The sequence below is a fragment of the Gallinula chloropus genome (genome assembly GCF_964237585.1).
Source record: "Gallinula chloropus genome assembly, chromosome: 11".
NCBI lineage: Eukaryota > Metazoa > Chordata > Aves > Gruiformes > Rallidae > Gallinula > Gallinula chloropus.
In genome coordinates, this window is record NC_140096.1 from 7,618,466 (window position 1) to 7,688,724 (window position 70,259).

A 70,259-nucleotide genomic window follows, 5' to 3' on the forward strand; every position below is an offset into this window, starting at 1 on the left:
AGAAGTACTTGCAACACAGTTTCAGTAGCTAACACTGTGAACTAGACAGAGCAGCCTGGCAGCTACCATGGCAGCCATTAACAGAGAAGACTTTGTGATGCTTAACACCGATTCAATCATTCCTAAGCCGTCCCTCTGTAAGGAAAGTTTGATTTTTGGGAGTGGCAATGCTGGCAGCAGACCTGCTCAGCAACTGTGTCATTTTACAGTATTTTAATTGATCAGATCAAGAGTCATCCATAAGAGTCTGTAAACTGTGTTTGTCTGATGAGCTTTGTAATCACTGAACTGCCTGCAAACTGCACGGCCCCTGTGCCCCTGAAATCCCCTTTTACTTGGGTGCAGTTTGAAAGCAGAAAAAATAAATACTCAAGCTGTAAACCCCAAATCCCCTCAGCTTTCAGGTCCCTCTGCTGAATTACACAGCGGGTTCGGGCAGGAATGCCTGGTGACACCCCACTAACCACATCTGCCTTCCAGTGACCGCTCCTGTTCTTTGCACTTAAAGGCACCAGGAAAAGCACACCAGTTGTCTCTACACCTTCCTGCTGGTCTCTGACGTAGGAGCAGCACGTTGAAATGCAGAAAGATGCAGTGTTAGCCAGGTGATACAGAGACGTGTGTTGTTACATCCAGTACAGGAGGAATGCTGCAGCAGCCTATAAACCCTGTTATGTGATCTGCCTCTGTAAAGCCAACTCCCACAATTCAAGCTGTGACCCAAGACACATTTAGGGTGTCAAGTCATCAGACCAGAGTCACCCTGTGTTATAACACCCCAACCAAATCAGCTTTTTCGTGGCCTGGTTACAGATGTCAATAAGCCCACTTTAGTTTTTTGGTTTTGGTTTTTTTAAAAAATTTAATTTTTCCTCTAGGCAAGTTCTCAGGCACCAGCTCATATTAAAACAGCATTTCTTTTTCAAAACCACTGACAACACTCCTGTTTGCCACAGGGAGACCATAGCAGCAGTTGTTAAAACCAGTGCCCAACAGGCCTGGCACACAATGAAGGACTCTACAAGAAGGTCTCAAAGACAGAGTTCTTTGCAACTCTCTGTTTATTAAAAATATATGTCTCCTTGGAAGAAACACTGGTAAACCAACTAATGTTGTCATGATCGATTCGATACTCAGCTATGTCATGGAGCACATCATCTTTTTCTCCATGTGACTTGATGGGAGGGAGACAGGCTGTTATGGGAAGGGGGAAAATAGAAAAAAAAAAGAGGAAAAAACCAAACCAGAAAGAGACAGGGACACGTGACGAGCATTTTAAGGACTTCTGTTTCACTTACTCCACTTCTCCAGGGACCATCGCTTAAAACAGCCAGAGCAGGACCAGCAGGGCAAGGGGGATATGAGCTGAACGAGGGTCCATTCCCAAAGTTCACTCCTTTAGGCCCCAGGGACACAGGATCCTTCCTGCCCTCTGCTGCTGGGGCAGCTGCACCTTTTCCACAGCCCTTTCTGTCCCAAGAAGCTGATCGGTCCCCACAGGACTCTGCGATGCAGGGTGAGTACAGGCAGCTCCTCACCCAACAGCTCACAGTGTCTTACAGCAGTTCTTGTTCAATGAAAGCCACAGGCTCTGTGTGCCACAGACCAGCACACGGGTAACTATTACCTTTGGGAAAGGGGCCTGGCACCCCACACATTCACTTATCCCTATAAAATGAGGAAGGAGAATGGGCCAGGACTTACCTGCTTGTGCTCATACAGTGACCTCCTCTGTTTCGTGCTTGGCACTGTGCTTGAGACTCAGCGTCCGCCGGTTCTGTGTGAGGTGGGAGTGTTCTTCTACCTGTACTGAGCACCCAGCAACACAGGGCTTTGACAGAGCCCCTGTGAGTCCGCCCCCACCTTCACATGGGCTGTTCCCCCAGCAGAGCCCCATTTCAGCATGGAAGCTGAAGTGACAATCACTCCTCAGCTTAGGGCCAACTGTCTCAGCACCAGCCATCACCTCACTGGACAAACCCCAGCGCACAGCAGATGGGTGCAGCTCTGCATCCCTCTACCCACAAGCACAAGGTGCTGCGTTTGGTTTTCTAAAGTGACCTTGAGAAAGGGAGTAGCCAAGGTTCAGAGAGAAGATTCACACACACAGGGCAGAGCCAGAACCAGGGAGCTGGCCCTGCATTCACCTGCCAAGCCCTATCTCCTAGAGGAGCAGGCAAGGTCCCTGCTGTGCTGGGACGGTGGCTTTTCCCCTGGGAAAGCCACACCCATCACACAGCAGAGCCAGGGACTGAGTGGGGAAGAGGGGGAGGAAGTTTTTCAATTCTGTTTGATTTAGAAGAGTGTCAGCATCCATCCAAGGCACAGCGAGGGGCTGTTCCAGCCAGCGACTGCTGCAAAGGGAACATCAGCATAAGCCAGAACGGGTCTCTGCACCAGCACCCGCAGGTACAGGGCCAGCCCAACATCCCAGGTCTTCCACAGCAACACAGGACAGCGAGTAGTTTGTTCTATGTGGCCAGTAGAGTGTTTCCTAACTAAACACTGCAGATCTAGAGTCTATTTACAATAGAGCCAGCTTAAAAAATAAGTTAAAAAACTGGATTTTTTTTATACCCATTCAGTTCATTATTAACAAGAGAAAAATGGAATAATGGAAAAAAAAAAAGCCAACACAGCAACACAACATGGTTTTGGTTTAAAATCAGCTTAAAAAAATAGAACCAAAAGGAAACCTCTCATGCAAACACATAAGGTGGTGTGTAAAACAATGTGCAATTTAATATGTAGTATCATCCATTCTCTCGCTCTGCAGCCTCCTGCTGTCTCTGGCTCCTGGCCTCACTTCCATCAGCTGCTGCTCCTTGCTGTGTTATTCTGGACCTCTGGTCCATTCTGCATCAGTCTCTGCTCCACCTCACCGACCCGGGGCAGCGAGCAGGAGGCTGGACCTACCCGGAGACACTTCCGAAGCACCTGGTACCTTTTTGAGCTCTTCCTGCCCAAGTGGACTCCCTACGCCCAGCGGTTGGGACAGAGAAACTGAAAGATCCTTGCAATAATACAATACTTTATAAGAGAGGTCCCTCAGGTTTCCTAGTCCACATACATATATATATATAATATATATATAATATCTCTCTATATATTATATATAAATTACATATACAGATAAATAAAATGATCTCTGCTGCCTTTCTGTCGCACTGTTTGGAGCTTCTAGACAGTCAGTCACACTTGGAAAAATGCCCCTGGAGCTCTGATGCCAGCTCGTGTGCCCAGAGTCCCTTGTTTCGTTTGTTTCTTGCGTTAGTCCTTAGCTGCCCTCCTCCCATCTTGATTCTTGGTTTAGTTGTTAATAATAATAATAATAATAATAATAATCATAATAATAAAAAAACGACCTTGAATGGGTTCTCTTCTGTCTCTAATGGAGCAGTGGGAAGGTCCATGCAGGAACGGTGGGAACAGTCACGTGATGAATGAGTTCATCCCAACAGAAGAAACAGGACTAAAAAACTCAATTTTGCGACAATCTAAAAAAGGGGGCAGGAATAGTTTTCATATCCCCCTTGGGGCAGAGGGCTTGGGTGGGGTGGGACTTCAGAGATCTTCTCACAGGGAAGCAGGTTGAGGGCGTCTTCAGAGTTTCTCTGGGGATGGGACCCAGATGTAGTGCCCGGACTGGTCCTCGATGATCTGTTTGATTTTGCTGTAAATCTCTTCAAGAGAGTCTCCTTGTACGATGGCTGGAAGAGGACAGAACAAGCAAGACCTGAGCATCAGGCAGCACCCTGCCCCCCCTTGCCATCAACTTCAGCACCAAAAAGGCTGCTGTGGTGGAGCCAACAACAAACAAGACAACCCATGTCAAAGGGGCTCTAACAGGTGCGTGGTGACACGGAGGGTTAACCCAGAATGTCCAAGGGGATTAGCAAAAGCTGATCCCACACTGGCAGAGCTCCTTGTGTGCACGTGTGACCCACAGCCTGGCTGGGTTCTCTGCAACTGCTGCTAATCAGCTTTGCAAACTGTGTCACACCACCACACCAAGGCTGTGGGCAGCGGCCCGGCACTGCCCCGGGGAGTGGGGAGGCCCCATGGGGATCGGCTGGGGTGCACTGAGCACGTACCCCCAGGTGTTTGTTCATCCCCTCAGGTTGGCTGCTGAGGGCTCAGGTTTGTTGCTTCTCCTGCTGTGGGGTGAGAATCACAGCGCTGTAATGCTGGAAAGGACCAGCTTATGGCTGCCACTCCCAGCAGCAGCTCCTGCCCAGAGACCAGCGACAGGCTCGCTGCTTGGTGTGAACTGCAACATGAAACTCTTCACTGTGCTTCCTACATCAGAGGGAGACGATGCACATGGAGGGCCAAAGCTTCCTAGGAATTTCAACCTGCCTCTGCAGCCCAGCCAGGACCATCCTGAGGGTATTCAACTTTTTAAAGAGGAGATAATGTCAGGACAAGGGGAAATGGACTAAAGCTAAAGGAGGGAAGGTTTAGATTAGATATTAGGGGGAAGTTTTTTACAGAAAGAGTGGTGAGGTGCTGGAACAGGCTGCCCAGAGAGGTGGTGGATTCCCCGTCCCTGGAGGTGTTCAAGGCCAGGTTGGATGGGGCCCTGGGCAGCCTTGTGTAGCTCCAGGCCTGGAGGTTGGTGTCCCTGCCTGTGGCAGGGGGGTTGGAGCTCTATGATCCTTGGGGTCCCTTCCAACCCATGCCATTCTATGATTCTATGATCCTTCAATATCTTTGTTCCCTCACTAGACGTTCCTGGCACAGACCTTGCTACTGCGACCATCTCTCTGGCCACTAAGCAATGGGTTCTGGCCAAGAGTGTTCCTTCCTCGGGTCAGCTTCACACTCATCATTCAAGCACATAGTGAAATGCTGAGGGTCTGCAAAACCACAGCACATACTTCCTTCACACCTTCCTTGAAAGAGCAGCTGGCAGCTCTGGGGCTGCTGCACAGGACAGGAGGTCTGGGGAAAACTTTTACACTGTTGGTACCCACGCAACACTCTGCTGGGATCCATTTTTGGGAAGGTTTCTGCTTGGGATGTTTCCCAGTAGCTGTTAGGTGGGTAGCACAGTGTTAGGCAGGACTGTAACTCCTCAAGTTTAGAAGAGACAGTTACTGCACTGGGAGGAAGATGCACAACCAGCTTCTCTGCCTTTTTGCCTGCCCATGATTATCCAGAATTAAGCCCGTTATAAACATCAGTTCTGCAGTGCAGGAGGATGTTTGTGTCACCAGCAGCTCGCCTCCGCAGGCACCAAGTGCCAGGCAGCCCCTCACTGGCTCCTCAGCAAAGACTATGAAAGAAGCCAGCCACTCTTCCAGTCTTTTTTCCAGGATATTTTGCAATTCCTCAGCACAGCCTGTACCACGTGGGTCACTATTTTGTACATTCCCTCTTTAAAATCACTCTTCTCTTTCCAAAAATCCCCCCTTCTCCCTGTGCAGGGAATTCTATCTCCTGCAGCCTCCCAGCACCCCGAATCTCTCCTACACTTCCCTTGCCTCGGGGTTTTTCCTTACTAAGTTGGCAATCAGCTTTCACAAACTTGGAAAACCCCACCCAGCAACTCGTCTCCTTCTCCAGAGCTGGTTTACTCTCATCCACTGATCGTGGAGCATTCCCACTGCAGAGCCCTGCTGGCAAAGTGCCACTTCTTTCTTGCTTTGATGGATGCTTTCCCATGACCCTACAAGTAGGACAGTGCTGGTAGAGAGGTCACAGCTGCCAGCTGGAAAAACAGAATGAATCAGATAGAAGGCTGCTCAGGACACTCACCTGTAAAATACTCTCCAAACTCCTGCTCAAGTTTCGTGGCTTTGTCAAAGACCTTGCTGGCCTGTTCGTACGTCTGTCTCCGGTTCATCTCCCTGCCACAGACAGAAAACAGAGACTTGGCTCTTCCTCCTCACAGTGAACAGGAGCAGAAATATCCCGTGGAGCTAAGGGAAGCCTCTGCACAGCAGGAAAGGGAACTGTGCAGAACCCTTGGCTCTCTCAAGGGCAGGACCCTTCTCCACATGCTCTTTGATGCCTTGGTACTTCATCTGTGCTTCCAACAGTCCTTCCCATCACCACCACCTCCCCCACACCTTTCACCATAGCACAGACTCAAATCCAGACCTCAGAATTTGCAAGACTACTGCAGAACTTTCCCTGCTTCTCCAGAGCCTGTCAACATCCTTCTTGCTTGGTTCCCGCATCTTCACCAACACCCAAACAGGCAATTTGATGCCTTCTGGCTTGAGAAGGGATTTTCCCAGTCCCCTCAGTGCCAGGAAAGTCTCTTCTGATCTCAAAGTCCATCTCTAGCTACTGAATCTCCTCCCAGATAACACTTCCAAGAGAATATTACAAGCGCAACTCAGCCCTTACACACTTTCCAGCCTGGGCTCCCCAGGGCAGGAACACACACTGTCAGCAGCAGGATAGGCAGAAGTTCACCCTTAGGCACAGAGGAAATGTCTCCTCTCTGCTCCCCAGAGCTGTCCTGGCTCAGTTATCATCCAGCTGTGATCCACCACTGCAGGCTATCAGAAACTCTCCTGGCTGGATTCAGGGCCCAGGTGAGCAGGTTACATCAGGAAGCATTTTTAGATTTCCCATGGATAATCCTTTTTAGGGCAAACAAAGGGCAGGGCTTTAAGCCAGGGCGATCCTTGGAGCCTGGATGTACCATGGCATTAGATATGGAGGGACATCACAGAGAGAACAACGGGCCCAGGTCCTCTTAACCAGGGACACGTTCAGCACCAGCAAGCTCTGCTGCTTCCTAAAAAGCAGAGGCAGCACCTATACACACCCCCGACACAGCGGAGCCGCTCGCCCTGGAGAGGCGCAGAGCACGCGGCGCGGCACTTACATGAGAGCTTCGACGGATTTTGGTTTGATGAAAATGGCAATGGGATAAAGTTGTGCTTGTTGCAACCTCTTGATAGCATTGCCAGACACATCCAGGATGCAGTGTTTCCCCTGGAAAGGAGACAATGGAGATCAGACCTACCCACACCGCCTACTCCCTGCAGAAACCAGCTTGCTTGTTAAAGATGTGCTTACAAGAGAGAAGCCACCCTGAGACACAAGGCAACTCCCAGAGGCCGCCTATTCCCACCTGCTCAGGGCTGGGCAGCAGCAATGCAAAGGAGCATCTGACACACAAAACAGTGTCAAGCTGTGGGTACACTGCAGTGCTCCACAGGAAACGCTGCTGCTCCAGGGAGCGCAGTCAGGCACCCTTGCCCAGCGAGCTCCTGAGCACGAGGCAGGTGCTGCCACTGCCAGGCTTTCAGGAGGACAGAGGACACTGAGGTGGAGTAACGTGGCTGACAGAAGCAGCCATGTGGCTTGGCAGGACTCCCAAAAGGAGGAGAGGCTCCTGTCATGTTTGCTTACTGCGGTTACAGCCCTTTGTTAACAACCTGAGGAGAGGAGGGGAACTGCTCCCGGCCCCAGGAATGTTGCCCGACACTCACCCTCTCCGCCACTGCCCGCACTGACTGAATGCTGGTCCCGTAGAGGTTGTCATTGAACTGCCCAGCCTCTATGAACTTGTTGTCCTGGATGTCCTTCTCCATCTGTTCGCGGGATACAACGAAGTGGTAGTCTTGTCCGTCCACCTCGTTGTCACGCCGAGGCCTGGTGGTGTCTGCAGGAGAGCAGGTGTCACAAATGAGCTCGGAGGGATGCACACCAAGCCTCCTGGGAGACAGGATACCCACCCATCTTCCCAAACTTCGTCCCGTGCTGTGGGCTTGACCCTGAAAGTAGCAGAGCCCTTCCCTCCAGCAAGGGCACCAAGCACCAGCTGGGACTTACGTGGCACGCAGGAACCAAATTTATGTGGGAATTCGGAGATGAGGTCATCGTTAATCCGGTCCTTTGTTGGCCCCAGGATGATCACTGGCCTCGCATAGTGAACTGTGAACAAGAGCCACAACCTGAGTCCCAGCCTGTGCTGCAGGCAGCCGACCCTATGGCCACTCGTGGCCTCAATCCGACCTCTCCGTGCTGGCAGCGTGTGTTCCTGCTCACACAGGGAACCAAAACGTGCCTCCTCTCTGTGAGTTTGTCACCTCCTGGTCACAGTCAACATCACCTTCCCATCTGGCCCAAACCATCTGAGCAGCCCCAGGAAAGAATCTCTGGGGTTGCAGCTCAGTGAAGCTGCTCCCTTGTTTGAAGGAGGAGCTGGACAATCAGGATGACTAGGCGAGGATGCCATGGGGCTGGGGGAGCAATGGGAGCCTCAGAGTCTGATCCAGCTTCTGGCAAAGAGAGACCACTGAGGCTGGGGCTATTCAGCCCGTGAAAGGGTCTGCAGGGACTGAGCATCTTTTAGGGTTAAACACTGAGCCTGGGGGGTTGCTCCACAGCAGCTCCCTAGCCTGCAGCCTGCTGGATAATCACAGAATCACAGGGGTTGGAAGGGACCTTGAGAGATCATCAGGTCCAACCCCCCTGCCAAAGCAGCTCCCCAGCTCATATTGCACAGATAGGCATCCAGACAGGTCTGGAATCTCTCCAGAGAAGGAGACTCCACACCCCCTGGGCAGCCTGTCCCAGGGCTCCTCACTTAGTGCGGAACTTCCTGTGCTCCAACTTGCACCCATTGCCCCTTGTTCTGTCTCCACAGACACTGAAAAGGGGCTGGTTAATTCCCTCCGCATCCCCTACTTAAGATATTTATAAACATTAACAAGGTCCTCCCCCTTAGTCTTCTTTTGTCCAGGCTGAACAGTCCCAGCTCACTCAGCCTTTCCTCACAGGGGAGATGCTCCATGCCCTTAATCATCTTTGTAGCCCCTCCTCAGCTGTCCTCAGCTCAATTTTAGCTCTGAATCTCACCCTTGGTCTTGCAGGCCAGGCCACAAGTCTTTTCTGCTGATTAAAAAGGGGTGACCAAGGCCAGGGAAAGCCCCAGGAGGTGGTGTGCAGGCCCTGCTGCACACAACAGACAAGAAGCTCCACGTGTGTTCCCCAGCAGTGTGCCGGTATGGTAGAGGAAGGGGGAGAAGGGGGAGAGGGCACACTGGCTGCCCTGGCTGCCCTGGGGACACAGGTGCCTGTGCTGGAGCACAGGGCAGCTCAGCCCCAGGACTTACTTTCTTGCCGCGTCACTGGCTCATACGACAGGATGGTGTCCTCTTGTCCTTCTGCAACAGAGCCAGGGAGAGGCAGGTGAGCACTCACAGTACCTCTCCAGCTCCTCCACACCCATGAGGGGCTGACTCCTGCCCCCACCAGCCTCCCACAGCCCTAGGGACACTTCTGCTGGTGGCATGATAGTGCCAGCCTGGAAGTGAAGCATGATGGACATGCAGTTACTAGTCCTTGACCCACATTAATTACTCATGTCCTGGCTCTGGGTCAAACCTCTTCCCTCTCCGTTGCTGTGGCCTCAGGGCCCACTGAGATACACCAGCCTCCCTGTCAGGGGGATGACAGATATGCTGCAGATACTTTGGGGCCCCAATGGAGATAAAGAGAGCAGCTGAACCCCTTGTGCTGTTGTACAGGCTTGGGGGCTCCAGGAGCCACCTATGCTACAGACCTGGCCTCTATACAGCAAGTATGGAGAGTGGGGTACTACCATGAACTGGGAGCCCACTGCCCAGCCTTGGAGCAGAGCCCTGCAGCCAGGAGAGAGCAGGGAAGCAGAGAGGTTCACTCCCGCTCCCCAGCCCCCTTCCCCATGCTTACAGGCCCACCCCAAGGAGGGAAATGGCTGCAGCATCTTGGGACCAGCCTCTGAACAGAGCCACCACTGAGACAAGGTGGAATTGCCAGAACATGCACACATACACACACGTACACGCACAGGGGCAGGAGAAACACACTTACTGGAACTGCTCTCACTGTCACTGGTGTTTGATGTCACGCCCTCTGCAAAGCAACCAGAGACACCCCTTTCAGAAGGAACACAGGTGGAAGGGATGGAGGCACCCTGGCTGTCACCCAGCCCGGGCAGGGCAGCACTGGCCTCCCAAAAAAACCACCCACTAGCACCTGCTGCGACAAGCCCAGACACCATGGGCAGGACAGCATCCCTGGTCCTTTGCTGGGAAACTGGGGACATGCAGGGGGATGCTTGGCTACCCTGGAAGAAGGCAGGGATGCCAGGAAGGGGCTACCTGGCAGGCACGGGCAGGCACAGAGACATTGGGCTCCCCAGTCTGAGGCAGGGAAGGTGGAGTGTGTGGGGAGGAAGGTGCTGGCAGGGGAAGCGAGTGCGGCGTGCACACAGCGCAGGGAAGGGCATGGCTCCGTGCTGGTGTGGGGACTGGGGGACCTGCCTCTGGGGAGGGACTCACAGAGGTAAAACAGTGACAGGACGGGACAGAGTTTGGGGCTTTGCTTGCTCAGGCTGATCCCAGTGCTGTGACCACCCAAGAGGTTTGCTGGCCCAGGTCTGCCCCCAGTCAGGCTCCGCACTGGTTGGGGGGCCGTGGAGCCTGGCAGGGGACTCACCCACAGCTGGGGAGCCAAGGCTGCTGCCAGCATCACTATGCAACTCTGGGTACATGCTGCCCCAGAGGAAAGCAGCACCACTCCAAAACCAGTCACCCACCCCACACAGAGGGGACCTGCTGCGGTCACGGCCACCTCCCACCCACACAGGCTCTGAGTCTCTTGGGACTAGGCCAGCAGCCAGCCCAGCGAGGAGCAGGAGGAGGGGGCACAGCCCATGCTGGGCAGCCCGCAGCGGGGTGCGCTCAGGGCACAGCCAACATCCCCACACGTATCCCCATCCCCTCCCACGTGCAGCAGCTGCAGCACCTTGCCAAGCCAGGCAGCCTCCGCCAGCAGCCAAGCGGGTTCCCTGGCAGAGGAGCAGCACCCCGGGGCTCCTCCAGCCGCACCCCGGAGAAGCGCAGCTGCCCCAGCTGCAGCCCAGCCATCCCCCGGCGCCACCGGCATGCCAGCAATGGAACGTGAACGGCGCATCAAAGTTCCACTTACTCAGGTTCTTTGCTCCATAATAATCGTCACTTAACCCAGGGAAGTCCTGATTTCACAGACAGCAAGGGGAAGAGGGGGAGAGAAGAGAGCGCAGGAGAGGGCAGTCAGAGGGGTGGGGGAGACAGAGCCAGACCAGCATTAGTGACAGGAGTGCAGAACGGCTCAGAGCTGCAACTGCAAGTGAGGTTAAATGTTTTCAGAGCTGATGCCATCAGCCCACTGCCAACATCTCACCTTGTGCAGCTGGACACCCCCACCAAGCTCATCCTCTTTGCCAAAGAGTCCCCAAGGGCTACCCTGGGTCTGGGGAGGGCAGGGCAGCCATTGCAGCATCTGCTGGCACTGGGTGGCTCTAGCCCCAAGCTGCTAGCACATCGGGTGACAGTGCCTCTGGGATGCCTTTTGGGGGGCACTGGCAGGATGCAAACAGCACAGCCACTCCAGGGGCAGGCACAGCACAGTTGGTCCCCTGACAGGAGTTAGAGGACTGTGTTTCTCCTCACCTACGTGTGCTAGCCACTCACACTCCAGTGCTTGCAGGGGTTGTGGAAACACAGGGGAAAGACCTTCACTGCACGCTGGGATGGACAGCAGCAGAGCAACGGAGCTGTGGGTCTGTAACAAGGACTGGTGAAGGGCATCAGCTGCCCCATCCCTGTGCCATGTGTCACTATGCTGCAGTGCTGGTCATGAGCAGTGTCCCACCAAGCTGTCAGCTCCACCACAGAGCCATGTCCAGGGACTGATACCCAGATACACAGACTTCACTTTCACCATGGGCTCACACTGGTTGTTAAGCCAGTGCCGGCCAGGCACAGACAGCAGAAGGATGCAGGCATCCCCTCAAACAGGCCACCATCAACCTCCTGCCACTGCATCATGCCCAGGAGAGCCACCAGTGGGGAGGGGATGTGCTCACTGCAGTGTCACCAGGGCAGAGACACTGCTCTGCCTTGCCCACCTCTTCCCCAAGGTGTGGGGATTGTACCTCTCCAAACACTTCCCAAAGGAGTGGATGCAGTTTAGCATTTGGAAGGATGAGGGGCTGCGTTTGGCAAGCAGCTCCAGCTCCCACTAGGATGTGAGGCAGCAAGCTGAAGACCCTGCCTTCACCTGGAGCTGCTGAGTGCTGCCAGGTGAGAAGTGGGGACACCCCCCCCACCCCAACATCTGCAGCCAGCTAACAAAGAAGCAACTCAGTTGCAGGCAGGCAGCTCCCCCAGAAAGGGGATGGCTTCCCCATGCCTGTGGGGCATAACCTGTGGGAAGGGCTCTCAGACAGCAACACCCAGCTGAGAATCACTTCTGGGGGAGATGGGGAACACAGCTGAGACCTCTCCAGGCCTTCGGTCCTGACAGGGACAGGAGCAGCTCTGCAGGAAGTGGCCAGCCCCTCGCTTGGAGGTGAGCAGCCCTTGGCAGGCAAAGGGAGGGAGCAGAGCCCACAGCAGAGAGGGGAGAGGACGGGGAGGCAGAGCAGGGGGTTGGGTGGGTGAAAAGTCAGATGAAAGGATGAAGACACTGAACATGAGAGAGGGGGAGAGAAAGAGAGAGAGAAGAGAGCACCAGCCTCCAGCTGCTGCTTCCATTGCAAGCTCTGTTTGTCCCTAGCTGCTGGCATTAACTGTGGAGCACAGACCCAAACACGGGCACACGCCAGGACCCCTGGCTATGGAAATGTGCCAAATCTCTCCACTCAAGGCAAGGGAGCTGAGGGTTACCCTCTCTGGCCAGCTGCTACTTACGTTCCTGTCCGCTGCTCTCCTGGGCCAGGTTCTCTTTGCTCTTGTAAAATGGGAACTTTCGAGAGAGGCGGAAACTCTTTTTATGTTTCGTTTTGATGGACTGAAGAACAGGGAGGTGGAGAGGAGGACAGAAAAAACAATGGCTTTAATGCACGTGGGAAAACGTAAAATGAAGAGACAATGAGGAGCTGTGGCAGGGCAGTTATCCTCAAATGAAGTCATGGAGATTACATGAGAACTGTAATGCAGGGGGGGGGGGGGAAAATTAAGTGTGGAAAAAAACAAACCATGTGGCATGGATGCTGGGAAGCTGAGGAGGCAATCAGCAGCTCTGCAGGGGTAGCCAGGATACTCTCCCTTCCTTCTCTACTTGCCAAGTTCTCCATGGGAGGGTTGAGGGCAGCTATCTGCACCTGCACAAGCTGCCTGCAGTCAGCTCCCAGCCAGCGCTGCAGTAGGATGGGCTCTGCTCCCCCACCACTCCAACCAGAGGTCCTTCCCCAGAACCTTTGCACCATTCTGGGTTCCCCTGTCCACCCCCTGCACAGTCATGGAGGATTCGTGCCAAGCAGATGTGAGCCTGGGGAAGGTCCAGTTGTGCTGTTCTTCACTTTGGGATTGCTCCAGCCACCCCACCAGGAGCTCTAGCTGCTGGGACTCATCCTGCCCCCACTAGCTCCAGGCACCCCGCTGAGCCCCAGCTCAGCACTTACCCTGTTGGACTCAATCATGCCAGTCCTGGCGTGGAACTTCACTGTTTTCAATCGTGCTCTCTCCTTCTTTTCCACCCTGAATAGAAGTTAAAGGGGAGAAAAAGCCACTAGTCTTGTGCAAACACCCTCTGCCGTGCCCACTTGTGTCACCAGGCTGCTCTGCACACCCTCAGGTGGCAGCTCTGCTAGTGAAGGGCAGCTCCTTCCCAGAGAGGGATGAAGGTGGAGCCTGCCTGGGGTCTGGCCAAGGCCAGTGTCTGCAGGAGCAGAAGAGACAAGCCAGCCTTCCCAGCAGGGGAGGGGTAGAGGACAGAGATGAGTCTGGGTCTACAGGCTTGAAGGCAGTGGCAGCCAGTTCCTCCACTCCCTGTGCCTTCCTATCTCATGTGACCTGGCTCGTAGAGCTACGCAGGCTGTCAGGAGGACACAAGGAGCAGCTCACAGTCATTGCTGTGACTTGGCTCTCACTTAAAGAGTCCCAGACCGACTCTCCATTCCTATGGGGACCACAGAGGGAGCTGAGCGCTGCCCCGCTCACCTGGAGTCTCACTCAAATTTAGAGAGCACAGAATCAGACAAGGAGACCTAAACACAGCCCCAGCTTGCAGCCATGGTGCCCTTCCTGAGGCACAGCCATGGAGAGGCAGGTGGGCTGGGACCACAAGGAAATCCCACCCTGAGCACCCAAGGGCTGCAAGGCTCACAGGGGCTGGGGAGTTCCAGGAGGTGCCACATGAGAGCTCCTGCTGACAGATACTCACCTCTTCTTGCTGGGGATGACCCCGATCTGCTCGCTCTCGCCGTGGGGCGTGACAAGCCTGGCTTGCCACCACTCATCATCCGAGGCATTGATGACATGCAGGATGTCCCCATAAGAGAAACTGAGCCCTTGGCTGGGCAAGCAACTGTCCCGGGTCCGGTCATAGTCAAACAGGGCTCTGTGGAGGAGCAGAGAGAAGAGCAATGCCTTTCCTGAGTACAGCCATGCAGGTTGGGCAGCCAGCACTGCTGACCTCCCGGGGGACTGCCACCTTCATAGCTTGGAAGGATTTAAACCCAAACTTTGGGGAAGCCTCCTGCCGAGGCAAATGGCACCGTGCAGCCACCAGCACACCCTTCCTGCTGTCAGGCTCAACACAAGCCCCAAAGTGTTTGATACAGGAATAGCAGCGGTGCTCCAAAACAACTTGCTCTTGAGCCGAGCCGTGAGAGGCACACAAACCACAGGAGTGCAAAAGGTAGCTGTGGTTAGCAAGCAGAAGTTCACATGGCCTCAAGAAAGCAGCAGCATGTAGGAAGGGCTGTGGGGAGCTGGGGTGCTGGGCTGCTCCTCACTATCCCTCCCCAGCACCTGCAGCGTTGAGGAGAGGGATGAGGAACACCAAACCTCACTACTGGTGGGTGGTCACACAGGCAGCTTTGAGCATGTGCTTTACAGGGGTACATTAGTCTAAAAATCCATGAATGAGGAACACACCAGAGCTTATACATATCTGCTGCTAAAACTGAGCCTTTCCAGACTCCTAAATACTTCCCCTGAGAGCAGCTTATTTAGTTTAAATTTATCTTCAGTATTAAACTAACCAGCTACAGAAAGGGTTTGTTGGTTTCTTTTAAACCAGACGAGCACCAGTACCCTTCCTGCTCACACTTTATCACACGCAGCACTACAACCCGTACCCACAAGCTGCTCTCGGCGGCTTCACATGCAGCTCCTTCTACTGAAGCCAGATCTCAACCCACGTCTGCTTTGATACAGCCACTTTGCAACAAAGCAAACCAAGGGGACAGTCATAGCAGCACAGTACCTGTGTTTCCTCCTGGGACATCAGCTCCACTGACACCCTGGCCCAACACAAGCCCTGGCACCTCAAACACTGGCTGGCTGCTGGTTTAATTCTGGCACTAACAAACCTTCCTCAACCTGGAGGGAGAGCCTCTGCTCTGTCTGTTCCTCCCATCCACTGCAGGGACTCCTAAGGGGGTCTGAAACCATACAGTGCAAATGGGAGGATAAGAGACCACGTGCAAGTCCCCACAGAGCAGCAGAGCTGGGAGGGCATCTCTTCAGCCAGATCCCTGCTCCAGCACTGCCAAAAAAGCACCAGGCGATGGAACCTTTCCAGACACTTGGGACTGGGTCAAGGTGGCCAGTCTCACATGGGGAGGAGGAGAAGAGGGGCTGCTCCACAGCTCTTTGAAGGAGGCTCTTTGGGACTAGACCCAGTACATCCACGCACCAGGTTGCTCTCCCTTTGCCAGCCAGCTCAGGGCTAGGGCCGCTCTCTGCTGAGTCCCTCCACACCCAAGCACGCTGGAGCCAGCAGCAAAGCAGCACAGGGCGTTTTGGCTGGTGGCAAACAGCCCTCACAGGCAGCTCTGGGCCAAAAGATAAGGCTGCGCGTGGCAGGCAGGCCCCTGCGAGGCCTGCACCGCCCGGAGCCAAGCACGAGCCACAGCCCCAGGGAACTAACTAGCCAGGCCGGTTCTGAGCTGAGGTGGGCTGCTGGGCACCCTGCCCACACCCTGCCCTGCAGAGCCTGCAGCTCCCTGCCTCCTACGGCAGCAAGCCCTGGGCATCCCAGGGCAGGCACAGCAAGATCTCTGTGGGAGCCAGACGCCTTCAAAGCGGAAGTGTGAGACAGGCAGCCAGGAGAGCAGCGAGTTCAGCTGGAGGGGAGCAGTGCCAGGGGTACAGCATGGCCTCCCAGTGCCCAAACACAACACCCGCCTGACCCTGTCCCCACCTAGCCCAGCCCCAGCGCCTGTGGACTTTGCCCTGGGGCAGCGCAGGCAGCTCTTGGACCTGCCTCACCCCTTCTGCGCAGCTGCAGCTCCAAAACACAAACGGTGAGCACCAGCAACCCCCACCGGGTTCTGGCAGGCGCTCGGGTCCCGAGCTCTGGCCCTGTCAACTGCATGTGGGATGCAGCACAGCCTCATGAAGCTGACTCAAGCAGTTGGGTAGCAGGTCCTGTAATTGATGTCCTGTCTGCAGCGCAGCAGCTCAGCTGGTTTCAGGTAAACTGTGCTCGAAACTACCCCGCCCAGAAGGGCTGGGGCAGCCCAGGCACCCCGTGGCTCTTGCAAGCACGTTTGCGGGATGCACAGCCACCTGAGCCAGGGAGGGTCAGGAAGGGCCATGCTAAGGAAAAGTTCTCCCCTGGGATCACCCTCTGGACAAGTTGCTGCCCAGCTCCCACCTGAAGCCTCCTAGGTATATGTGAGAGCACACAGTACTGCAGAGACCACCAAAGCCACATGGAAGGATGCATCGAGATGTGTGAGATGCTACAAGCAGCCCATGTGCAGCAGAGCTCTCTGGCTTGCAGACATGCCCTGGTATGTGCAGCACCTACCCAAGCAAGGAACAGGACACTGACAGAGTCAACTCAGGCTGGACCCAGCCTAAACCCTGCTCTACCCACAATGGTGTCCACCAGACAGCAAGGGAGCGAGGGCAGGACTAGCATGATGATGCTTATTCAGCGTGGTGCCTAGCCCATTTTACCCCCCCAACACAGAGCCCCAAGATGCTAAAACAAGCAAGAACCCAGAGCTGCACCTCTCCACTACTGCAAGGCAGGGCTTGCACCAGGTCCAGCAACAGCCTGAAGCCCCTCTGTGTGGAGCAGCTACATAGTAGGAGACACAGACTGAGGCTGATGCAGCCTCAGCCCTTGTCATCCTTCCCATGGGGAAGGAGAAGCATCTCCTGCCAACCCCCACCTGCAACAGGCTGTGCAGAGTGAGGATTTACAGGATTTTAATTACCAAGTTAAAATTACTCATTAGCTGTCACCCCACTTGCACTGTGGTGGGCAGGCAGCAAGCAGAGGCTGCCCTGACGGTGCAGGACTTGCAGGCAGTTAGAGCTGCACGGCTGCTTAATCCCTGCCTGTCCCACACCTGTCACCGGACCAAAAATGCATTGAGGGCTCAGAGCAATAATCCTCCTAAGAGCTCATCTTCCCTCCAGCCAGATCCTGCTGCAGAAGTGGCAGGAGGGGATGGGGAGAAGCTGTTAGCAGGGAGTGGTTCAAGAAGAGTGCCCCAAGTGCTGCTGGATGCCTGGTGCTTCCCGGTGGTCCCCAGTGGGGTAGCCCAGCCAGCAGCTGCCCAGGGCTGGCAGCAGTGCTTTTCAAAGCAGAGCAGCCTTTGGAAAGAGGCACTTGAGCGCAGAGCTCTCAGCCCTGGCAAACCAGCACAAAAGGCCCACTCTCCCTGCTGAACCTTCTGTACTTCACACAGCATCTATCACGCTTGCTTCCCTGGCCTCCAAAACCCCTGGTCACAGAGGTGGCAGCATGGCCCAAGGTGTACAGCCTCACCCTGCATCCCTCACTGTGGAGATGCACCCATTCCATCCGCATCCAACTGCCTGTAGGAAGGGGGCAGGCAGAGAAGACTGAGCCTTACCGGACATAGAGAGATCTCTTCTCACTTGTACGGAGCGAGCCGGAGCCAGAGCTCATGCTGCTGTTCATCATCTGCTCTCTCAGGTCGTGGATCTTGGACTCGAAGCGGCTGTACTCTGTGGGGAGATAGGTGGTCAGTGCAGGCAGGAGCTGCCCTGAGCCAACCCCTTGCACTGAGCAAGTTGCAACTGGTAAGTGTCAAGAGAGGTAACAACAACCTGTCCCATCTTGCCCACGAGCCCATCTGTCCCAGCACATGAGGGAGGACAAAGCTGAAGGAGCTATGGCACCATATGGGAGTCTAGACAGTGTACCTGGTGCAAGCAGGGCACCAGCTGCTCCCAAAGCCACCCCGAACCCCTGCACAGGCAGCTCAGGTGAGGGCTGCTGAGACCTCTGCTGCTACCGACCTGCAACACCACAAGGGAACAGCTGGGCAGGGCTCAGCAAGTGCTGATGTGGAGCAGTTCAAAGCATGGACAGAAAGAGCCCCTCCGGGCAACTGTCACCCACTGTCTGGGGCAGCAAGGTGGGTCCCCACCCACTGCTCTTCCAGCAGCCGAGCCTCTCTACCCAGCCAGCACTGGGAAGAGGGAGGTAAAGCACTGCCACCTCTGCCCACAAAAGGGGAGAGAAAGGTGAATCCTTGTTCCCACATCCTGGTAGCAGAGACCTGCAGCTGGTGGGGGGACCCTCCAGACGCCACTGCCACCTGCCCGCCGGATGGCTGGAGAGGAGCAACCACAACCCCAGCACCCACTGCCATACCAGTCAACCTTCAGCCAGGTGTAAAGGTTGGGCCAGCAAGCAGAGGGTGGAGACACTGGCCCTGCTTACCAGTGCTGACTGGGGAAGGCTTGCTGGGCAGTGAGCAATGACAGCACCGTGGCACCAGGGGAGCTGCTGGAACCAACCCACACTCCCCCAAGGGTTCTCACCCAGACTTTGAGCACACCTCACAGCTACATCCCTGCATCCCTGTGAGAGGGGACCAGTCTCATTTCTGCTCTAAGCCTGGCCTAGGAAGCCTTCTCCACACCCCAACAATTCAGATGTGGTTTGGGTTTGCTGCGTTGTTTCGGTTTTGGGGGGTATTTTTGTGAACTGGAGCACAGCAGCAGAGGCAAGTGCTCACTGCAGCGCAAGCCTCAGCAGCGAAAGGGTCTTCTACAGGCTGATGCCTGCCCTGCAGAGCTGCATCACACAGGGCCAGCAGGAACCCCACACCACTATGAAACGTGCTGCTGGCTGTGCCTGACAGCCAGGCCTTCACAGCACAGGGGAGAGGTGACTGCTGGTACAGGTGCACATGGGGCTGGGATTATTGCAGCTGCAACCTTTCCTGACTCTCCAGACCTTCATTCTGCAGCTGGACCTGCCTGGGCATCCCCTTCCACACCCAGCTGCCAAAAATGTGTTTTTATTTAAAGACTGGGGGGGAAAAAAAGGCAATACACACCCAAAACTGCCAAGCAGTACACAGAAACTCCACGTGAAGCCCCTTCCCCTGCCAAAGCACATCAAGAGGTGCCACACGCCATGCAGACACTTAATGTGGAGGTCACCAGACCCCCACCAACCCCAGCTGCCCCACACCAAGGGGCATCCACTGACCCTGCCTGCCTTCCTGCTAGCAGAGGCAGAAAAACACAGAAGCAGCCATGCACAGGCACAACTTATTTTACAAGAAACCTGCATTCTGACACCAAAGCAGCACTTTTGCACCCAATGGCCTGCACTGGGTTTTATAGAGCTCCCAGCAGAAGGAAGTGAGCTTCACCCCGCTCCACACCTCTCACCCCACACCAGTGTGGGCCCCAGCATCTGTGGCACAGCTCATTCTGCCCCAGAGAAGCATCTGTCCAAAGTGGGTACAGCTGCTCCATAAACTTGCACTGGTACAGGAGGGCTACTCCCCCAAAAGCTGCTGCCCAACCAAGTCCTCACTACATCCCCTGCATGCAACCTAAGGGCAGAGCTCTCAAAAACCCCCCACCTCGTCTGGGATACTCCATGGAAAGGGACTTTCTGAACTTTGCTGGAGAGGCCCCACTGATTGGAAGGGATGGAAAAAGCCCAACGGCACAGCATGAAGCACAAACCAGGCTGGATGCAGCAAACTGAAGAAGGACACAGGGGCTTCTCTGGCTTTATATCCTAGAGAGCATAGGCACTCCTGTCCCAGGAAGAGTCTCCCAAGGAGCCACCAGCCCCCAAAGCACTCCTGCCACCTCTCTCCCAGTGCAGGAGGGACAAGGCTATCCTGATAGCCAGCACAGGATGCTCCCAGCTCCCACCAGCCCATCCTTATCCACACACTGGAGCGGCCTCTGAGACAATTATTGGCAGATAACCCCCAGCAAGCAATGCTCCTGCCTTTGCTCCCTGGCTCACGGCTACTTTGCTTTCACATCCTGGAAGAAGATCTCCTGTATGGCCAAAGCTCACCCAGAAAACTTGCCCATGGCAGAGGTGAGCCACAACTAATCCCCGCCTCCCTGGCATTCCCACAGGGCCCAGGAGCTGGAAACATTCAGGATATGCTTATCAAGACTGAAAAATATGCAACAGGTGACCTGGAGCCTCTTGCCATGAGTGCCACTGCTATTCCCTCTTCAGCAACTTGATAAAAACACTGCTCCAGCCTCACGCTGCTCCCTCCCTCCCAGGAAGTGGGTACCCCCAGAGCTGGGCCTGATCCCCCACTGTGGGGTAAGCTCAGCACCAGGAGTGCAGTATGGTCCTGCATGGCCAAGGATGTGCAGGTCGAGCAGGGACTGCGTGTCCACACCAAGGATTCCCAGCACCAGCTCATGCAGTGTGTGTACCCAGGGGAGCCAGCAAGACCACAGGTGCTTTCTGTGCACTGGGAGCTGGTGCAGGGGGAGAAGACACTGGTAGAGAGGGAAATTGCATTGGAAAGCCACCACCTAAGCACACCTAAAGCCTTGTGCGTATGCCCTGCTCTCTCTGGCATGCAAACCTGCCTGCCCGGCGTGAGGTCAGCTCTGCCAGGCTATCAGAAGAGCTCAGGGATGCCCAGCCACAGGCTCCAGCCCAGCCACCTGTAACAGCTATCCCCAGGTCCATCTTTCCCCCTCCAGCCCAGCACTTTATGGCCCTGACCCACGCACCTTTCAGATGTGGGGTCAAAGTACAGACGCCTCCCCGCACAGGGCACATGTGCCACAGGCCCAGGCATGCAGGAGGGAGCAGGGCTACAAGGAAAGCTTGAAGGCTTTAAAAGTCTCCACACAGTCCTGGCACTTCCCTTTGAGCAACCAGCTCAGAGAAAGGGTGTCACATAAGGTATCTGTTTTCAGGTGAGGAATATCAAGGCTTTGCTCTGGGAGGCTTGAGGAGGGGTAATTGCCAAACCCAAGTGCTGATGACAGCAACAGGCAAAGGTCAGAGGGAAGGGAGCTCACAAACACCCCAGAGGCATCATCACAGTAGTGGTGGGAGCACCGTGCCAGGTGCAGGTACTCAGAAGAGAAGCAGCTCCTCTTTCTATCCTTTGCTGTTTTGCAATTCTTCTAATTCCCAGTGCCTGGCAGTGCCACCCCAGGGAAGGCACCTTATACTCCCCTTGGAGGCCCTGCGAGATCAGCTGCACAGCACGTGTGCACTCACCCAGCATCCTACAGGCAAGCCCTGCCCACACTCACATATGGAGACAGGTGCCATCCTCCACCTCTGCTAGCAGGGAAGAACTTCTCAAAGCTCCTTTCCACCTACATCTCCTCCTTGGGCATCCTACAATCCAGATTTCCTACCCTTTCCACAGCCACGATGCACACAGAAAAGGCAAACGTTTGGAGCACGTGGCCACTTGAGGACACCCATCCCCACCTATACCTGGGGTTCATGGTAGGGAGATCTCTCTTCTGGGCTGCCAGGCCTTCAAGCCTCCAAAGCACTAAGGTCCACTCCCAAGATACAACAGTGTGTTTCACAGCAGCAAGGCTGCCTCCCAGGACAGCTGCAGCACACGTGCCAGATGCTGCTGCCCACACGTGTCAGGAGCCATGGCAGCCCCTGAAAGCCACTGGCTACAAAGCACCAAAATTCTAGCCTCAGTCTAAAGGGGTTTTGAAACATTTTGTCCTCTCTGACATTTAGGAAGCACTCTTGGTTGGTGTCTTTGCCAAATCTCAAGTGGCAAAGGGAGCCAGAAATACAAGAACATTAAGTGCTTCCTGGAAAGAAAGAAAGAAGGAAAGAAAAAGCCAAGCCAAACAAACCCGGCAGCCACACCAGACACCTGAGCGGCTCCAACTGCTCTGTGCCCCGGCAGACTGACACGGGATGGAGGGGCAGCAGCGGGGACAGAGGGGCAGCCCGGTGATGCCGCCATGGCTCAGGGTGAAGGGTGAGAGAGCCTAAAGCCGGCCTCAGCAGGGAGGACCAGAGCTGCTGGGAGAGAAAACCAGGGGGTCCGGGGAAACCCACCTTCACCGGGAGACACGAACCGCTGCGCCCTGGTGTAGTGCGGCTCGGGACACGGTAAGAGCAGAGCAGCAGCCCCAAGAGCAGGTCCCAGCCCCTCACCGGCCAGCAGGATGCCCGCCCTCCTCAGCTCACCCGTCCAGCCCAGGGGGGGTTGGGGGGGCGGGGGGGGGGAACAGCCAGCCCCCGGCTGCCCCACGCGGGGCCGCCAGCCCCCGGCATGTTTGCCAGGGAGCTAAAGGCCGGCGCTGACAAAGGGCAGCCGGCGGGGCAGGGCGGCGGGCGAGGGCGGCCAGAGCCGGGGACAAACCCCACCCGGCACCGAGGGCCCGGTTCCAGCTCCCAGCGGCCCGGTGGTCGCGGGGGGGTCCCAAGAGCCCACCGCCCTCGCGGGAGGGATGGGAGCCGCCCCCAAACCTAGCGAGGCCGCCGCAGCCACTATCCCCGTCGGAGCCCCCTCCCCGACCCCCCCAGCAAGGCCCGCGGGACCCCACGGAGCGGGACCCCACGGCGACGCCCCCCCCCCTTCCCCCCGCAAACCAACAGCCGCCCCCCCCCCCGCTAGACACGACCCCTCTCCCAGCGAGGCACCCCGCCGGGCCAGGCCAGGCCCGGAGGACACGGCCCGGCCCGTGTCGTGCCGCCGCGCCAGCCGCGGGGCCAGGGAAGCGCGGAGGAGGCCAGCGGAGCCCGGCTCACCTGCAGGCCGGTGAGAGGGCACCAACACCCCCAACCGCAGGCTCGGAACCGCCCGGCCCGCACACAAAGCCGCGCAGGCACCGCCGGCGGGACGCGGCCGCCCCGCCCCGCCGCCCCGCTGCCCAATCGGCGCCCGCACCTCCCCCCCGCGCGCCGGGCCACGCCCCCCACCGGTGCCTGCCCGGCGGGCCCCGGCCCCGGCCCCCGGATCCCCGCGCCGGGGCTCGCCCCGCCCCCCTCCCCCCCTCCCCCCCGCCGCCGCTCCCCGCCCTCGGTACCTTCGGGCCGGTACTGCGCGATGATGGTCACCGTCTGCCCCGCCCGCTTCAGCGCCGCCGCCGCCTGCTCGTGGGTGGCGTTGCGGAGGTTCACGCCGTTCACCTGCCGGGATAGAGCGGGAGGCTCCGCTGCACCGCACCGCACCGGGCCTGGCCCTCGGCAGCGCTGCCCCGCCTCCTGGACCGGTACCTTTGGTACCCACGCTCTGCCTCGACACCCGGCCCCAGAACCGCACCTGGTACCGACACCCCGAGTCCCGGCGTCCCCGGCATCCACCCCCTGTGGGTGCCCGGCCGGAGCTCTGGGAAGCCATGGATGGGCAGCGGGCAGCCCCACCGACTCACCGAGAGGATGCGGTCTCCTCTCCGCAGCTCCCCGCTGAGGTCAGCAGGGCCCCCGGCCAGGATGAAGGACACGAAGATCCCCTCACCATCTTCCCCTCCAACGATGTTGAAGCCCAGGCCAGTGGAGCCTTTGTGCAGGATGATTTTCCGGGGCTCCCTGGAAGGACAGACACAGGATGGGGAGACATCAGGGCGAGGAGTAGTGAAGCTGGTGGCAGGGTTGGCCGTTCCTAGACTTCCTGGCACGCTGGTGGGGCTGGAGTCATGCTGAGTATGACCTGGCATGACTCAGCCCTCAGCACCGAGGAGGCTGATAACTGGGAGAAGTGCAGTGACAGGAGACACAGCACAGGCAGAGACAGGTGTGAAAAGGGGTGCACGGAACCATCGGAGTGTGGATGCCACAAGCCTGAGCACTGAGGACAGAGTGGCCGTGCCAGGAGAGGGAGAGGGAGCCCCTCTGCTCCCATGCCGCACGGCAGGCACGCCTGCAGCTCCGCACACCCCCACACCACGGGCCCTGTGCGGCTCAACAGAAGTCCTGGATTTTTTGATGATGACTTAATTCTTTCACAGCTCAAACAATAGGCAGGCAAAGGCTGAGCCACTGCCTGGCAGCACAGCAATTCCACGTCAGCTTCACTCCGGGGAAAAAGAAACCCAAGTCTGATGGGAACAAGGGCAGCTCCCAGCTCAAGTGCTGGATTAAAATAAGGAATAAATGACACCAGACAATTAGCACAGTTAGACAAACACGCTGACTGCCAGCCAGCACGACACTGGGGACCGTCAGTGTATCTGCTGTGGTGACAAGCTGGGTACAGGTAAGGGCTGAGGACCTGACAGGGAGCTCTTCAAGCTGAACAACTGGGGAGTGGAAGATCTCCAGGATGCAGTAGGAGATATGCTGGAGCCCGGGCATGGCACTGCCTGAGGGCATCTCTGGTGGACCCTAAAATGCCAGCAGACTTGTGCTAAGGGGACCATTGGGCACAGGGGGGTTGGCTTGCTTCCCCCCCTAAGCTGTTACTAGCAGCTGGGCAAGAAGCAGGACTTGGGTGGCATGAGCAAACTGGGCACCCAAGGAAGTAGTTTGGCTGAGCACAGAGCCCTGCAGGCTGGCAGCATGCATGCTCCCAGGCTGCTCTTGGAAGAAAACATGTTTTTCAGCCCCCTGGACCAGGCTGGAGCATCATTGCTGTCACTTGGGCAGATGGGATAAGGTTTTGGTAATTTCATGGACGTGGATGGCAGGATTTACCCCTGGGGACACATGCCAGAGCCTCAGGAAAAGTCTCCCATAATCCTTCCCTGTGGGAGAGTCCTGATGGGCTGAATGTCACTTAGCTCCAGGCAACCACCTTATAATGAACAACAGGAGCAAGAGATGGACAGGCAGAAGTTCAAGACACCATGCAATAAAGTCTTGGTGGGCTCTTGCCCAGCTCAGACCACAGGCTCAGCACAGTCCAACCCTCCTGGCTCTCCCAGCTGCTCCTTTCCCTGTATCTGTCCAGGTACCTTCTACCTCCCACCAGACATAGCAGCATCCCAGCCACACTTGCTCCTGTGGCCTCGCAGGTGCCTGAAAGGGCACAGGGACAGCTGTTCCCTGTAGTACATGGGCAGTGAGACATGGATGGTGAACTCTGGCATGGCATGCTCTGCTGGCAGTGCTGGCTGGGAGGTGTAAGGGGCAGGAATGTTCTGAAAGCTCCATGGTGGTCCCACGCTCTCTCTGCCTCTCCTGGCTGCAGGTCGGTGTCTTCCCCAACCTGCACACCACAGACTTAACTCCTTCCTGCTCTATGCAGACCTGGACAGCACAGCCTGACTCAGGGAGAGCACTCAAGTGAGGGCAAAGTCACAACTCAACTCTCTGTGCCTGCAGCTCCAGGCATATCATGCATCCCCACAACCCCTTGCCTTCAAACCCAGAGATACAGCAGTCAGAACTCCAGCTACACATTTCTGATGGGGCAGAGGTTGACTCTGCTACCTTGTGACCTCCAGAAAATATGTGCTTTATCCTTATTGCCTCTGGATGTGTTTGAGCTCTCAGCTAAGGGAGGCTCAGGACTTGGCTGGACTGTAGTGTGGGTCTGGGATGCACCAGGACCAGGAGAAGATTGGGCAAACACCATGGAAATGACATTTGGGCCAAAAGAGGCTCAACCCTAAGGATGCTGCCAGTGCTTATCTCAGGGGTGGTTGTGAGGCAGCAGAGAGGGCTGCAGCCATCAGCTCCTCTGCAGCAAAGCTATGCCTGGGGCTTGAGCTCTACCAGGGGAAGGCTTCTGGGTCAGCAAACCCTGCCTCCAACCAGCTGATGAACTTGCTCTACCTCTGGGGTTTTGCTGCTGCCCACACAGAGTGCAGGAACCACCACCCCAACTTGGCCTGGGGGAAGCATCCCCAGCATCTGTGAGGACCAAAGGGTTTGGTGGAAGGTAGAAAGATACTACAGGAACCAAGGGGAGGAAACAAAGCCCAGACAGGTACATCTCAAATCTCAGTCATGATGTGCATCCCTTCCATCCTCATCCTGGGAGGCAGGACATGGATCCTGCAGGCAGTCCCACACTGGGACCTTGGCACAGAGAAACTGTGGGGGATCCCGTGGGGCTGTGCCAGGTCTGGGTTGCAGTGGTGGAGCTCACTGGAAAACTGATGCTCTGGTTCCCTGATACTGGGTGCTGCAGGATGTAAGAGTCACTGGAGCCATGTCCACACCTGCAGCAGCACTTGTGCCTGTGGGAGGGGAAGAGGCTGATAGTGGAGCCAGGCAAGGACTTTTGCTTCTGGGAAATGGCTGGTAGGAACCTTCTGGGAGACAACTGCTTTTTCAGGGGACTTGCTGCCTTTTCCCACACCAGTAAGATGCATTTGGACCACGCTGGTCCCAATGCACAATCCTGGTGATGCGTAAGCCAACAGACCAAGACCACAACGAATCTGACCAGGGGAGGTCAGCGATGTGTGTGAGATGCCCCAGGATGGATGATGAAGGGGCTGAGCCGGCTGCAGGCTGTGCATCTGGTGAGGAGCAGGAGCCTGTGGCTGGGCACAGTGGCTGCATGGTGACAGCCTGTTTGCGGTGGGGCCCTGAGAAGGCAGCACCATCCTCTAGCGGCCATGGGCACGTGCTGCACCAGAGACACTGCTGAGCCACTGCCAAGCCATCGCCATGTCATCGCCACTGGGCCCTGTCCAGCTCAGGCTGGGATGCTCTCTCCACCCTCTGGCCCGTAAACAGGGATGCTGGCACATGTAGGAAGGGACACCACGGTGGGACCAGGGTCCCTGGTGAGAGACAGATGGTGCTGGGACTCAGTCCCTTCTGTGGTGCAGTGGAATGGCAGAAAGCACTGCTCCTGTGTGTGGCATCATCCCCCAGCGCCCTGACAGCGCAGGACTTGCTACACCGAGCAAGGACGCAGCCCTGGGGACAGGCTGTGAACTGCTGCTGAGAGCAGGTGGAGGAGATGAGGTACAGAGGCCAGTGCTGCCCAGGTCATGGTGCACAGAGGCACCTGACTGCAGATAAGCACCAAGAAGTGAGAAATCCCCGTTACAAAGGTGAGTGTGGCCACCCTCCAGGACCTGACGCCTGATGGCAAGTCAGGATCTCCTGCTCCAGCATCCACCAGTGCCCTGGAGAACAGGACAAACACAGCTGAGGCTACAGCGTCTTCCACTGCAAATGCAAACCTGAAACCAGCCTGCAACCTTGCTCCTAACCTAAGCCTAACCCGAGTGTCAGTCCTAAGAATACAGCCTGAGCCCTACAGCCCTGAGGACACCAAACTTAGAGCAGGCCCAGCGCTGGCCCCAAGGCTGTGACAAGCAGGGGGAAAGCCGTGAGCCCGTGCAAGCAGAGCAGGACCAGCTAGGTCTTGTTCTCCTCCCAGTCCTTTGGAGATGTTTATCCTGTATTTAGGCTCAGAGGAACATCTTTGTGATCCTCCTTTTCTCTTGGGTTCACAAAACAAACCTGCTTGTGCACTAGATGGTGCTAGTGGGGAAAAGGGGGGCTGTTCCAGGGCTATGCAAGAGGCTGGCAAACCTGAGGCTGGCAGCTGGGGAAATGGCACCCAGCCCAGGTGGTTTGGGATGCTGGGTTTGGGGAGCACAGGAGGAGGTTTCTCCTCCCCTGGCTTCTTACCCTTGGCAGAGCTCTGCTCAGTGACAGCCACCTTGCAGCCTGGGAGCCTGTGGTGCTGCTGGCACCAGCTGGCACAGTAAGGGCAGGGAACACTTTGGTACCAGGTATTGTAAACCAAGGAAGATAATGAAGCTGAAATGCGGATGTGTAAGGGAGGAACAGGAGGGGAAATGGAGAAGGGGGTGGGATGCGGCGAGCCAGCAGGGCCGGTCTCAGGGGAGAGTGGGCACAGAGCTCACTGTGGGGGCCCCAGGCTTTGCATCATGCACCCACAAATGGGCTTTTGGGCAAGGCTCTGCACCGGCACTGGGGGTGAGGTCAAGCAGCCAGGAAGAGAAAGAGATAGGAGGAGAGGGCGCAGGGGTTGGGGATGCTCATGCCCAGTACTCACCTGGTGAAGTCCTCGTCCCCAATCATGTGCCGAGGGATGGGTGAATACCTGGACGGAGTCACCTGGGGAGGGACAGGGTAGGCAGGCTTGCTCTCAATGCTGCCCAAGTAGCCCATACTGGAGTTATGGCTTATGTGGTTGTCAGCCAAGGCTGAGAAGGCTGCAGGGGGAGGAAAAGGGCATCAGGAGTAGAAATCCTCCACAACGTGGAGGTGGAGACCAGTCCAGCATTGCCCACCGCCCCAGCACGCTCTGCCCCCCCCAGCCCTGCAATGCCCAGGCTGACGCGCCAGCGGCTGGCAGCGTACGTACTGCTGGTGTAGTCGGGGGGCGCATACATGTCGTTGAGGTGGATGTTGCCAGGCTTGGCCACTTTCAGGTACACCATGTCAGAGGTGTTCTTCAGGGCAGCCACCGCTTCTTCGTGCCGCACGTCCTGCAGGTTCGTGTTATTCACCTGCGGAGGGAAGGGATGGGGTGACACAGGGAAGAGACGGGGTGATGCAGGGAAGGGATGGGGTGACACAGGGAAGAGACGGGGTGAAGCAGGGAAGGGATGGGGTGATGCAGGGAAGGGACGGGGTGATGCAGGGAAGGGACGGGGTGATGCAGGGAAGGGATGGGATGATGCAGGGAGGAGATGGGGTGATGCAGGGAAGGGACGGGGTGATGCAGGGAAGGGATGGGGTGATGCAGGGAAGAGACGAGGTGATGCAGGGAAGGGACAGGGTGATGCAGGTGTGGGAAGGGATGGGGTGATGCAGATGCAGGAAGGGATGGGGTGACAGATGCGGGCAGGAGGGCAGGGGTGCAGTAGCTCTGGAGACAGGGTCCCATCTCCATGGGTTTGGCTCTCCTGTGTGCTGCCGGTGCTGCACCTGTCCCTCCCAAAGTACCATCCCTGCAGGGATCCAGGGGAGAGGCATGGGGTTGCCAGCAGGAGGGGGTGCTGGGGTTCAGGGCTGGCACCACAGCACAGCTGAGACTGCCCAGCTTTATGGCGGGCTGGGGGCATGGGGCTTACCGCAAGCAGCCGGTCCCCAATCTGCAGGCGCCCATCCTTCTGGGCAGCACCTCCCTCGATGATCTTGGTGATGTAGATGCTGTTGTCCCCAGGGATGTGCTGGTTCCCGATTCCCCCTGCAATGCTGAACCCCAGGCCTGAGGGAGAGTGAAAAGGCAGGTGAGGGGTGAAGGACAGATGGACGGACCCCTGGGCTAGCACCATGGTCCCTCTGCCTTGCTGGGCTTCCCAGCCTGCCCCAAATCTGGCAGGCGATGGGCCACCCCACTACTATGTGGGGACAGCCCAGCCACCACACTGATACGTGGGGCTGCCCCACACCCCATGCCCCAGAGCATCCCACACTACTGGGCCAACTCCTGGCATCCTGCGCCGCCGCAGTGCCAATTCACATTCCACATCCCCAGTGACACTACCTTCCACCTTGTGGCATCCCACACCGAGGGGTCACCCCACATACTATCTCGTGGAGGAGGCTTGCACCCCAATCCTGTGAGCAGAGTGAGGGGTTCACCTTTGGGGCCCTTCATCAGGTTGACCTCCATGATGGTCTCTGGTGGGGGCTGCCGGCGGCGCACCACGAGCCGCACCACAGGGCCTGCTTCCTTCAAGGCCTCCACGGCTTTGCTGTGCACCACCTCGGAGACGTCCACGTCATTCACCCGCAGCACGCAGTCATTCACCCTGTGGGCACAGGGTGGCCCTGAGCTCCCCTGGGGAACCACCAGCCTGTGCCACCCTCCTCTAGACACTTCTGCCACCCTCCTCTGGCTGTGCAGACCCTTGTGCAAAGAAGAGCTCCTTAAGCTGGCCAGGTCCTGCCCGGCCAAAGTGAGAGTGGGGTCCCTCTCAAAGGGGGAAGGCAAGGGGGCTGGTGCCCATAGCACGACGCTGCTGGAGATGGGAGATGAGGGGAAAGGCTGGATCCTAGCCCAGGCTGCAGGGGGAAGGATGGGAGCCAGAGCCTGGTGTGGGGAGGGTAGGAGGGGTGGCTGCAGACAGGAGCCTGGTGGCAGGGGACCACGGGCATCACTGCACTGTGGGACCTGGCTGTGGGGAAGGGACCAGAGGGGGCAGGAACCATGGCAGAGGAGGGAGGCAGGAGCCTTGAGGATCCCTGGGGAGATTCCAGGTGACACCCTGTTGGGGCTGCTCCCCTGGCCCTGTACTCACCCCAGACGACCATCCATGGCTGCTGCTCCCCCAGGGATGATTTTGGTGATGAAGATACCTGGGTCATCTGGAATGTGGGGGTTGTCGATTCCTCCCGCTATGCTGAAGCCGAGGCCAGAGTTACCCTGCAGAAAATCAAACACTGCATCCTTCTGCTGTGGGCAACCACTTGCTGCCAGTCCTCCTGAAGTGGTTCCCCCAAACCAGAGCTGCCCAGGGTGTGGGAGTCCTTACAGCATCTGTTGCATCCCAGGGTGCCTGGCTCAGGGGGCAGAAGGATGTGCGTCCGGAGGGGAGGCTGGTGCTCATCAGCCGAGGTGCTCGATGCAGCAGCACAGAGCATGGAACAGATGGAGCAGGAGAGTGGGAGCCACTGAGGACCTCCCTCTCCACTGTGTCTCCTCGGAGAGACTCAGGCAGGCAGCAAGCTGGGGAAGAGGGGGTGGTCCTTGGCGGAGAAAAACCTCCCCTTACTGGCACCTCCCCAGGAGGAGACACCAATGCTGCAGCCTGCACAGAACCAGTCACCAGCATTCCATGCCTGCCCCCTGCCCCTGGGAGGCAGCCCCAGCATGGAGCCAACCCAGGGACCAGCAGTGCTGATGCCACAACTTGCAGGACTGGGTGGAGGGGGCTGTCAGGATGGAGCAGGGTTTCCAGTTCTGCCTCCTTTTCCTCACAGACAGGCTTGGAGCATCACTTGAGGTTCGTCCTGCTGAAGTCTGCCTGGGGAGGATCCAGGGGCAGCAATCCCATGCTGGCAGCATCCTAGGATGAGCGGCTGTGGCCCTGTGCCACCTCTCCCGTTTGCAGGATCCCGGTTAGTGACACAGTCTCAGGCGCTGCTTCCAGCTCCATGCTTGATGCAAGTGGACAATTCCTGCTTTTTCTGCTCTGCCTTGAAAATCAGATGGCTCCCTGCCTTGTTTTTTCATGCGGAAGAGCTGACACTTAGTCATATCATATCATGCCTGCCTCTCTCGTACACAAATGGGCCCAGGCCAAGCTCCCTCCCAGCTGCTCATGGCCCCTGTACTCAGCGTTAGGTGATGGGGAGCTCTGCCTTTCTGGGGGACCTGTGGCCAGGAGGGCCACACTGGAGCTCCTAGTCTACATTCCCTGAGTCCCCGGGATGTAGCACTAGCAGCCAACTTGGACTTGCACGTCTCCCCATCAATTTGGGCTCAGCATCAGCTCATGCAGTGACAGAGAGGTCTCTGTGCCGACTTCATGCTACACGTGACACAGCTCATGGCATCTCTGGGAGCCACCAATGCCTCTCGCTACGCAGTGGTCTCCTGCTGTATGGGATTTGACCAGCATGTGACAAGGAGGCACTCAACGGTGAAAGGTCTGAGGCCACTCTTCTTTCTCTACGCTGGATTCTGGTTGCCCACATCAAAAAAGCTGCTTGCAGTCACTGGAGACCCAGCCTGGCCCCAGCAAGGCAAGTGAGACTGTGAAAAACGGTCTCCAGCTGTTCATTGTGCCCCTCTATGGAAGGGTGCCCTCCGATGCCAGCCAGAAAACATGGATATGATGCAGGAGATGTTTATTTTTATGTTGGTAAACCCCAAAATGAGCCTCAATGGATTTCTTAGCTGGTATCGGGGTAGACATAGACATAGGTTCAACTCCTGCTGCGAACACATCCATGGTGGGTAAACCTAAGGAGTTTCCTCAGTTACTGCTCCCAAAACACTGCTGCGTTTGCCCTTGTCTTTATAACAAGGACAAGGATTAATAACAGTGACAGACCAACAATTCTGAGGTACACTGAGGTCATCTCCAGGAGCCAAACACCCCACCAAGGGGACAGCCTCACCCCCAGGCACCAGGATGCTTCTCCTGCAGTAAGATGGGGCTGTTGGATCCCACTGGGGACCAAGGAAGGGCCTGGGTATGGTTCGTGCTGGCCTGGCTGCTAAGCACTAGAATTCCCTCACGTTTTCTCACTGCTGGAGAGAGGGAATCACTGCCTGGGCCTGTGAAATGGGTGCAGCAATGAGTGCTGCCTCTCCGTGCGACCCTGCCAATTCTCCCCCTGCTCCTGCTGTGGGCTGAGGACAGAGGATGCTCTGAAGAATCCCTGAAAACAAGGCTTTTGCCTCTAAATTGGGCCTGGAGCGAGAAGCACTCAGCCCAAAAAGGAAGCATCCCCTGGGCTGGTTTCGTCAGGCACGCCGGGGAAGCAGTGGGTGAGGCGGCAGCCCCAGATAACCTTCCGTCCACCCACCTCCATGATGCAGAGCCAAGGGGAGGAGGGAGATGACTAAAGGCAGAGAGGAACAGAATAATGAGTGATGCGTCTTCCCCTGCAACGCCGGCCACGCAGCGAGGCCGAGCCAACCGGCGCGGCAGCGAGGAGGAGGCAAGGTGCTCAGGGAGCACTGCGGGCAGCCTCCCACCCCAGCCATCCTCCAGCCACACAGCGGTGTCCACTTCTCAGAGCCAACCTTGAGCCAGCTTTTACCACTCCCTCTCCATCCTTCCACCCCTGGGCACCGGGGCAAATTCCTCCCTGCCCTGTGGGGTGCTGGCTTGCCCCTGGATAGGCTCCATCCACGGGGAGAGCTAATTTTAGCTGTGGCTGGAGTGGTGCACACCATCGGCTCTGCGTTCCCGACAGACAAGAAAAGGCTGGAGCAGAAACACCCCCTGTTGCAGTCTGGTTTACTAGAAAACTTGTCCTTGCTGCTTAGCATCCCTGCTCCTCATACCCCGGAGCAACGGGGAGTCTGGTAACAGGGCAGCATCATTCCCCCGTGCCTGGCTGTGGGATGCACCTGCCTGCGTGCCTGCATGAGCACTGCTCCCTGCACCACCATTCTCCACCAAAGACGGTGACAAAGAGCCTCCCCACCGGCGCTGCGCTGGCGGATTTGTGGGGGCAAGGGTGTGAACGAGGGAGGCAAGGGAGAAGCCCTCCTCCCCCGCTTCTGGAGGGCTCTGCGGTGCGGGGGGGCGGGGAGCAGCAAGCCCACCTCTCCCTGTGCGGGAAGGCGAGTGCGACACCCCCAAAAGACTCTGGAGAGAGCAGGGAGTGGAGACCAACCTCCCCCCATCAACTGGTGTGGGGTTGCTACGGGTGCCGGCTGCAGCAGCGGTGGGAGGGTGAGTGGGAAGAGGCAGCACAGGCTGCCGGCGGGTGAGTAAAGAGTACTTACCCTTTCCAAGACGATCTCCTCGTATTTGAACATCCCATCGCTGCCATTCACCTGGGGAGAGGGAGACAGCACGTTATGGCTCTGTGCCGGTCCGGGGGAGATTGCTTTTCCCTCCCGATAGCTGAACATTGAGAATCCAACCTAAAAGCTGCACCATCACCACTGAAAAAAACCCACCAAACCCCAACCCTTAAACACAATTGCTCGAGCCTACCCTGGAATTAAACCATGCACTGCTTTTCTTCCTGGGCATGAGCCAAAGCCAACTGACTTTAATGCACTTCAGTGCAAAGCTTTATTCTCCCAGCTCATTTCTCCAGCCATGAAAAGGAACACAACTGAAGACACAAAAAGCAATAACGCCTTTGTTACGCAACGTGTAATTAACCTCAGGAATTCACTGCTGCAGAAAGGGGGTTGGTCCATTGAAAGGGGGGAAAAAATATGTTTGTACATAATAACATAATAAAAACCTTCAGCAGCTTATATCTTTTAAATCTTTTAGTAGCACGACTGTGTTAATGGGGAATTCAGAATAATTTATTCTACTGAATTAGCTGGGTGCAAAGGAAATGAGGTGCAACTGGAGGGCACAGTGAGAGGGGAAAACACTGGGATGCCCAAGTATTAAAAAAAAAAAATATGGTGTAGCCTGTCTCAATGCTGTACACCATATTGATCCCCACACTTAAAAATCTGTCATAGCCAGGGTATCAAAGTAGGGCTCTGGGCAACACAATGGCTGGAAACAAAAGGAATGCAACTGCAGGCTCTTTAAAAGATAAATGTACAGGTCAAAACCTTACATTTTCCCCATAAGCAGCAACACACAGAAAAATAAGGCAGCATTTTCACTCCACATCATCAGAAACAGGCCATGAACAGCTGCCCAGGTCTAAAATTTAGCAAGATTTGCAAAGCAATTGGCTAGTGGAACATCCAGAGCTCTTGCACTCAACAGCCACAGTTTGGAGGGGACTGGCCTCGAGCTCAGAATTTAAGTCACTCTAGGAGGGAAGGGCAGGATGCAGGTCTGCATGGCGCAGCAGAGGCAGTGGGACCCAGGGCCAGGCAGGCAAATGCCTCTCCCATCAGGCAGTCCTGCTTCTGTCTGTGGCTCCTGGGCAACATGCAGGTTCCCTCATAGGGATTTTACATCCACCATCGATCAATAGCTTGTAGATTGTATGGAGCCACTTTCTGTATGTGCTCTGTATCTCAAAACAGAGCTGCTGTGGCTTTATTTGGACATGGGTCCTCTTATCTGGCATCAGCACACCAGTTGTGTCCCACTTGCCCAGCTCCCTGCTATCAGCCCCTGTGGGGGCACAGCCCAGCCACCCTCCAAAACCCCACCCGCACTGCTGGGTCATGAGATGGTAGTGACAGCAAAGATTATTTATGCTAAAGCCATCATCTGACACCATAGAAAGAAACTCAGTGAGGCAGCCAGGAGGTCCTATTTATAGGTAGGAAGAGGAAATGGGAGTTATTCTAGGTATGAATAATCAGGTGCCCAGGTGGAAAAGCAGTTCTGCATGCCAGGATTTGGGATGGGGCTGTGCCCCCTGCTACACACACACACATACACACACACACACCCTCATTCCATGCCTGGTTCTGCCCTGGTGAGGCTAAAGCAGTCCTACACCCTGTTGTGGGTGCTACACTTCACGAAGGGTGAGGCTCAGGAGAGTTCATAGCAGAGAAACAGAATGGGGACTCCAGGGAACATGGGCTGAGAGGGTTGTCCCTCCTTGGAAGTGCTCTGTGCCTGTTGCCTCTCAGATACAGGAAGAATTCAGGGTATGATTCAGGGTTGGAACGTCCAGATGCTCCGATATGAGGATGCTCTGATCTTCCCAGCACATTGGGAAAGGCTTTGGTCAGCTCTCAAACAGGACCCCTCTCCAGAAAAGCACTGGGAGTAGTGGCAGGATCCCCATCAGGCTCAGAGGGACAGGGACACAGGATAGTGCCACCTCCTGCCACAACACTACCCTGGGCTGTGCTCCTGTAGGCAGGGAGCATTGCTGGGGGGGTGTATCCCTCTCTGCCATGGATCGTGTCTCCCTCTCAGCCCCCTAAAATACTGACTAATCCTGTGTAGAGCTGTCTCGCTGGCCCGTGCCACCCTCACAGCCTCCCTCACTCGGATGAGCCTCCGGGCTCATCTTGTCTCCGTAGCTGGCAGCCCAGTGGCGTGGGGTGCAGTGTTGCTTCTCCCTGGCTTTCCAGCAACTTGGATTCTTGGCACCCTTTGCTACTACACACACTGTCCTCTCTGCTTTGGCATTCAACACAGTTGCCACACAGTCAGCCATATGCACACCCACGGCTGCAGAGGAACAGCACATACATACCTACAGGATGGGGATGTGCAGAAAACTTTGACAATCTGTGAGCTGTGGAGAGAGCCAGCAGCGCGTCAGCCCCACCAAGTGAGCGCTGCTGCCGGCAGGCGCCCCAGGCACAGCGACACCCTGACACACAACCCCCTCGGGCACCCTGCTACTAGGCAGGTGAGGCTTGGAGCATCCCTGCTTCCCGATTCTCAGGGCTGCCAATGCTGAGCCGTGCTTTGCGTCACTCCCTGAGAAGGCGAGCGGTGTTGGCTCCCGCCTGGCGTGGTGTGTGGAAGGAGCAGCCCGCTCTGGCCAGGTTTGCCAGGGACAGCCAGGCCTGACCATGAAGTTTGAGCTCTGCCTGTATCCAAAATCCACGCAACAGAACGCCGGTTAATTGCATAAGGAAGCCAAATGGAGAACTTAATATATACCACGTAACCAAGGGAACGAGCCAACAAAGCAAACGTTCCAGAGTTGGAATACTGAACACCAGTCACTCACTGACGGCAAAACCTCCCTGCAGCACCCACCAGAGCCACCATGACCTGGCTCTGCTGCAGGATGTTGTCCCCCTCCTTCACTGGTGCCCTGTGCTCTTCCCTGGCTCCCGTTTGGGGCTGTCTCAGTGCTGAGCGATGCCCAGCTCCATCGCCCCTGGGCGGGGAGATCACCCTACTCCCACCTCCCTGGGTAATGCCTGCAGAGCTGACTGGGGCGTTGGGAGGTAACGAGCTGTTCCCAGTGCATCCCCATCCCAAGCATCATTTGATTTCTCATGGGAGAGCAAGAGCATTTCTCCCAAAGCCCTTCCCATGCAGCAAGCACACCTGAGTGCTCAGGGAAGAGGTCCCCTTCACCGGCCTTTGCTTCCCTTTTGTGTTTTGAGCAGCAGGGAAATAGTTAGCGATGATGACATTTAAATCCTCAACAGAAGGCTGCAGAGTTAACACTCATTTGATAAACAGAAGAGCACACACCTTCCAGAGCTACTGCAAGCTGTCTGTAGGCTCTGCCGGCCAACACTGCACCAGTGCACATGGAACACGCTTCACAATTTGCTAGAGAATCAGGATTATTTTTTTAAATAAAAAAGGTGGACAAATTTAGAAGATGAAGATGGGGTTCCTCAAATCCAACCCAAATAGCCCACCAGGCTGTGGGAGGAAATAACCTGAGGGAAGGTTATCACCACACTGCTGGCAGCCACTTTCAGAGCAGGATCGAGCCCCCAGCTTGTGGTTGGGATGTGATGGGGACAGGCAGCGGGACCTGGAGGTGGAGCAGCCACAAACTGACATAATGAAGGGTCTGAAGGCTGGATGGAGGGACAGCCCTCAGAGCTGTCAGCTAGACCCAGAGGTGGAGAGTGTCTTGTGATGCCCCACACCTGCCCCAGTGTGGGGAAGGGACAGCAGCCTCGTGCCAGGGCAGCGGGTGTGATGGGCACCTCCCTGCTGGCACGGGTGCCCAGCAGTGCTGGTGAAGGAGAGCTCTCCCTGCCTGCACGTGGCAGGAGGCCCAGAGAAAATAGGTCAAGAGCTGCCTCCCTTCACCTCCTCACATTCACGCATCCTGCTGCAGCACCAAGACCTACTGACTCACTTCCAGCTGACCCCTGGCCCCGACCCCCTCGTGTGCGCTGCCCACAGTGCTGGCCTTGTGCACAGAGTAAATAAAGCCGTGCTCCTGGGCAGCCTTTCGCTGAGGTCCATGTGGATGAGCCTGCTGAGCTTGGGCAGATGGAAGGGGTTTGAAAGCTGAAGCCACAGCACACAGCTGGGAGGGCTCCATGGCCACTGTGTCTGTGGGAACTGGTGTGAGATGTGACACCGCCAGCACTTGGGACCAAGATGTGAAGGTTGTGGTTTCAATGGGGTTTTTTCGCTTTTTCAGGCTTACAAGCAAGTTCTGTCCTTGTCAAAGACACTGAATAACAGTGGCCATATCTGCTGCCCTCCACCCCACAGTGGTGAGGACCCTGGCAGCAGGCAGTGCCACACAAGGAGGTTGCCTCTGAGCTTACTTGTGGCAGAGCCCAGGGCTCCTGTGGCACTCGCTGGATGGGATCAGCCCTGGGAAGCACTTGGCTTCCTCAGACCTGGCTTCTTACACCCTGAGCAGCAAGAAGTTGTTTCAGCTTCAGAGAGGCAGAGACCTCATCTTCTGTGGCAACTCTGCTGCTGATGCCTCCTCTCCCCACTATGGACCTGCTGGGCAAACCCACCCAGGGGTGAAACCAGTAACAATGAGCTGGCACAGCTGATCCCCTCCAGCATCCATCCTTACCCTTTAAGGAATACTATTAGGAATTTTATAGGGTTTTATTTGGGGTTTTACACCCTGGGGGTGCTGAGCTCCACATAAGTTGCAGGCAGCAGAGCAGAACCCTGGTCCCAGGGGTGAGTGGGACCTGGTGCTACAGTTAATACCTCACAGTGCTGCTGGTGCTCTTGGGGATGGAGGTGGGTGGACATAGAGATTGAAATGTGGAGCAGACTTCTTCATAAACAGCCGTGGCCAAATTCAGCCCAATGCAATCAATGGAGTTAGAACAGGAAGGAACTAGACTACATCCATCTGTTTATCATTAAGGGAAGCACTGAATAGTTAAGCAATTAAAGACTGGAATATGTGACTTTAACCCTTCCAAATACATACTGTACCAACAGGCTTCAGCTTGGGGTTTTGTAAAAAAGAATGCTTTCAGATTTGCCATTTTGGTGTGCTCTTCTGCAGCAATGCCCTGGTGTGGCTTCTTTGCTGATCTGGGAGGTTTTGGGGGGTTTTCCCTGGAGCCCGAGGAGCCCTGTACCCTGGAGAAGGAAAGGATGGACCAGGACTTTTTTCTGTGCTGGTATGACATGAAGTAGAAGGCAAGAGGGTTTCCAGGCTGGAGGTTGAGAAGAATGAAAATGAGGTATCTTCCTTGGCCTGGGCACAGGCTCCTCTGGGCACCTTGCAGGAGGCACACGACTGGGCATAGGGCTGGTAGTCCCCACTCTGCCCAGCCCACGACAGCCACAACCTGCCCCTTTGTTTTGACCACTGCAGGGCAGTTCCCCCCAGCACGTGCTGCTGGTGGTGGGTGGGTGGGTGGATGGATGGATGGATGGATGGATGGATGGATGGATGGATGGATGGATGGATGGATGGATGGGGTAGGTGACTGCCCTCCCCAAGGGTGTGTTCTCCAGCAATACCTCCCTGTCCTGCCCCAGCATACCACTTTCAAACTTGCACTGCGTCCTTCCTGTCTCCAGTGCCCTGTAGAGTGGCACCAGCTGGGTGAGCACAGAGAGCAGGCTGCTATGTGGTGCTGCCCTGCAGCTGGAGTGCCCAGCACCCTGCATGAAGCCTCCAACCCCACAAACACCCCACAAGGCCACTTATTTGGAGAAGGAAGCCTTTGGGGACAGGAAGTCTCTTCTGTCACCTTCATACAAGTTTGCTGGACCCAGGACCAGGACACTGGGAGAGGCATCAACACCTTCCTCTCCAATGACAGCTGGTATTGTTTCAGTACTCAACCAAAAAGCCAGGATTTCAGAGGTCTCAGCTGGGCTTCCCTTCCTTTTTATAGCCCTGCCCAACCAGCCCAGCACATCTCTGATGCACTTTGATCCCATCACAGTCTGTGGGCTGAGATCTGCAGCTCTTTGCAAGGAAGGTTCAACCACCACAAGTTACCCGCAGCCCTCTGCCATGGCTGTGAAGACAACCCAACCCCAGCTCTGAGTCCTGATGCCTCTTCATCCATGTGGAAGGCAGCTGAAAATTGCTGCATCAGAAGAGAACCAGGTGCAAAGCACCCAGCCCTTGAGAGCTATGAACTGAGCTCCAATTTGGGGGAAAAAAAGGGAGCACCCAATGAGCACGGAGCCAGCACTGCAAAAATCCACTTTGGCCGCCCTGCTGCCTCCATCCCACCAGCAGGAAGGATTCACAAATGTTCTGGGAAGGAATGCAGCAGTGTGCAAACCCTCTCTGCAACAATCCAAGGAGGATTATCTTTATACTACACCAAGAGTGCCAAAAGCAGCAAACACTGGCAGGCACCAAGCACTGCTCAGCTGCTGGCAGCCTTCGCTGGGAGAGGAGCAGTAACTGATGGGTCCTGCTGCCCTGGGGACCAGTGGGTGTGATGTCAGCAAGCACCCAGAGGGTCCTGCCTCCCTCCTCAGGGACTGGGGCTGCTGAAAAGGGCTGAGGCAGTGCAGGAAGGTAAGGGATGCCCCAGCAGAGCCTCAGAGCCACCCTGCATGGCATGGGCCTGTGGGTAACTGTGAACACAGCCAGCCCAGCTCCCCCTGCTCCTCTGATGCCTGCTTACCTTACAGTGTGCCCATCTGAGTGCCTCCTGCCTTGCCCCCTCCCTGTGCTGGAGTCCCCAGCATCGTTTGCTGCTAGCCTTGGCTCTGCTCAGTGTCACCCAGCTGCAGCAAGGTTTGTGAGTGTGATGTGCTACAGGGATGTGGCACAGGTACCAGGCTCCCCTGCCACCTTGCCAGGCCCTCCTGGAACCGGAGGAGCCCTTCCTGCACCACTGAGCAGGGAAACACACTGCTTGTTCAAAGGAAGTGAAGCAAACCCAGGAGACTTACAGAGAGCCCTTGTTCCAGCGATTCTGTGTTCACGATAATGGGAGCAGGGTTGGCCTGTGAGGAGACAAAAGTGGGATGTCACTGAGCGGAGCGATGAACACAGTCCTTCGTGGTGCACTGCCTCTCCCCTGGCCATGCCACCACAGACCCTCCAGGCCAGGCAGAAGACAGTAGTTCAGGAAAGACTCTGCTTTTGTCCCTCCTCCAGGTACCCAAGAGCCCTGGGACAGGAGCTGGGTCACAGCACTGCTCTGGGAATCAGTCACCTCCTCAGATCTGGCATGTCCTGAACATGGCTTTGGCTACTAGGAAAGAGACAGGGAAGACTAGAAACTCTCTCAGCCTCCCAGAATCCCACAAGCACCAAAATTCACGTGAAAGAGATTAAGAAATAGGAGCAGGGAAGGAAGTCCTTCTGAGGGAGGGAGATATTGCCAGCAGGCCAGCCCTGACACCTTCATGCACCTTCCAGCAGCTGCTGCCCCTCTTAAGCACAAGACCACCGTGCCCTGGGAGAGGTGTCAGGGTTTGGTCCCTCATCCTCATTACCCCACCCCACCACATCCATCCCCTCTCCTCCCGGGCTGCCCTCCGCCCCTTAGCTCAGAGGCGCAGAGGGAGAGCGTAGGCAGACGGTAGGGGCCAGGCCCGAAAGAGAGGTGGGTTCCTAGGGGAGAAGGGCACGGGGGGAAGGTGCAGTGCCGGTGGCCAGAGGGACTGGGGCGAACGCGGCCCCCGAACCCCGCCCGCGGAGAGCTGCCGCTCCGGAGCTGTCCAGCGCCGCAACCCTCCTGAAGGCCGCTGCCTTCCCCCGCAGCCACCTCAGCAGCTGCGGAAGACCCGAGCGGGAGCGTGAAGGAGAAACGCCCCAAAAAACTGCGCGATTTAAGATTAATTACGCGCAAAAAGCAAAGGGTGCAAAATCTGGGAGGTCAGGGTTGAGCTGGGATTCACACCGGTACTCCAAGGCGTGCACAGAGAACAGCAGCCAGGGGAAGGAAGGTGGGGAATGCAGAGGGGTATGAGCTGGAAGGGGTATGAGCTGGAAGGGGTATGAGCTGGAAGGGGTATGAGCTGGAAGGGGTCCTGAACCCTGCGCCTTAGGGCATCAGAGACATCCAAGTCGGGGGTCAGCAACAAGCAAGCCAAGGTATGTGCTAGCACAGCAATGAACAGGGGCCGCTGCCTGGGCAGGACCGCAGGCAGTGGGATGGCACAGCCTCTGAGGCTGGGATTCCCGCAGGAGCAGGCTGCCTCCTCACTGCCCCTCCTCTAGGTTTATGTGCCCCTGGCAAGGACCAGCGTCCTCGCACCATGGCTGTCTGCACTGTCTGGTTGAGTCGGTCGTATTTCTGGACTTTCCACTCTCCTCGTTCCATAGGTGGGAGAATTTAGAGGTCAAGCAGGCTGCAGCTTAAATCCTGCCCTGAAAGGTTCCGCTCTCATATGGATGGAGCAGGAAGTAGTTAATTTGATTTATTCAGATGCTTTCTGATCTTTCCTGCAGCTGTAACTATTGGTTACAAAACCACAGTTTTTACAGCAATTAATTCTCTAGCTCAGGCAAATATGACCACTTCCAAGCGCTCCTGCCAAACCCCTCCCACACACAGAAGAGAATCACAAGTTTCAGGTCCAGTGTCCTGGGATCTCCACGGCCCAGAAGCAATGTTAAACTGGGAATATCCCTTCTCTGGCAGTACACAGTACTTGTATTTAATCCAGATAATTTGTGAGATAGCATATATTAAACCTGGCACTGGCTTTTATTAGTCCCCAGTGCAATTCCAGGAAGGGATTCCACATTTCAAGGCAAAAAAGAAGCACTTCTGCTGCCAGCAATTAACAAGCGATGGATATTTGAACCTTCATGTGCCAGAGGCCAGCTCTTATTAGATGAGTTTCCAGGAAGGATGCAGAAGAGGCAGCCTAAGTGAATGCAGCCCATCATGTGCCCCATGATTTATGACATGAATTCAGCTCCACAAATGATGCTTTGGATCCCTCCCAAGGAGAAGTGCTCTGTATGATAATGTTATAGAGGCTTTCGCAGGTCCAGCCTGAGCCCTCCACTGAGCCCCATTGCGGTCTCTTTGTTGAATTACTAATATCCCACAAATCACACATCACATTGCCTCGCTCACACAGTGCTGAGCCCTAAGGACATATTTTGTCTAGCCTGCTCACTGCGCGCTGAGCATCCTTCGCAACCATTCCACACTAGTGATTTTTACATCTCAAAATACTGCTAGGAGCACAATTTCCCACTCGGGCTTCAGATGGGACCCAGGAGATGCCAGTTGTGAGTGGCTGCTTAAAACAAAGTCAGGTCAGGAGGAATTCAGACTAGGAAATCCCCACTTGCTTCCTATGGTCAGCTATTCCAGCTACTACCAAGGTGTGTGGACATTAGCTCTGACTTCCACTTGCAAATGTTCCAAGATTTATACCTTGCCCATTCTCCTGCAGAGATAGCTAAGACCTAAGACTCAGAAATAAGCAGAGGGCCTGAAAATGAAAAGCCTCTGTCTCCCTCTGTCAGGCAGGCACGTGTACCAAGCCCTTTGCTAGCCAGGGGAGGAGAGGGAACGTCATCATTTTTTGCTGGGCAGCAGGAACATGCTGGTGAATTAACCATGCCTTCAGTTCTATAGCGAGCAGTAAGTAATTTATGCTGTAAGGAGCAGGGGGTTGCTGCATGCAGGGAGGAGAGGGAACAGGGCTGAGCATTCAGGTCACATTCAATGGGGGCTGTCAGATCTCTTCCATCTGAACTGCTTTGTGACAATATTATTATTTACCAAGCCCTGTCTGTGCTTGGGGGGGGGGGGGGGGTTTACAGATGGAAAGAGAAGATGTCCAAGCCCCACAGCGCTCACACCATGGCAGGAGGACCACCAAAGCCGGGGTGTCCCAAGCTCCCTCCACCAGACAGAGGCACAGGGGTCTGCAGATCATTGGGCTCAAGGGCTGAAGGCTGCAGGGAAAGTGGGACTCAAGGAGGACCATGGGGAAGGTGGGAGGTCACTGCACCTTTGTGAACAAAGCCTCGACGCAGGCACAAAGCCAGTGAGGCAGAGGAAACCTCCTGAGAAAATCTGAGCAGCAACAGGAGTCGAAGGGAAGAGCGGTGAAGGGAGGCGAGGTTTGAAGGTCAGGATTCAAGAGCTCTCCAGTCTCACGGGGGCTGAGAGAAGCAGAGCCTCACACTCACCTGTGTCAAGGCACCAGCACTTGAGCACTACACCATGCTCCTGGTGGCAACCACAGTCCAGGTGCTCATGGAAGGACCTGCCCTCTGCAGACCCCAGCAAGGTGATGGCTCCTCGCAAAGGCCACGGAGAGCCCAGAGCCCATGTGGGGGCAGCTGCCTCCATGGTTAAAGCCAGGAGCAGGCTGCAGATCTGCATATGGGGCAGGAGGGATGGACAGCTCTTCCTGGACAGCTTAGCCCCACTCAGGCTGGAGTGATTCCAGTGCAGTGCGTGCAGGGAGAAGCAAGACAGTCAGCAGTGCTCAGGCACACCTCAGGGACAGGATGTGGCCTTTCTGTAGCAGTTTTAGGTTATCACCTAAAAACTGCTGCTGTTTGGGCTGTACTTCCAATGGGGGACTGGCTTTGGCAGCCCAGGGGCACTAAGAGTGGGGTAGCCAAGCCCCAAAGATCTACAAGTATAATTGTTCACCTCCGTTTCTATTATCTGCTGGGGCAAAGATAGGAATTGCAAAACATGATCATTTTCCAAAAGTTCCAACCAGAAGAAAGGCTGCAATTAAATGCAAATGGAGGAGGCTTGTTAGCTTGCTTTCAAGGGCTGAGCCTTGCCCTGTGGCATTTCCCCAAGGAATGCTCTCAGGGCTGGCTGGGGAGACTGAACTCAAAGTTCAATATATTTTCTCCAGAGCTGAAATCCTGAAGTTCTGCAAGGACAGCTTCACATCCTCCACAGAGCCAGCACAAGGGCCAGCCTACAGAAGTCAGGGATTACATACATCCTCCAGACAAAATAAGTGTGCTGCAGACATCCCAGGCCAATGGCAACTGGATTATGCCCACACATAAACCCATTTCCATCGTAACAAGGAAGAGGACTCAAACACAACCCTCCAGAGCTGACAAATACCAACCCTAACACACTGAGCTTATCTCCACAGGAGGCCGATGTGCCCCATATGTCACATACTGAGGGATGTGCAGGCCAGGGTGACTATTTGTGACACTGGGCCAAAGCATCACATGAGAAGCAAAGTACTAACTTAACTCCTTGATTTCTGCAACTTTCCCTGATCGGATCAGAGTGAAAAGTCAATCTGCCTTTTAATATCCTTTGCTTCACACCATCTGAGGCATAATAGTAACACTCTAAAGGAAATGGCTCCAGGCATAAGTGAAATTCCATCTTTACATCCTTTTAAAAGCTCTCGGGGCAGAGGCCAAGCAAGTTGGTGCCCAGCAGAAGCATCTAAACAGGGTGGATGCACTGGGCTGCCTGTAGTCTGGCACCATCTGCTTTGATTGACATTTTTTTTTTAAAAAAGGGTGTTAAACCACAGAGGAAGCTGTGCATTTGCAGCTAGGGAAGCAGTTGCTCTGTGGCAGGCTTTGAACACACAGGTACTTGCTGAGGGATGCCACAGCTCGGTGCGATGCTGCAGCAGCAGCAGGGTGAGCTGCAGGATACCCAGGCACTGACAGGCTCCTGTTGCTGGGGAGGGGAGCGGGTGTGCACTGTGCTAATGAATTAATTTCACAGGAGCGAGCCCAGGTCCTGCTGGTGCAGCACACATGGTGAGCCCACACTCACCACCACTCACCCTGATGAGCACCGACACACTCATCTGCTTCGTGCCAGACACCCCTGCCCTGCACACAGATGCTGGCTTTCCCAGCACTGGGTCTGCCTCCTGCATCAACCCAGAGCCCAACACGTATCTGCCAAAACCATCACCTCCCAAAGCACCTGGGATGACACAATTCCTCCACAGCAACCTGTAGGCATTTCTGAGACTGAGGCAGGGCAGAAACCCACTGCTGAGGCTTCCTGTGCAAAAGGCAAGGGAGGGGACAAGCACCAGCTTGTAACAGGAGCAGAGAAGTGCTGGCACCATCCCTCCAGGCTGCTCCACACAATCCTTTGCAATGCCTGCATGCCTGCAGAACCCCCCCAGCTTTCACCTGGCTGTGCCCAGGGAAGCCAGCTCACAGATCTCCCAGTAAGAAACACCACATGGCACATCCTCTCCCAGACTGCAGCCTGGCTCCCAGCTGGCTCAGAAGATGTAGGGTTTTTCCTACATCTCAATACCAAATTCATGCTTTGGCCTTCCTATCCCTTCCCTTCTCAAGGGGAGAGGTACCCTCTGCTGCCAGAGGCTGTCCCCTTCTCACAGCACCCTGTGCTCACCTCTTCTTGCTTTCATGAGACCTTTACACTGTGGCCAGAGCCGAGGGTTCTTGGGAGCATCAGAGGGCTGCAGAGCCCTGAGAGAGAGCTGCATCCCTCAGAGCTCCCACAGGCTTGGGTAGGGAAAGGGAGCAAAAGAAAATGGAGGCTGGAAACTTCTGGCAACTGATGAATTTAACGACCAGAGATGGCCCTTCCTTCCCTGTAACTGGGCTGGGTGAAAGAACTCTTTGCATTTCTTCTCACCCACTGCAAGAGCAGCCCCGTTGGCTGACACTGTTTGGGCAGGAGGGCACACACCACCCAACAGTGTCCCTGCACAGGCTGAGCCTGACCCCATACCCTCCTTCTACACAGCTTGAAACGTGGCATAAATGATGTAGGAAACGATGCTGGGACCAACCATGCAGCTTGTGGATGCCCAGACCCCCTGCGCAGGTCTCAGCTAGCCAGGCACAGCCCCGGTACTCAGCTCCCAGCCAGCACGCTGCCTGTGAGCAGGATCAGGCTGTCTGTCAGAGCTGAACCGTTCTGGCAGGATGAGCAGGCTCCAGGGTGGTGGCAGCAGAGCCCCTGCCCTGCTGCTGCATCTCAGCGCTGGCTCAAAGCACCACAGCCCCATCCGGAAACAGGGAACGTGGGATTTAGAAGGTCCCTAGTCACGAGGATCTTTGGCAGGGCTACTGAAGTGCCCAAAGTGTTAATCAAACAGAAGCAGCTGCTGAAGGTTTAATCCTTGTTTTAGTGCCTCGTTAGGTTTTTTTTTTAAAGTGTAAGCTTAAATAGGGGCTGGAAAAAGCCTTTCGTCAGTGGGGAAGGAAGAAAGCTTCCTCAAACAGAGGATCTGTGGAGTCTAAGTTTCCATTTAGAAACCATTAAGGCCAGTGTGTTCATACTTGAAAGTTAGACGTCCTGTTCCAGGCTCAGCCTGCTAAAATAAGTGACCCAGTTTACAGAGGTGCTGGGCTCTGGTAGCTTCCCTCTGACTTGGCGGTACCAAATAAAACCCACACAATTCCTTTTTTCACAGGAAGAGTTATTATCATCTGAAAGACTCACGTGCTTCCCCCCAAACAAATACAGAGGTACAGGGGGGGAAACAGTGAATGAGGGACAATGTTAAAATAAAAACTTCGGTCACTAGGATTCAAACACCGTTTTCTTCTCTTCAATAAGCTCCAGGGCACCCCTAGTCACATTATGTTAAGAAACAAGTTTCTGTGGGACAAAAGCAAACCAAGATCCATCAGCAGAGCCTCAAATAAACATGATGAGGGTATTTAGGGCCTGGCCCAGGGTGCTGTGAAGCACCACGTCCCCAAAAATAATCACATTCTGTAATCATTCCTTCAGCAAGCCCCAGCCAAGTGAGCTTCTGCCTACTAAACCATGAATTTAACTTCACATTCAGGTATTCTGAACTTGTTAAATGCTGCAGTAAAAGTTTTCATCTCCAAGTCCCTGATACATGCTCACAGAGTACTGTTGGATTTGCAGCCAGGGCCCTCGAGGGTCACCGTATCATCCCATTTCTGCGTGTTAGAACCAGCTGCAAGCATCAGCACAGCCCATCACACTCACACTGCTGGCACAACCTTACAGCAAGGGTTATGCCCCTTCCCAAATCAGAGATGCGATGCTGAGCCAGAGACACGCCAGCCCTCCTACCAGCACACAGGGTTTGGGATGGCAGGCAGAGTCCTCCTACCTGAAACACACCAAGCTCCTTGTGCCTCAGCACAGACCTGCACTGGACCTGCTCTCCCCCAGGGAACAGAGACCACCATCCCCTTGGAGAGCATCGTGGTTATGCAGCGCAGGCGCCTGGCACGTTTACGTAGTCATAGCTGCAGCTGATTATGGCCTGATTTGTCTTAATGACTTCCTCTCTCTAAATGAGCACCCAGAAGCTAAGGAAAGCGTGGAAGCTCCTCTCCTCCCATCACAGCACACGACACGCTGAGGTGCTTACCTGAAAGGGGCAGCTCTCCAGTGAATGCAACGGCTTCTGCTTTGTGTCCACCTCCCACCCACCTTCGTACCCCTCTGGTACAGCTTTCCCCTGGGTTTCCCTCTCCTGCAACCTGCTGTGGGACCCTCCTCCCTTGAGTATACCCTGAGCACAGCCAGCAGATCCCAGCTGAATCCAGTCAGGACCCTGCTCAGGCAGACCCCAAGCATGGGGGAAGGAGCAGATGAAAACACAGCTGTGGGGGTGTGAGAAGCATCCCTCTGGCAGGGGTTGAGGGCAGGTGCTGCCCTGGTAGAGGCTGAAGGTCTCCCTGCTACCCCAGGTTCTTCAGAAGGAGCCACCTCCTCCACACTGGCTACATCCCTGCTAAAGCCTGTCCATGCTTGGCCCTGTACTCTCCTCCTCTGGTAACATGGCAGGGCTATGTCCCCCCATTTTTGGCAGGTACTTTTTTCTTCTTCCACCTGTTGCACTTGCAGGGTCTCTCCCACTTCTGTGGCTTCAGACACTGCCTTTATTGCAGTAGCTACATCTCTACCACAGCCAGTTTGGACACCAGCTCCAGAGCTGCCCCCTGTGAGCCTCCCAGGGTCCCTGCAGCAGCCTGACACCACAAAGCCAGCAGCAGGGTGAGTGCAGCTCTGGGGCCATGGTCTGGGCTGGCTGGCAGGCAGCAGTTGGTAATCCGGCCAGAGAGGAGCCAAGCTTGGTCCTTCAACATCCCTCTCTAATTCCAATGTTATCCTTTACAGTACTAATGGGATGTGTCAGAGGGGTCAGCGAGCACAAGCACACAGGCCCTGAGGGATTCATGGCAACGGAGAAAGTCTTGCAGGTGAATAAAGGAGCCAACGAGACAAATGTCCTCAGCTGTCTACTCCTAAATCAGCTCAATATGTTTTGGGAAGGAGCATTTGAGAACATCTAACCCTCCTCAGCCTGGTCCAGAGGATGGGTGACAACAGGACATGGGATGGTCTCAAGGTGAGAGAGAGGAACTTGGAGATCTGGACTTGGCATCTTGGTGTCAGGGCATAAGTTTCCACAGGAAATGCACAGGAATGAGGGGGGTTAACTTTATAAAGCATTAACTGGGCCTTGGTTCCAGCTGGGTGGCAGGAAAGGAAGGTCAAGACCATCAGAAACACCAGCTGCCTCCCAGGTCCCCAGGGGAAGGGGCTGAGAGCAGGCAAAAGGCTGGGTTTGGGGGAAGGAGAGCAGCTCAGCGCTTGGTTTTAGCAACTTAACTGGGTGATGGCAGCAGGATCACCAGACGGAGAAGCCCAAGAAACAAGCTGAGAGGTGAAATCAGATGGAGGGAGATATATTAGGAACACACACGCAGATTTACACATCGTAAGTGAGGAGGTGACAAACAGGTCTGTGGGATGGGAATGAAACTCTCACACTCTCACAATGAGGGAGTGGAGTGCAATGAGGAGTGGTGGAGAGGGAAGACCCTCCCGGGACTCCAGCTGGCAGGAGGACACGTTTAAAGAGACACTGGAGGTGGAGGGAGGTTTGGGGGACCACTGCAGACTGCAAAGCAGGGGCCAAGCAGATGGATGGGGTCAGGAACAGCCAAGCACAGCGTTCAGCGGTGGAGCCAGACGCAAAGGGCACTTCACTACAGTTTGTATCTACATTTAGGTTGCCAAAAATACCTTTCACAGATTGGCTGCCTTTAATTAAAAGGATGTCTCCTGTGCTCCTGGCACAATGCAGAGCTTGTCCTGCCACGTGGGGCTCTCTGTGGATGGTCTCAGGGGCAGCTTTCCTGTGGGGCAGCTCCTCTCTGCCTGCATCATCCCGTGCCCTGACAGTGCCAGGTTGGGCAGGTCAAGCCTCAGTGTTTCCCCCAAATGCCCCTCTGTGGCACAGAGCAAAGGAGGAAAACTGCACCCCCTTCCTGTTTTGGCTTCTTTCCTTCCCTCCAAATGTGGAGAACACCTTCCTCCTCTCTCCTCCTCCACCTTCCAGTGCAAAGATTTAGCTAATTTCTTCTATGAATAGCACGGGAGTAGCCATAGCAACATCACCCTGCCAACCTCACCACCTCCACTGCCTCTGTGTCCCCAGCACCCCGTTCCTCTCACCCTCCCTCGCACCCCCCTAGGGAACATCTGGGCCTTCAACCATTTCCCACAAAGCAACCTGCCTTTGGCTTCCCGCCTGCCCCCTTGGTGCTCTCCCACCTTTCTCCTGGCCATACCTGCCGATTGCTCAGAAACCCAGCCTAGACCCCCCATAGCCTCCTCAAGGCTCTTTCCTCCCCCTCATCATCCATGCCCCAAGAGCCAGGACCCCCAAATCTGGCAGCACCTGAAAGACTGGTGCCTCTGCCAAGATGTGCTGCCCTGTGCTGAGCCCCTGAGCTCCAGGCGACTCCCCAGTGCACAAGAGGGACTATAACAAAAAGTATGTCTGTTGAAAAACAGGACATTCAGTGAAACACCCAATGACAAGGGCAGTCAGGGAGGACCCGTCCCCCTCCTCCACTCACCTCTGCTGGGGGTGAGGGCCATACAAACCTGGCATGGTCCAGACCCTTACAGATGGTCTGGGACTCATTGTGATGCTGCTCTAACTCCACCCTGCACATCCCTGACCCCCAAAGTGGGAGAAAGGGACTGCAGGAAGGGGGCACAGCAGGACATTTCTGGACAAATAGGGCCAGTGATCCCAGGGTAGTGGGCACTTCACAACCACATGCTGGGCACTTGAACTGGCCCTTTCCCCAGCCATGAGAGGAGATGCTCATGCCCCAGCCATCCCAAATGCACATGAAAACATTGGTGAGACCTTTGGGAACCTCAGGGAGAGCCCAGCACCAAGAACTTTGACCTAAGTACAGGGCTGGAACTTCCCAGTGGGACAGAAAGGTGCCAGCTGCTGCTGGACCCTTAGTGCAGGAAGGGGCACCAGAACAGGGGCTGGGACACAGCCTGGCAGCTCAGCACTCCTGACAGTCTGTGGGAGTCAGAGAGCAAAGGGGAGAGGATGGAGCACAGTGCTCTAGCACTGCATCCCTGGATGGTGCTGCCATTCTTTCCCCAAAGCTGGGAGTCCTCTTCTCGCCCCACCCTGGCAGAGGGGAACTCAAGTCCCCCAGAAGCAAGTGAGGGGGGATGAAGAGGGTACAGGGCCAGCTGTGGGGACAAGGGAGGACGGCAGTGACAGCAAGCAAGGAAGTGGGGACTAAAGAACAAGGGATGTGGGTAGATAAGGGAGAAGAAATGGAAGTCATCTCAGAGGGCAGAGGAAAAGCAAAGCAAAAAGATATGAGAAACCCAGAGATCAGGTTTGTGCCCCCTCCCTACGGTCACGATTAGGGGTTCTCAGTTACTGGCATTGCTGGAGCAAGCTCATTTGCATCCCAGAGAAGGGGAGAGGCAGGAGGAGACAACCAAGGGAGCACTGGAAGTGGAAGGAGGTATGGATTGGCATCAGGACTGCGCCGGGTGTTGGACAGCACGTGTGGGCACATCTCCCATGCCACAGAGCTGTGCCCAGGGTCTGCAAGCACGCATGATGTCAGAGCACACGCAGCACCATATGCAATCGCGAGCACACTCCCAATGTCAGAGCAGCCACGCACGTGGCCGCGCCAAGGCACACGGGCAGCACGCACTCTCCTCTGCTTGTGTGGAGAAAAACAGGCTTAAAGGAGAGGTGGTGAAGCTCTCTGGTAAGCGAGCGGGTCCCTGCTTTCCTGGGGAAGCCTCCTGGCCTGCACACCCCTTCCCACCTCTGCTGTTGGAAGCGCTTCCAGGGACAGGCAGCTCATTTAAAGGGGCAGCCCTGAAAAATGGCAGCCCTGCCTCTACCAGAGGCTCTTGAGGACAGAGACTGGCTTTGCATCTGCAGCATTCAGCCAGATCTACTCAGAGCCTCCTGACATCTCCCGGCCTCCCAGAGCCAAATCTATCTGCCTGGGCACAAGCCATGCCCAGCTGTTTCCATTTTAACCACCTTTTGTCCCTCTGTTCACCACTGGACTGGGAAGAACATGGATTCCTGACGCCTCAGGCACTCTGCACCCTCAGATCAGACGGGGAGCATTGCTGAGGTATCTGCTGCAAAGCTTTACTCGCTGCATTTGCTACACACCAGGGAGAAATCCTGCCTGCTCTGATACAGACAGTACACATACCACACACGTCATATTCTACATGCAGACCCCGCTATGCTCACGTAGCCTCACATACTGGCATCCTCGGGCGCTCACCACGAGGAGCTTTTGATTTCTTTTCCTTTCTTTTTTTTCTCCCTTCTTTTTCCCCTCCTCATCTTCAGAAAGGCTAGGGCTGAGCAGAGATTCCCAACGTGGACTTTCAGAGCAGCCCAAGCCCCGGGACTCCATGGCAGCACCACAAAGAGACAATGATTTCTCTTCCACCGTTGCAAAAACATGAAAGGCTCCCCTGCCCAGTCTGCCACGGCAGCAATGCAGCTGGCATCGCTTCCTTCCAAGCCTGCTTGGAATCATCTTACCAGGAACCCTGGGCCAGACCTTTCATGGAATCAGGAGTGGAAAGTAGGGAACAGATATGCGTTCAAATTCCCTGCTCCTGTCCAGCTCCCCAAGCTTGCTGCTCTGGGTGTGAGGAAGGAAAGAGATAGTGAAGGAAAGATGGAAGAATGCTTGCCAGGAATCAGCAGGCGAGAGAGAGCCGAGGCTGATTTTGATGCAAAGAGTGGCAGAGAAAGACAGAAAGCAGGATCAGGCTGATAGGAAGGTGGCTGGGTTTTTGGGTGCTTTCAGGGAACGTGATCTGAACATATCAGCTCTGAATCTATTTATTTCAACCAGGGCTACAGACCGAGCAATGAAGAAAAAACAGGGGAAGGGAAGAAGAGGGTTGTGTTTTCCGAGAGGAAAGGAGGAGAGAATTCCCATTGATTCCCGTGTGCCTGCCTGCTACAGCATCTTGAAATAATAATTAGAAGGATCAATAAGAAATCATGTGAGGTTTGAAGATAATGAATGAAAGAGGCAGAAGCAGCAAATTGAAATGCCTTTCCCTAAAGCAGGGTAAATTGTTTTTCAGGCAGGGTCTAGCCTCCATTTTAATGCTTTGCAAACAGCTCCAACCATTTTCTAAGCTGGCTTGTGGTTCAAAACAAGACTGGTCTCTCCATTTAGGGGAGAAAGAGAGACACAGCCTGAGAATGGGTCCTGGAGGAGAAGGCTAATAAAATGAATGTGTGTGGGAAGAAATGGAGGCAGTGAAATGGGGCAGAAAGCACACAGCATGCCAGCGACCAGAGCAGGGTTACGTAATAATCTCGGGGAGCAGGGACGTAGCAGCAGAGCAAGGAAACCACAACTCAATGGAGAGTGGGTGCCAGTTTGGGAGCGCTGGCAAGCGGCACCACAAGCCCATGAGGCTGCCCGGCAGGCAGCATGCCCCACGCCTACTAAACACAGTATGATGGGATGCCCTCGACAATGCCAGTGCTTCAGGCGACAGCGTCGTAAGCGACAGGGACCTTTTGGGTGGGGTGTCCGAAAAACATCACGCCTGATGCCCACCTCAAGCTCAACTAGACCCAGCTGGTCCAGCTTGGCCCCCAGGAGGGTGCTCCAACGCAGAGCTCCTGTGATGGGCAGGACCGCAGGGGACAGCCTGAGCAATGGCAACACCAACCTGAGCGACGCCAGCAGCCAGCCCAAGCGAGGACCACGGCCAACCGCAACAACGCCGGCGCCCAGCCCCAGCAACGCCAGCAGCCATCCCGGCCGCCCACGACATCCCCCTGGCGTAACGCTGCATCCCGCCGCGACCCCGCCACTCGTCCCTGGGTACCCCCATCACCCACCCTCCCGGTCCCACCCCATCTCACCCCGTCCCTCACCGGGGAAGCCGCTGCCCGGGGCTGGCCCGTACCTGCTCGTACCAGTCGCGGCTCGAACACGTGCACTCGGGCCACCAGCCCGGGCCGCTCCCGTTCACCTTGGGCGCGCTCTTCCCCGGCGGCGGCGGAGGCGGCTTCAGCGCGGCGGGGTCGCGGGCGGGGGGCCCCAGCTTGGCCTTGCCGCGGGCGGCGGGCGCGGCCCCCCCGTGCGCCGGCAGCGTCTGCGAGCCGTACCCGCCGTAGCCGTACTGCTCGTGCTGCCACTCGCCGTAGGAGGGGGGCTCCATGCGCCGCAGGGCCGCCATCCGCGTCACCTCGTAGCACTCGGGGCACTTGCAGCAGTGGTGGTGCTTGTGCATCGCTGCCCTCACACCATAGAGCCGGCAGGGAGGGAGGGAGGCGGCGCGGAGGGAGGGATGCTCGGGGGGCGGCAGCGGCCCCCGCCCCGCGCAAGGCGCGCTGCCGCCTCCTCGCCCGTTCGGCGCCCCCGGCCCCGCGGGCGGGAGCGGGAGGAGGAAAAGGGGGGTGGGGGGGTGGGGGTGGTATTACAGCGCGGTGATCTCCGCGGGGGTGCGCCGCGGCATCTCCCACGACGCCGCTCAATCCCAGGGCTGCTCCCGGGCCAGCGGCTCCGGCCCTCTCCGCTGCATGGGGATACTCAGCCCGGTTCGGTTCAGCTCAGTCCGGCTCGGTTCAGCCCGGTCCAACACACCCCGGGAACGCGGAGCGCGGCACCTGCGGCGGCGCGAAGCATCTCCCGTCTCCTCCTCTCCCCTCCCCCCGGCGGCCAATCCGCGCCGGCGGAACCTCCGCGCCCCGCCCCGCCGATGAGCTCCGGGGCCGAGGAGGAGCCGTGCGCCGCGGTTGCCACACCGGACGGGGCAGTTCCTGGGCAGCCGGTCCAGAGCCGGGCAGCGGGTCCAAAGCCTGGCCAGCGAGCAGCGGGGAGTGCGTCCCCGCTGGCCCCCCCAGCATCTTGCGCTAGCGGAATCCCGAAGGAACAGAAATCCTCATCTCAACAGCTTCGTGCAGCACCTGCAGCTGCCCCCGCCCCATCCCCATCCCCACCAGGCAGCTCTGATGCAGCTCCGTGCCTCCAGCCCCAGCACGGCGGTGGGCAGCCCTGACAGCTTCGTGTTTGACACTGCGAGGTGTTCGCTTTGCATCAGCTGTGATCACACTGGGCTATGAAATAATTTTTCCAGACCCAGATTACAATACCTCTGTTGCATCCCCACGTCAGCTTTCACCCTGCTTTGCTAGGAGTGTTACCGTGCACACTACCACAGCACCCTGGGGCTGCTGCTACTGCCCTGGGAGCTGTGGGTGCATCAGTTGTGCAGACCTCCCCACCAATGGCTTTTCCTGGCGTAGGGGGTGGGGGGTGTAAAGGCAGAGCAGAAGTGCCTGCAGGTACAGCAGGGCAAGGGCCCTGTCCTCAGTGCAGCTCAGGCAGCCCCTTACCTCTCGCCTGCAAGTGCCAGACTAGAATTTCAGAAGAAAGTCACCCAGACAAACTGAAGGGTAGAAAAATCCACACCTGATCCTGGCCTCCTAGTGCTCGAAGGTCTTAATGAACACTGGAATGGGTGAAGAATTATTTGAAGAAATGGTAGGTAAATATGTAGAAGAGCAATAAAAGGTGCGCTATGGGGGTCCCTCAGGATACGGGTAAAGGAATGAGACAGAAGCAGAAGGCCACAAGTTGTGCCACAAGATGTGGTGGTTCAACACCCTGATTCAAGGGGTGCAAGATTTGAAGGCTCTGGTTGGCCTCATGTGGGTGGTGCAATCTGTCCCTGCTCACAAGAGGAACTGTGGGAAGAGGAAGCGTGTGAGAACTGGTCAGATGAATGTCTCTGCCTGCACCGTGTTTCTTCAGCTTTTTAAACCGCAATACAAAATTACTTCTGCAGCTGACCACAGCAGACAGAGGTGCTCCTGCAGTGCTTGCTCCCAGGTGGTCAAGTGAAATAGTTTCTTCTGAGTGGAGGGGAGAGGGGACAAGACACCCTGTAGTTGGGATCTGTGTTGTCCCCAAGCCCCATAGTCCCCCCCCTCCGCAGGGTGCAGAACCTGTTCTCTCCAGCACTGCCTGCGTTTCATTGCCTCTGAGCTGCTCAGGTTACCTCCTCCACAGGAGGGATGCTATGACCGTGTGCTGCTCCATGCCAGGGAGCAGTGCTGTGGCTCAGACACATGACACTGGAACTTCCCCAGCCGCAAGCTTAAGACAGCCACAATGTTCCCAATCAAGTCCAGAGAGCCTGTCCCACCACGCTGGCCTTGAGCAGCCAAGCACAGCACTGCTGCTGAGCCCTGGAGAACAAGACCTAGAGATGCAGCAAGATGAAGCCAACAGCTGTGTGTGAGGAAGCGCTTCTCCCCTGCAGAGCTCAGTGTCACAGGACACTGCAGGCCCCAGGAACTCACTAACACAGGGAAGGATTGGATGTCTGTATCTGAAGCGAACTTTTTCAGAGTGATTTTAATCAATGAAAAACTATCTGTGCACGGAAGGAAAGCATACAGTGTTGGCATCAACATTGCATTAACTTTACATGATGGCTTTGGGAAATTAAGATCATCTCCACATCTTCTACTGCTCCTTTTGCTGCCCCACATAGCACAGGGTGCCAGCCTTGCAGGAGGCTGTTGGGCTGACAAGCCCTTTGCTCCAGGGAGATGCTGTACCTCCTTGACAGCCAGGGTGGACCAGGGAGCTGGGGGTGTCATCCATGGGGAAAGGGCAGGAATGAAGCTGAGGTAGGGGATTGCTGTACCACAGAACAGCAATAAGCCTTGTAGAAACAGGCAGGTGGCCCATGTCTCTTGCATGAGAGTAAAAGTACATGAAGTCTGGCTTGGCCTTCCACCCTGTGGCACCTCTGAGATCTGGGTGACTTCATCAAAGAGATGTGCCCAGAACCTGTAACACAACCATAACTAATTACTGCTCCAGGCAAGCTGCAAACCTCCCTCCCAGTGCAGTTCTCACCCAAGGATGGCACAGTTTGGCTGCCAGGACCATGCAGTGTGCAGACCCCCACTGTCCACCCAGTGAAGCCTCCTCCACTACTATAAGCCTCCACCAAAGCCTTCTTTTGGCCAAGGCCAGACAAGAGGCCCACATTTGGAAGAGGCTGATTTGAGTGGCAGGAGAGCACTAAGGAAAAGCACATGAGGAGTTTGTAGCCACTGCTCACACCTGTGCTGTTCCAGAGATGTCTCCTCCTTTCACTCAGTCTCGTGGTGGGGGCAGGCAGGGACATGGGCATTCACTTGGGGGGGAGTGCAAAAGCAAAGGACAAGAGGAAAGGGCTTTAATAAGGGGTTGAGCAAACAACTAAGAGAGGCATTCAATTGATTTTCTTACTTCCATGGCAGACTCAAGGTGTCCTCCACAAGGAAGGGCTCTGGTCGTCTCCCTGCTTGGCCTCTGGCAGCCCCGCTGATGGGGCAGCCACACCACCCTGGGCATCTGCACGTGGGAAGCACCCTCGCTGCCAGCCCTGGCATCCCAATATTGCTGCCTTCACCCAGCTCAGCTTGTCAGCTCCCAAACTCAGAGGTGGCTTCTCTGGCTTCCCTCAGCTCTCTTACCTGCTGCTGCCTCATCAGCACCGGCAAGCGGAGGGACCTTGAGCCTTAGCAGCTCTGATGGAGCCTTTCCCTACCTGCCTGCAGCTCCTTTTCCTCTTAAAACCTCATGTCCCCTTAAACTGCCCCAAGAGTTGTTTAATTCCTTCTCATTCGTAGTGAGCTACATGTGCTGCCTGCTATCCCCAATTAAAATAAAAACATTAAATGCCTGGCTGCCACTGCCTGTTTGCCATGTCCCCTAACACTGTGTGGGGCTTGCGACATGCTACCAAGCTTAAGAGGAGGCCAGGGCCAGCTGGCTGGGGCATCCACATCCCATGCTTCTTGAACTTGCTTCAGTGAGCAGAAGCGTTTGGGCTGCTGGGGGTGGCACTCCTGGAGCCTGAGTGGTGCAGGCACCTGTACTGGGGTGCCCAGACCTGGGGTTGGCAGGGCAGACACAGTGCCCAGTGCCTTGGGGCAGTTCTAGGCATCTTGCCCCAGCGATGTGGGCATTCAGCAGAGCTAAAGGAGCTGGGAACTGTTTCTGGGAAGGTGCCATAATGGAGGAAAGTGATTCAAGGATACTAAGAGCTTTCTCATCCTCTACTCCCTTCCTACCAGAAGCCTGCCCATCTTATTTAAATTCAGCTTTGGCAGCTGCTCTTTTTTACAGGTGTTAATTTCAGCAAAGTGTCAAGAAATCCCGGGAGATGGTGTTATTTGCACAGCACAAAAGCGGCACGGAGCAGCCGGGTTTTATCTGGCATGGCTGGCATTTCAGCCACTGTTGTCCCTTCCTCCCACATGAAGTCCTGTGGGAAGAGGAAGTTAAGTGTGAGGGACCAGGAGCTGGGGGGTTGTTGCACCTATGCCCTTTCTAGGAGCAGAAGATGGGGCAGGCTGAGGTCTCCTGGCAGAGGTGACAGTCACTCAAGCATTGTGACACTGATTCTTGCCTTCAGCCCAAGAGTAGAGCTGGATCCTGCCAAGGGAACCGAAGCCACGTGTTAGCTCTGAGCCTGGGTGTAGATGGGGAAAGTGTCATCTTTGTAATCCTGGAGGATGAAGTGGGAGACAGTTTTGCACAGAGGAGGTACTTTTCTCAACTGCTATCACCTGCAAAAAGCTACCCAACATCTACCCAACATCCAAAGCACAGGGAAGGCAGAGGGGTCTACAGCCACCCAGCTGAAAATTGGGGGCGAGATGCTCTGAGAGGTAAATGCATGGGCAGGGAGCAGGCTGCTGGGAAATGAGCAACAACAGGAGGAACCAACTGAACTTGGCCCAGTCCATCAGTCAGCTCCTCAGCAATACCACAGACCCCCATCCAGCTGGGACTTGCAATTTGCAATTTGCAATTTGCTGTGTCTGGGACTCGTCAAATGAAACTTGAACTTGGTCTGTGGAGCCAGCTGCACAGCTAGTGAGCAAATGGGGCCAGTGGGTCCCATGAGTGCTGGAGGGTTTGGACAGTCACGGGTGAGTGGAAAGGGGCAGGATAACAAACATCTCACGCTGAGACTGTTCCATCCCTGCCACCAGCAGCGATTCACACTGGGAAATGTACAGCTGGGATAATACTAACCAGGCATACCATGGGACCGATAGCTCTCCGGGCAGTTGCCAAAGAAATTGCTCTCCTCCAGGGCAAAGCCATTTTCCCCCTATTAATGATCCTGATACATTGCCCAGCGCCACTACACAGTTCACATATCCTCACTTGTGGCAGCTATGGTGTAGGGGGGTCTTCAATAAGCACCACAGATACTTTTTGCAATTGAAATTACAGCCAACTAAATGTCTTTTGTGGCTGCACTGACAGGGGAGAGGAGTGATGGAGACCTGTGGCAGGTCTCTGCAGCAGGGCCCAGGCTCCCTCCCTGTAGAGGAGAGCCTGGAGGCCCGATTTCTTAGCAATCAACTGCTTTATGGATTTCCTGACAGCCTCACAACACTCTCCCCATCACCCAGCAGAGAGGCTTCTCCCTTGCACTGGAGCACTTGAAGCATGGGCTGACAAGGGGCTGCCTTCCCATGGCATCTCCCTGGGTGCAAAGGAGGAGCCTTGCTGCTGCCCAGGCATTGCAATTACAGCACTGCTGTGTCTTGTGGTTTGGGGGTGTCCAGTCCTTGTGCTTCGTTTGCTTTAGAATAAAGCTCATTCCCAGCCTGATGGAGCAGAGGGAAATTTGAAAATGTGACCAGGGCACAACTTCACCACTCCAAGCCAGAGTGAGGTCATTTGAAGTGTCATGTCTTTAAGGGGATTGGTTGATATTTTTTGGTCCTGTACCTGGATCTTGAGCCAGCTGTGCCTTGTATGATGCCACCAGAGATTCTGTTTTGTGGCATCTTTCACTGGTACCAAGCTGTCCCTGGTGCTCTTACATGCTCAGACTTAATGGCAGCTGAACACACCCTGCTTGTGCTATACAAGGCTGTTGGCCAACCCTGGCTGTCCTGGCCAGCCCTGTCTGAACTGATGTGTCCTTGGGGCCACAAAGCCCCATGTGTCAGCTCTCAGGCTCCCCACTGGCAGTCACCTGTGCAGGAAACAGCCCCACCCTCAGAGTGGGTCAACACATGGGTCCAAAAGTGCTGCAAGGGGTCAGCACTGTCCTGCTCAGATCTGGGGCTGCCCTGGGCAGTACAGACCTGCCCCGAGGGTCCTTTCCTCGGAGGGATGCCCTTTCCTCAGATATTCCTACCCTACATGGGGTGTACAAGAAGGGAAGCTCTGTGGGTCCACACCTCACCTCTTCCACCTGGCCAGCCCTGCTCCAATCTCCCCTTCCAGACAGCAGGAAGCCCATTCGGCAGCTCCCACCGCTCCCACCCAGGAGCTCGGGGTAGCTCACTTGCGCCATGCCGCCCCAGGATGCGCTTTCTGCCGTGGGGACCGGCCCCACCTCGGGGAGGGAAGCGAGGTCTATGCCCCCGGTGTCCCCGCCAGGCTGGGAGGCTGCAGGCCCTAGCCCTCTCTGGCCACTGCCCGGCCCCTTTAAGGGAGCGAGCGCTGCTCGGGAATTTCTGAATGGCTGGCCCGGGCCCCGGCCCGCCCGCCGGGCGCTCGGCCAATCAGCGTGCGGGCCGCAGGGCCGCAGCCGGCGCACGGGCCTCTCTTAAAGGCGCCGCGGCCGACGCTCCGTCCCTTCTGCCGCCGGGATGCCGGGAGAGAGAAGACGCGATCGTTTCGGGAGCCCCGAGGTGACCTTCAGACTAGGTCCCAGCTTTGGGGTGAGGAGGTGTCCGCGAGGCACAGCACACCTATACACACGTGTTCCTCGTGACACGCCAGGAACACGAGCCCTGGATGACGAATGACACCGAGGGGTGATGTGTGGATTCCGGGCACAGAATATTCAGGTCCCAGGGACTGGGCATCCACAGGGGCCAGAGCACACAGTGGGGTTGAGTGTCACCCCAAAGGAAGCCAGGCCATGAGGTCTGCCACCAAGCCACGGTGTGGTGAGCACAGGCGGCTGGGAGAGCGGTTACACCAGCACTCTTGCTCCAAATGGGAGCAGTGATGCAGGAGTGCTCCCCCAGCACCAGAGCCCCAAAGCTGACACCCCTCCCCTGCAAAAAGCACCCCCCGAGATTCAGCTATGCAAATCCACTGCCGTGCAGAGAGGCACAGTGGGGAGATGCCTGTGCAGTATGTGACACGGGAGGGGGAATGCACAGTGCTGCAATGGGACTGCAACGCACATGTGATGTGGTGGGTAGAGGCTGCCCCTGGCTTCAGCAATGAATCCAGCTCCAGGACCAGGCTGGGTCTCCTCCTTGCATGGCAGTGCAGTGCCCCCTTGTTTGCTCTGCCACAGCTCCTCCCACAGTCCGCTGTAGCCCAGGCTGTGAAATGATTCTGGTCTAATAATACCCTTAAAAGCGGGGGACAGGCTGGCAGGACATTGCCAGGTTTCCTGGACACATGCAGGTGGGAAGCTGGAGGCTGAGGAAGCAATGCCAGCCAAGGCAGGATGTTTTCCATGCCAGTGCTTTGGGCACAGATGCTGGCATGCCTGAGCGGTGCGAGCCCTGGGAGCTATCTAGGCCACAAGGCACAGGAAGCCTCTGCCTGGCTCTCAATGCTTGGAATAACACATAGCTGCAGGTTTTAAGTTGTGGCTGCCCCAATCCCTGGAAGTGTTCAAGGTCAGGTTGGATGGGGCTTTGAGTGACCTGCTCTAGTGAAAGATGCTATGGGGGGGTGGGGGTGGGGGGGTGGGTCTAGATGATCTTTGAAAGTCCCTTCCAGCTCACACCACTCTATATGCCATTGCCAGCAAGACTCCCACAAGGTGGTTGGTGCCTGAAAGCTGCAGGTCTTTGGTGGGCACTGCCCTGGAGTGAGCCCTCACCTGCAGCAGGGAGGATGGCTTGGAATGCTTGTACTGCTGCAGCTATGCGTGGTCTAACCCCCCCAGAGCAGCCTGAACAAAGCAAGAGGAGGTAGCAGACAACAGAGAGCACCTTTCAAAGGGGTCACACTTGGGGTCACAAGAGGGATGAGTCCTAAATCTGCATTCATCCACTGTGCTCCTTCCCTTGCAGCTCCCCTACTTCCCACCAATGCCAAGGGCACCTCAGCGTAGCTTGATACCGATACTCCAGATTTTAAAGACTAAAAACCTTCAGGAGCAGTTACTGTGGCTGCTCTGTTTATAACAGCACTGGTATTGCCTTCACCACCAGAATCCTTTCTGTCCATCCCGATGCCATTAAGATGCAGCAACATTCCCCCAGCTCCAGCGCTCCAGATAGACAGCAGCTGGCCTGGCAGGCTCTGCTTTCAAGCTTGAATTGCTCCTTTCAAAAATGGCAAGGAGAGCCCATTTGTTTTGCAGAGATGAACCCAGGAGATTTGTCCTTAGCCTCCCGAGATGCTGAGGTGGCTGTGAGCCAGAGCAGAGCGTGGACTGGTGGAGGTCAGTGTGGCACATGCTGTGCTAGAGACATTGTGGCTCCGTGCTTTGAGAGCCCCTGCTTGGTTTGTGCAATGGGAGACAGACTCCAACACTTGGGTTGCAGCAGGAATGTGGTCAGACACCCAACCAGGCAAAGCAGGAAAGGATGGACCTGGGCACGGCCTCGGGGACCCTGCACTGAGGCTGCATCAGCTCATTTTGGAAACCTGAGGAGCAAAGCAGATGGAGACCCAGCGGGGACAGTGCAGCAGCTCGTGGAGCTCCTGGCCAAGGTACTGATGAGGCTGGCTCCTGTTCAGTTCCCGTCCTGCTGAGATGCCTGTGAATGGTCTCAGTTCTTGCTTTCAGAGCCGTGCATGAAACCTGTGAACCTCAGTGTGCAAGTCATTCCAGCAGCTGTGCTCCCCCAGGGATGGGCCCAGGGCTGGGCAGACACATGCATTACACGGAGGCAACCGAAGCTGGAGCATGAATCCGGACGGAGGGTGGATGGACTCCAGGCTTGTCTGGATGACTCTGGAGAGTGGCCATCTGCAGAACGCTTCCCATAGCCTCACCATTCCCTTTCCACCACTGCATGGGAAGCACTGCACACACTTGCATCATCACAAACCAACTTCAAAACAGTGATGATGACTTGGATGAATGGATAGACCAACAGCCCTACATCTGTCAGGGTTTTTCTACACTGCACAGCCAGAAAAGACTTGGGGGTCTGCCGAAGATCTTCCTTTTGCTGTTGGTTTTAAACAGGAGGTCCTCAGTACAGTAGGAACCGGTGGCCATGCATAAGCCTTTGGTTCAACAGCCTAGTAGCTCTACTGACTTCTTCATCCTTTGCTGAAGCTTTATATTGATCTAGGAGAACTGAGGTCTAAGCATCTCTTTATTCACCTCTGCAAGCAGGAACAGCAAGAGCTTCTAGTAAAGCTGAAGCCATTCAACCCCAAAATGTCCATTGAAGTGACAGCTTTGACTGACACAGCCCATGCTGACCCCTCCTTGAGCAGCACAGTCCTTGGGACGCAGGCAGCTGGCTGACCAGCTGGTTGTTCATGCTATGCAGGGCTGATGTTCAGTCTGAGCGTGTTACTGCTGACAGTCACCTTCTTGGCTTCGGTGCTTTGGCTTTGGAGCCTGTGTCTGCAATGTTGAAACACAAAACTGCTAGACAGCATCTGAATGCAGAGCCCTAAAGCAAACTGCAGACACAAAGTGGCTCAAGTGACACAGGAGGAGCAGCCAGGGCCTCTGGGCTGTGGGCTGCTGCTTTCCTCTCCTTCTCCTGAAATTAAACACGCTCTCAAAGGTGCACAGGAATGCAATGAGATGAGATAAAGCAGTGGCCAGGCTGGCCTGCAGTGATGGCTTCAGCTGCCTGCCCAGCCAGCCCGCACAGAGGACACAGGTTGGTGGGGACAACCAAACAACCTCATGAGGGGGGGAGAGCTACATTCATTGTCAGACATTTGCCTGCATCAGGAGCCTGCTTCATTTCCCCAATGCTCCTTACAACAGAGAACAGCTCCTCGATGCTTCCCCTCTCACACTTTGTAGAGAAGATGAAGACTGGTGCTGCTGCAGCCAGGGCAGAAGGGGAGTGGAGACCTTGCCGTGGGCATTGCTGCAGTGTCTGCCACACACCAGTCTCATCCCAACCCACTGCAGGTGTCCAGAGCTGCTCCTGCCAGGCAAAGCACAGAGCATGGGAATGTCCTTCTCTCTGGCCAAAGGCAAACTGGGAAAGAGGAAAAAACACTCGAGAGAAGGATGAGGGAAGCAGCCGGCCAGTTGTTATGCTGGAGGCACAGCCTGCCTTTGCCAGATCCCCTGGGGAGCTCCACAGACCTTTTTGGCACTTGAACTGTGGGCTATAGGGCAGATGGACACGTCTTCTTCAGTAATGGGTGTAGCAGGGAGGCTTCCTAACACCCTGCCAGGGCGTTCTGCAGAGCTGGGCCGTGTCCTCCCTGGGATGCAGGGAGGGAAGGGGACATTTTTGGCCTCAGCCCAGCAGAGCTGAAGCACAGCCTGCACCTGGCATGCTGCAGGCATGTTAAGCCGCATCCCACACACCCACAGCCCGCGAGCAGCAGCATCCCCTGCCAGCGAGATTTCCTGTTCACTGGCGATTTCAGGGCACGCAGGACTGTCAGCGCTCGGCAGCAGTGCTGCCCGCTCTGTCCCTAACGTTAAGACCTGCTGCTGCTCGGGGTCAGCTGTTGGGCTGAGCGAGGGCGGAGCTGCAATGCTGGCGTCGGGCAGCGATGCAACGAGACCCTCGGCAAGCAGGAGGGAGGGAGGGCAGGAGACCGTGGGAGGGGCGGCGCGGCACTGGCGGGGTGACAGGGATGAAGTCAGAGTGGCTGCCGAGCCATGCCGGGAGGCAGGAGAGGATGGCAGGGGGAGAGCAGCGCTTCCTCGCAGGCGCAGCTTCTGCTCATCAGCGGCATTGTTCCTCTTTCATTTATCTTTACAGCTGGCTGCTCTCCGCTCCCTGCAGAGAACGGTGTTTACTGAAGAAGTTGCCTTCCCACAAGCCTGTGAGCGCAGGCAAGCGGCACCAGCCACCGGAGAATCGTTGTGGGTCTTCCCTCTGCAGATGCACACAAGCCCTTGAGCAGCTCCACTAAGGCAGCCACGGGGTCTGGGGAAAGGTTCCAATGGAGGATTTGGCAAGTGAAATCCCACAGACCCCAGAGCTCAGGCAGGACCATGCCTCTGACAGCCTCAACAGGGCGTTTCAGCTGTCTTGAGTCCCTGCTCTTGCTCTGTTGAGGGCTGAACATCCATGGCTTCAGTCCACTATGCCTCACCATCAGGAAGCACGTGTTGCTGCTCTATTTACTGGTCCCATTTCCTTTGCAGCAGCCATTTGCACACTGCTGGGCTCCTTGGAGTGCACACACATCCTTGCCAGCAGACAGAAAATTTCCTGTTCCTGGAAACACTTGTGCAGAGAGGCAATTTATTACTCCTGCATCTTCCTGGCTAAAGCACATTATGGTGGCTTTTGCTTTGCTATCACTGAAAGGGAGAGCTGCAGGAAGGGGAGAGGACAAAGCCAGGACAACAGAAAACTTGTTTACATTGACAGATGCGATAAGAGAATTGCACTTACTTCAGGCAGGACAAGAGAGTTCATCATCTTGCTTTTTATCAGTGTCAGGATGTCCACAAAAGCTCTTGTTCCTGGGCTGATAGCACCAGGGGCATCTGCTCTGCCCTCCAGCTGGTGCCCTCCTGCCCTAGCATTTTTATCACCTATTATAAAAGCTTCCCCAGTTCTTCCAAGTGCTATTTTGCCATCTCTACTCTTTTTTCTGAACCCTGCTTTGGAAATGCCAAAAAGCACGTGCCAAAGACTGAGGAGTCACCACGAAGGTGGGGCAGGAGCAGGGTGTGTGGGTGTTATCCAGCCCTGATGCTGTCCTGCATAGTGGGGCTGTTGAGAACTGGCACGGGAGGTGTTGCTGGGCTGGAGCTGAGGTGTCCTCAGTGCCTTCATGCAGGGGCAAGGACTGTGAAGCAGGGCCCGTGCCGCAGTCCATCAGCAGAGGTTTCCCCCAGGTATGGCCAGTCCCATGTCATGGTCTGGATCGCTAACACGGGGGGCTGCTGGAAATGCTCCTGCTCAACCTGGACACGGCCTGTGTTTGGCAGTGAAGACGACATCTCAGGGAACAGGCTCACCATCATGCCAGAGGCCCCTGTATCCCAGCACAGGTGGTGCCACAGAGGAGCAGTGCTCGAGCACATAGATGTCCAGCACTGCTTGGTCCCAGTTTCCAGGAAACCTGCTGAGTCTCCACAGAAAGCAGAGTTCCAGGCAGGACTGTGGGCATGGCTGAGCCCAGCACGGCACACTACTACCATCCCTGCGGATTTTTCCCGCCCAGGCCCCTGCTCTGCCTGTGGCCAGGCTGCAGGATGAAAGCAGCCATCCTCTGGGATGAAAGAAGCTGCAGATGAGAGAGCTCTGCCAGGACAGAGCCCCCCAACAGAACCCTGTCCTGCCCACTTGGGTTCCCACTGCCCCCTCCCTCCTGGGGCAGTGACACCCTGCTCTGGGACACAGCTGTGGTCCTCATGAGTGAGTGACCCTGAAAGCACCAGTGCCATGTTCTGAGGACCAACTCCTGACCAGTACTGACACAGGCTAGGAAAGGAGGAGGCTGAAAATAAAAAAAGCTTCAGGAAAGAATGACAGGAATTATTTCAGGGCTGGAACAACCTGCCTCACACTGAGTGAGTGAAGAAGCCAATCTGTTTAGTTTATCTAAGGGAAAGTTAAGAAGGAACTTAGACGCATCTATAAATACCTACATGTTGGGAACATTTCTGATTGCCACGGCCCTTTATCCTAGCAAACAAAGGCAGCAAAATTTCCTGGGGCTGGGAGCTAAAGCGAGAAAAATCCAGGCTATGAGCAAAGTGCAGATTTTTTAATGGGAAAGATAAATAACCATCAGGCCAGCCAGGCTGGGGACACAGCAGATTCCCTATTGCATGGAATCTTAAAATCAAAGCTAGGTGGCTGCTAAAAGAGACACAGTAACTCAGCCAGGTATCTGAAACTGGATGCCAGAGCCACTGTACTCCACAGCCTGGGACAGTTAGGAAGAAAATCCCTTAAAATCTTACTGTTCCTGGCTGATCAGGCTCTCACCCTTCAAGGGTTTTACCCTGTGACTCCCCTATCTGTGGTCATGGTTCCCTCTCACTGGCGAACAGAGAGCATCAGCCAGGCTCGTCCACCCGTCGTCGTCAGAAAACCACCATCCCACCCGTCCAAAACTGGTAAGGATTTGGTGAATGTTTAAAGATGAAGAGAGTAGCAAGAGGAAAAAGATAAATTAAACAGTAAGGGGAAAAAAATGGGGCGTTACCCATTTTATTGCAGTCAAGAATAGGAAGGAAAACATTGGAAAAGGAGAGAAAAGCAGCAGTGCAATTTCTGTATTTAGTATATTTTGGAAGAGGGCTTGGCCTTAGCAAGCAAGCATTATTTCAAACTATGCCAAGGAAATCAACATTTTCATATCATTTTAAATCTGTGGTGAACTCCATTCATCCCAGTTACTTCATCCCTCCCAAAAGTGCATTTTGCCCCTCACTCATCCCTAAAACTCCCCTCAGACGTGTAGCCAAAACGATGCACTCACACCATGAGGGAGCTGAGATTTACAATGCACAGGCAAATAAATGGTGTTTCCAGGTAATTAAGACAGCAGAGAAAAGCTCCTGGTAAGCTGAGGAATGGATCTGCCATTTAAGATCTCAGAGAAAAAGAAAACAAACCCAAAACGTAAATGTGCAACGTGGGCGTTTGCCAGCGTTGGGGGCGAGAGGGACAGGGCTGGGAGGGTTTCCAGCTCCGTGCAGCCTCTTCATTTCTGTGCCACATCCACCTGCCCTCCAAGCCCTGAGGGCTGACACTGGGCCATGGTGAATGCTAACGCACAGGGATGATTTCAGTGTCATCCAGCCCCTGGCACAGGTGATGGATAGATTTCCTAGCCTGAGCATCACCGGAGTAGCCATAAGGAAATGCTGCCGGCCCCGGCGGAGGAAAAGTCCCACCTGGCACTGTCCCCGTGGTGCCATCCCCTCAGTGGCAGCCACCAGCCAGGCTGGCAGGGTGGGATGCAGCGTGGTGCGTATGGAGGCTCACCTGGGGCAGGGCGCTGCAGGAGCTGAGCACCAGGCTGCAGACTCTGGCCGGTGCCTCTGTCGTCCGTGCCGTCACCCTCACCAGGCGTGGTGGTGTCCCCAGTACGCTGTCCCCAGCCCCTGCGGGATGCCTCTGCTCACCATCCCAGGATGGATCCTGAAATGAGATGGGGGGTACGTGCAGGTAGGGCAGGCCAGCTCCTTCCAGACCCACCCCCTGCTTCTAGAAGGGTCAAAAGAGCTCTCTCCCAGTGCAGGGGACTCATACTGCCTTTGCTGAGCATCTCACTAGCAGCTGGTACTGGCCCCAAGGGCAGCAGGGATGCTGCAGGCCATAGTGGAGACTTGCAGACGGGGCACTCGGGCTGTCCTGCTGCTGAGCCAGGGCAGCGCTCTGTTGCATTTCATGCTTCAGCAACACAAGATGCATCAAGCAAAATTTCTGAAGGAAAGAGGAGGAATTTGATGGCATCCATGGGCTTGGGTTGTATTTGGTGCAGGGAAACCCTGAGACCATCTGCTGTGCCCATCATCCCCTGCATGCAGGGCACTGTGAGGGGAGCAGGAGCACCCTTCATGTTGGCTGTGCCAGGCCCACGCCAGCTTCTCCACATGTTTCCACGTTTATTTTCAAAAGTTCTTCTTGACTGTCTCATCTCCTTGGGGTCCCATGGCCTGGCCTGGCCACAGAGACCGGCAGCTGTTGCCAGCTGAGCTTGCTGGTGGGTCTAGACCACAGGAGACCCAAAAAACCCAAAGTGGGATCCCACTGCCTACAGTATAGTATTACTAAAACCTCATTTAAAAGCACAGACTAGAGCTGTGGGTTTGCCTTTAACTGTCGGTGTGAAGTGGGGACAAGAAAAAATGGGACTAAAATGTTTCCTGAGTCAGAGTGACACACACAGCTCCTGCACTGATTGAGGGCAGTTTTGTCTCCCCTGTTCTTGATCATCAAACTCCTTCAAAGTGTTCCTTATTAGGGGACATCGTTCAGCTCCATCGTCCCTGTGTGCCACTCAAATTTGGTGTCCCCACAGGTAGGTGACGGGGGGCCAGCTCAGCCTGTGCGGCAGAAATATGGCATTTATTGGACAGGATTATTTCTCTGAAGGGAGGAATCCCTGAATTTTTGCATTTCTGCACAAATTGTCCTGTATCCTCAGTTCAGGGGGGATCCCACAGCATCCCTTGGCAGGCCATAAAGCACTGAGAGGGGGGCGAGAAGAGGCCCCGCAAAGGCACGAGGCAATTTTGTTTACCTTGGTGCCTTTGAGATAGCTGAGACCCTACTGTTCGATTCCTGCCTCCCCACCTGGTGCTGTACCTTTTGAAAGGCTGTCAGAAATTAAAGGGAATGCAAATATGAGAGACAGAAGTTATCTGAGGGCTGGAAAAAAAGTCCTGAAAAGGGAAACTTAAAAGACTCAACCTACTTCACTTATCAAAAGCACCCTGCAAGGTGGCTCGATCAGAGCACTGAAATGTCTCCGTGGGAGACAGCATCAGACAGGAGCCACTAATCCAGCTGCAACAGCAGAGCAGGAACAGGAGCTGGAGCTGAAGCGATTTGCATGAGGAGTAATTCAGTTAACGTTTATCAAACAAAGAAGTGGCTACATTCATGAGACAAGCTGTGGCAGAGGAGACATGGGTGTGAGCTCACAGCCAGCAGCCTCCTCCGGTGGCCCTCGCCTCCCCCTCGGAGCAGGAGCAGTTAGGGTCTGGCCCTGCAGCATCGTGCCAGAGTGGCTCTTACCTCGGGGAGGTTTTGGGGTTCTCTGAGTGTGACTGTGGAGCTGGGCTCGCTGGCCCTATGCTGCTGCCTGGCTGTGCTGTGACATGTGTCCGGGCTGGGAGGCTGCAGGGGTACGGAGCGCAGTGTGAAATCGTAGAATTCATGGATATCTGCAAAACAGTGCCAGAAACATCCACAGGGCTGGGGAGGCAGCCCAGTGCCAGTGTCCTGTGTGGGGTGCAGCACCTGTGCCCCCCCACTCTGCCCTCAGAGCATCCTAAGTCAGAGTCCTCTGTGAGAAGCTGGCACCTGGGTTATGGACTGGGACAGGGCTCTGCTGGCTCCCCACCTTGCCAAACTGCCCACCTTGTCCACTCCCCCACCCAGGCAAGAGGCAGTTGGGTGCCTGGCACAACGCACGGTGCCCTGTGGCTGTGGAAGCCACAGGCACTTCCACAGAGCAATGACCACATGTTTCATGGGGACTAAGAGCTAATTGCGCTCAGCACATCAGTCATAAGCCTACCCCATCCCACTCTGTGCCAGCCCCATGTGTGGTCCCATGTCCTTTCTGCTCCCAGAAGCCACCTGCACCAGGTAAATCATACCTGCCTACCCGCCCGGATGCTGCTAGGC

General features: G+C 55.7%; 1 protein-coding gene across 4 annotated transcripts; it reads right to left on the bottom strand.

Moving 5' to 3' along the window:
- Positions 1-2,571: 2,571 nt before the first annotated feature.
- DLG3 (discs large MAGUK scaffold protein 3) lies at positions 2,572-54,052 on the bottom strand (the record flags this gene model as incomplete). Of its 4 annotated transcripts, XM_084269290.1 has the most annotated exons (21): positions 2,572-3,710; positions 5,761-5,852; positions 6,845-6,954; positions 7,455-7,627; positions 7,798-7,899; positions 9,084-9,134; positions 9,823-9,864; positions 12,687-12,786; positions 13,400-13,475; positions 14,161-14,337; positions 17,819-17,933; positions 23,244-23,346; positions 23,589-23,745; positions 28,145-28,304; positions 28,457-28,601; positions 29,169-29,305; positions 29,683-29,852; positions 30,342-30,466; positions 33,509-33,559; positions 40,458-40,511; positions 53,726-54,052. In XM_084269290.1, the coding sequence occupies 21 exons, from the start codon at positions 54,050-54,052 to the stop codon at positions 3,604-3,606; spliced, it is 2,574 nt and encodes an 857-aa protein (XP_084125416.1). In that variant the 3' UTR covers positions 2,572-3,603. The 4 variants fall into 4 exon arrangements, with proteins under 4 accessions (XP_084125416.1, XP_084125417.1, XP_084125418.1 ...); XM_084269291.1 differs by lacking the exons at positions 9,823-9,864; positions 12,687-12,786; positions 40,458-40,511 and adding an exon at positions 10,942-10,987; XM_084269292.1 differs by lacking the exons at positions 12,687-12,786; positions 23,244-23,346; positions 23,589-23,745; ... (6 more) ...; positions 40,458-40,511; positions 53,726-54,052 and adding an exon at positions 10,942-10,987 and having other exon boundaries at positions 17,819-17,889.
- Positions 54,053-70,259: the final 16,207 nt, after the last annotated feature.